At 39.0% G+C, this 72,089-nt stretch overlaps 1 long non-coding RNA gene and 1 pseudogene across 2 annotated transcripts; one reads left to right on the top strand and one right to left on the bottom strand.

The window, feature by feature from the left end:
- Positions 1-24,070: 24,070 nt before the first annotated feature.
- On the top strand, positions 24,071-41,358 carry LOC145814186 (uncharacterized). 2 transcript variants are annotated; one of them, XR_014357524.1, is made up of 3 exons: positions 24,071-24,281; positions 24,366-24,515; positions 41,071-41,358. It is a non-coding gene; the product is annotated as an uncharacterized LOC145814186 (long non-coding RNA). The 2 variants fall into 2 exon arrangements; XR_014357523.1 differs by lacking the exon at positions 41,071-41,358 and adding an exon at positions 31,115-33,077.
- LOC114263175 (protein KINESIN LIGHT CHAIN-RELATED 2-like) lies at positions 27,585-30,754 on the bottom strand (annotated as a pseudogene).
- Positions 41,359-72,089: the final 30,731 nt, after the last annotated feature.

Below are 72,089 nucleotides of genomic sequence, written 5' to 3'. Positions count from 1 at the left end.
ATGGTTATTCTTAAATTTCATTATTGGGTTGCAGGGGAGTGTCCTACACTTGTTGACAAGGAGGTTATTTTAATGGAATGGGTAGTGTTATGACCCATGATGATGTTTCCTTTTGGGATATCTTGTGTCCAGATGGGTTATTTATTGGTTTCCAAATTGAGTTTTGGGGTGACTTTATGAGTATGACGGTTTCAATGGTGTAATTTATGTTTTAAATTGTATTGGCCTTTGTGTGGCTGGAATGATAGTCAGTATCATTGTTGTATAATTCATGTAGCTTTGAGAATTAGATTATATTTTCCTCGCATTTTGGTGAGTTGTAATAATTTAATTTCCAAGTATGTATACTAGACCCAGTGGTTGTTTTATGATAGTTAGTACGTGATACTTGTTAGAAGGAAAGTAGGATCTCTCGTTAGTTGGCTTGGAGATAGCAAGTTTTTTTAGCCTCATGCGAGTTTGTGTTAGTCAAAATATTGTTCAACTCATGTTAGACCATATGGGTTATCGCAATGCTAGTGTGAAGTTTGTGTTGTAGCTTGAGAGTAAGTGTCCTAGGAGTTGGCATGAGTAGTTTTCCACTTGGGGCCTAAGTATAGTTCAGGTGTATACTTAGTCGTGATGAGTTCGATGTGGACTCAAAGCCCATTGTTGGGAAGTTTTTAGTAAACTTCCCGTTGAAGTGGAGTCGTTTGGGTTGATGTTGGCAAGCTGAGTAGACTTCTAATTAGTTTGGTGAGGGTAAGTTTATTTTCATATTGAATAGAGTTGGCAAGTCAAACCATTGTGAAAATTGCCTTGGCAGGGTAACAGATATTGTAGTTTAGAGTTCACAGGTGGTAAGTGTTCCTAAAGGGAGATTGTTAGTTTCTGTTTGAAGTCTCAGATTGATCATGATGGCATTGACCTTATGATGCATTTTGCACTAGACTATGGAAATAGTTTGTTCATGGTGAGTTATCACCAATGAAGTATGGTGTCCTGACGTTCTACAAGGTTCTCTTTTGCGAAAATTTGGTCATGCTCAGGGGATGAGATACTTTTTATTTTATTGAGTGCTCAATGTAGGTCGAGAAATCACTTGGTGGTTTATACTAGTTAGGATTTTGGAATCAATTTTTATGTAGATGTGATAGTTTAGTTCATTTATCGATGTGGCCATTGAGGAAAATGTGATGGTGACAAAAAATTTGTTGGTGCATTTGTAGTGTTCGAGTTAGCTTGTGGGCGGTCATGGGACGCATAAAACTTACTTTGAGACTAATTTCGAGGGTAAGTTGTAATGACCCAGAAATTATTATTTTTTAAATCATTACATAAATTAATTGAATGGTTTGATGGATCATGTGGTTAGTGATTTTTTTAATAGGAAAAGATCCATTGTAGAATGGTTTATGAGGATTGAAACAAAGTTTTTAATTTACGCAAGTTTGGGTTGAAGTTTGTATCTCTTGAGTTAGAGACCTTATCTTTATGAATTTTTTTAAAAGAGTTCTCCATCTTAGAAAATTTTGAAATTTTTATTTGTTGTTCCTTATGAATCTAGTATAATGGATACAAATTTCAGTGTGAAAGGAAAAGTATTTAATTTTATAAAATTCACAAATTGATCGGTGATCAGTTAACCATTATAGTAGAATTTTGTATTTGAAATTCAATTTTTGTGTTGATGCTTGATGTTAAAATCATGACTTAAGATAAAATTGATTGAGTCTATTTTGAGGTATGTGAGGTATATTTGTGTTATATTTTTCTCATGGGTGGGAATTTACTTCAAAATCCATGACTTGAAATTATTGTGATTTGGGTTTATGTATGTAACTCATGCTTAACTGTTTGTTCCTTCTTAATTATGTAGATAGTAGGGTCCACCTTGAGATAATTTAGTTTTTTTCTAAACTTAAAACTCAATTAGAGGTTCATTTGGACTTGATAGAAATGTAGGGGGGTTCAAGGTTAGAGAGGTGATTAGAGAGGCAGAGCTATGCTAATGGTCCAATAATGGCGAACGTGGCTAGAGAATGAGTAGCAACAACTGTGTGGGAGTTGGAGAGTGTGTAGCTAGGTGAGGGTGAAGGAAGTGGCTCAAGAAAAAGTGTATGGCATTGTCAAAATGGGCAGCATCTCCTCTAAATCCCCAAAATTTCTTTTCTTGAACCTTGGGAAATGGATCCTATTTATAGGCTTTTCCTTGGTACTAAGAGGACACCAAGTGGCCAAATGGAGAGAATACATGTGTCCCAGAGGATCACATAGAATATTCTGCTTTGAGCCACCAGGCTGAAGGTGCCACTTGTCACTCTGCATGTATTGTGTACTATCTGTTTGCCTCCGCAACTACTTTTTTGAACCTCAGCAAGTGTAGTTGCGTTGGGAGTGTTTGGCGCGGCAACTCCCTTTTTGGGCGTGGCAACTCCCTTTTTGGGCCTCAACAAGTGCAGTTGCAGCGGGAGTGTTCGCCTCTGCACTTGCCTTCTCAGCTTGGACCTCAGCAAGTGCACTTGCAACGGTGAACCTCGCCGTTGCACTTGCCTTCTCAGTTCTATTTGGCCAATACATGCATTCTCAGGACTCCATTAGTCTGCTATCGACTATGTTCGTGTTCACCTCAGCGAAGCCTCTACCCTTAGCCACCTAACCATAAACTCCCCAGCTTCCCAGGGCAAAGGCCACAACCAGGCCTGCTATCAGCCATGCTGTGCCTTAGTACCAAGCCCAAGGGGGCTTCCTTAGTCCTGCCTACGCGACTAAGGCAGGTCCATGACTTGGGTAATGGAAAGGGAGTCCCTTATACTTGGGTTACCCTGCTCCCACCTTCACGGGTTTGCCGCGGTAAACTAGTATTTCTGGGCCTGCTATTAGCTCCAACCAGTAAGTCTTGGGGCCTACTATCAGCGCCAAGTTAAATGAACTGTGGGGCCTGCTATCAGCCCTAGGCCAGTAATGCCTTGGGGCCTGCTATTAGTGCCAGGAATTAGCCTCTACTTGCAGAGGGAAGCCTCTCTCAAAGGCTGCTATCACCTTGGTAGGATATTCTCTCTGTAACTTAGTTACTGCGGTAGTAGTTGCTGCGGTAGTCATTTCTTGTGGCAAGTTCAGACGGCATGATCGAAGATATTAGAGATGACGGCGGCATCGGAGATACTTGGAATGGCGGTGCTGAGACAAAGTGCCTCAATAACTCTGCCATTACACATATTCTCTCGGCAACTTCAAATGGTGACGGAATAGAAGCTAATAAGAATGGCGGAGCTGAGGCAAACTGCCTCAGCAACTTTGCCGCTGCACATGTTCCCTTGGCAATTTCACCGCTGCAGGTGTTGCCTCTGTAACTTGACTTGGGCATTTCTCCTCGTTGAGTCCATCTAGAGCCCTGGTGGGTCGGACCTGCCTCGGCCCACTTGTTGGCCCATTTCCCTTGGGCTTTAGCCCATGCTCCTTTTTTTTTTATCCCTGGTCGCCTTCTTAGGGAAATCTTAGTGCTTGTGTCCATACTTAGTTTGGGGCTTAATGTCTGACCCTCTGCATTTTGCCCCCTACGGGCGTGGGAGACACCCTCCCTGTTTCTCGCGCATGCATGACATCAGCGGGCAACCTAAGGGTTGCATCAGTTGGGTCAGAAGTTGCGTCGGCTCTGAAAAGGTACCCTTTTGACTGCCAGGTCATAATGACCTACGGCAGTGTGCCAGCGCCCTTTACTGATTTTCTTTATAAATAATGTCCTTGGGTCCACTAGTCCCCCACTTCTTCCCAACACACCTTTCTGTCTCCCTTGTCTTCTTCTCTCCCTTGTCCCCTATTTCTAAAGTTTTTTGACTTTCTTTACTCCTTTTCATGGCCAGCACAAAGTTTTTTGCTGACAGGGCTGCCCTACCCCTTACTGAGTGAAGGCAGACCCCTTACTTCGAAGGGCTGGTCGACCCCTTCTGAAAGGCGGTTGACTCCTTTATTCCTGACGCCCCTCCTTTAGAGGAGCCTCTGCTTCCTTTTGGGGAGGCCACCTTGGAAGACGTGGACATGGTGAACCCAGTTTCTGTGCTGCAGTTTCGTGTGGAGCGTGGTAACTTTCTACATTCTTACATCTACTATCGTACTCATTCGGGCCCTCCAGCATATTGGTCCTTTTGGGTCGATGACGTCATTGCGGATGGCGGCTTCAAGCAACGTCTGCGTGATGTCCTCATTTTCAATGCCATTTTAATCTCGAGAGAGTTATCAGTGCGTAAGGTACAAACCAACACTGATATGATTGTCTCCCGTTGGAGTCGTGACACCCACGCTTTTACCTTGGCATGGGGGGGAGATAACCCCGACCCTGGAAGATGTTGTCGTCCTCTTGCGCCTCAGCACCCGCGGAGATCACCCCTTTGACCTAGCATCTCTGACCCCTGCAGAGTAAGTCGCTGTCATTGCTCTTCAAATCGCCTTTCGGGAGGCGCAAAAGTTTGGTTCCTGATATGATCTTAGAACTAGGAAACTGCTCCAAGAAAGGCCCAAAAGAGATAAGACTACCCATCTTTCTTGGTTGAAGCATTTCTTTAAGGACTTGCAACCAGTTGTAGGGGACATCACTAAGGAGAGCCATGACTTCGTAGTTGGTCCGAGCTACCGAGGTGACTTGTACTTGGCGGCGTTCATCAGCTATTTTATCTCATTCTTTATCCTATCTAGTAAACCTGCCGAAAGCATCAATCCCATAGTATTTCCCTTAGCTGTAAAGCTTTGCAGCGGTAATCAAATTCCTCTAGCTCCCCTCTTCCTTGGCAACTTATATTTCCGTCTTGACCTTATCCATTCAGACATGGAGAGATCAATGGGCCGTTATGACGTGTGGAGCTTTGTGTATACCCAGTTCCTGACTGCCTTTTTCTATGAGAGATTTCCTGCCATGGGCCCCATCCCTAAGGAACACGAGCCCTTCTTTACTGAACTGATGAAGTCTTTGATGTAGAGGGCCACCCTGTCCTAGATGCAGAGGGTCGGCCTGTCACGAGGCAAGTGTGCCAGTCATTCCCTCGCATCTCTCGGTGGTCTGGTCATGGCACCAATAGGCCCTTTCAGACTATGTTGACGATATGGAGGAGTGCGTCTTTCGCGCTTTCACTCAGCCTCTCCTAGACATTTCTGTTGTCCTCTTTTATTTTTCAGAGGCCCGCCACATTGATTTTTCTCTCGATAGTATCCAGGCTAATTCTCTCCTTATTGCTGCCATGATTCGCCCTGAATTTCTGCCCGTGTGGAATGAAGAAGGCATGTCCAGTGTCGTCTACCGATTGGACAGGGTCCTTATACAATTCGGGATGGATCAGGGCATCCCATATGCTCCCCGCCTCAGACTGATTTCCACTAGAGTTTTCAACGATTTACCCATGACTGCACTACTCTACTTGTAGAGGGCCTAAGAGTCATGGAGCTTCCCTCACCCGGGAGAGAGGGCGCCTGTACTCCTGAAAATAGGCTATTCTGGCACCGCAATCTCAATTCCTTCTTTAATTTTTGTAATAGTGCCCTGGTCGTCCCAACAATGGAACACATCCCACAACCCAATCTATCCCTTCGTCTGCCTTCTGGCCGAGGGAAATAATCTAGCATATTCTGTCATTTTAAGCTTCTATCCCTGCCCGTTGTGGAGGATCCTCACCCGTCTGGGGCAATGTCTGTTCAACCCTTACAGATTGCTCCCCCTGAAATGGATGCACTAGTGCACATGACCTGTTGCAGGCTGAGGGCAACCCAAGCAGCAGTGGCATCGGTTCCTGAGGCACATGCCTCGCCTAGTAGGAAGAGGCTCCGAAAGGTATCCATACTTAGACAAGTATTTTGTATTATTTCCTTGTACGTATTATGTTTATTGTAATAACCTCATGATCTTCTCTTTCTTTTTAGGGACTACGGACCATATTGACCTCTGGTCCAGGGGGTTCTTCTACTGCCATTGGCATTTCTTCAGACTCAGACGACGATGACAACCTCCCCATTGCTACTAGGGTGACAAGATTCAAGACTCGCAGGACAGTTCTTCCAGACGTTGAAGAGGAACCAAGTGCGAGAGGCAAACCGACCGCTGAGGCCGAGCCAGTTGCCAAGGCTGAGCCAGTTGTGGAGGCCGTAACCAATGTGCAAGTTCCTCCTACTGTGGAAGCTACAGCGGGTGATATAGCTGCTGAGGGTTTAGAGCCTCCTCATTTTCTGACTCTGTGCACTCTGGCCGTTCCTCTGTTGGTGTGGATGATTTTATACTTGAGACCCCTAGAGAAGATCGCGGCATGAGAGAGCCACTAGAAGTTGCACCACCTCTCCTTGGAGCTGCATCTTGCGGTTCCTCCCAATCTACTAAGTCTTCGCTAATGCAGCAAGCTCCACTTCCAAACGTTCAAGTGGCTAAATGGAGTGCAAGTGTACCGGCTGCTGCCACTGTCCCTACTGTGACCCCTTTGAACTTGGACAGACTTCCAAAGGTAGCTGTCACTTTAGCCGCCCACACTGTTACCATTACTACTGGGGCCTCTGATCCAGTTGCTTCAGCAACCTTTGAACAATTGGCAGATTTGTACCCCACTCATTTTCCAGAGGTACCAGCTGACCTTGGGATGTCCCGTGATTTTTATACTGGGATGGATAGCACTGTGGTTCCATATCTGAATGTTAGAGATTATCAGATGGACGACCTCTTTTCGAAACGACGCGATGGTGCAGACAGTTTTGGCCTTCTCGTAAGGCCAGTTCACCAGGTCGTCAGCCAGCGTCTACCTGTTCCATTGCCGCGGGGCAATCATCTTCAGAGGAAGTGCGCCGCTCTCAGACCTTTGGTCGCTCCATTAGTCTCCCTCCAGTGATTGAAGTTGGCGGTGGTGTGAGAGAGTCCCCCCGGCCCTCAAAGAAAGTATCCTTCCTAAGTTACTGGGTTTCCACCGAAGCTGCTTCAACTCTTACTCGTATCCAAACACTGTATCCAGACACCTTTACTGCCTTTAATGTCCCTGGATCTATAGTATAGACAGCACTACTGGAGTCACTTGCTAGCTTTATTCGTGACCTTGCTGCCAAGCAGATCCTGACAACTCCCAGCAAGTTCGTGGAGAGTGCCGAGGCCAATCTGAGTGGCTTTGAGAGGAATGGTTTTAACCTATCATGGATGAAGGCCAGGCTTCAGACGGTTGACGGCTTCCTCTAGCAGGCCGACAATGTGGTGATGGATGCGTCCCTGGATGAGACTATTAAGGAGTGTGAGGGTGCCCTGGAGCAGCACCGGCAGAACCTGGCTCGGTTCAAAGAGAAGGACTTTGCATTGGTTGCCCAGTTGCCTCAAGATGTGACTCTGATGGACTCCCTCTTAAAGGGTTTGATTTGATGTAACTTTGTGACTTTGTTATGATTTCTTCCATTTTTCTTTATTTTTTTATTACATTGCGCTTGGTGCACCTTTTTTTTTTTTTTGTCATAACTTCTTTTCAAACATTGTAATCATGTTCTGGAAGTTTGACTTTAATGGAAAGCATGGACGTTTGGTAGTACTTTTGGGTTTCATTTCATCACTTTTTTTTACATTGCTTCTTACATAACTTCTAAAGATAAGGCAAGCTCTTGAAGTGAACAAAATTTCATCATGACTAAGCTTTTACAAGTGTAAAATTTCACTAAGTATGGAAAACTTTACTCAAACTAAGTGAATACGCGAGCAAAAGGTTTACTAAGCGTATGACACTTTCTTTGCACTTTGCTTTGGAAACATTTAACAAAGAAACTTTACAACTCTTTTATGGACAAAAGAAATTAAGAAAAATATTCTTTGAAATACTTGGCATTGATAGGGCCAGTTCTGAATCCATCGTCTACTCTTGTCAACTTGTAGTATCTGCTGCTGTTTGCCTTAGTAACTTTGTAAGGGCCTTCCCATCTGGGTGAGAACTTAGGAATTGGCTGCCCCCGTATGATCGCATCCACTGTCTTTGATACTAAGTCCCCTTTTTTCAATTTTCTGTGTTGAACAGATTGATTATAGGCGCGAACTATGGATTGATGATACTTTTCCATTATTTATGAGGCCCGATCTCTTCTTTCTTCAGCCGCCTCTATGTTATTCTTGCTGTTGTATGGAACTAAGTGTGCTGAAATAGCCATTTTTGTAGAGGGTACTGCCAACTCAACTGGTAATACAGCTTCAGACCCATATACTAGGGAAAATGGGGTTGCTTGAGTTGGCTTCCTCTTTGACGTTCTATACGCCTAGAATGCTATGGGGAGTTGTTCAGACCATGTGCCCTCTGTTTCATCCATCATCTTACTCAGTATTCGGATGAGGGTTTTGTTGGTCGCCTCAGCTTGTCCGTTCCCTTGGGGATATTATGGACTAGACTTGTGACGCTTAATTTGGTAGGCATTCAGCAGTCTTCCCACATGGCGATTTACAAAAGGAGCTCCATTGTCAGACAACATCATTTTTGGTATGCCAAACTTGTAGATTATGTTCTCTTTGATGAAGTTGGGCACTTCTAAATGAGATGTCCATATAACCGCTACCCTCCTTGATGCTCTGCCTTATGGGCTTCCCTCAACACCTCATTTGCCTCATCTTTTGATAAGCATGCTAAAGGTTTCCCTTCGAAGCTTCTTCGATACAACTTGCCCTGGTTAAGAAAGAAGCAAAGGGCTCGCCTCTTAACTCTGATTGCATCAGCTTTATTCTCAGGCAATGTGCTATTTCCCAGGTAGTCGATGTATGGCTGCCTCCATTCTTCATTGCTTAAGAAATGGGCTTCCTCTTTCCTAAGATGAGACTGACACTTTGCATATTGCCTCTGCAACTCAGTACTTTCCTTCTCCATCTCTGGGCAGTAATACCCTTGTCTTTGTATTCGTTGGTATAGACTGATATCTCTATCTTCACAGGACTTAGCATGGATCTGCTCAAGTCTGTAAGTTGCTTCTTTTCTACCGACGCATCTTGCCAGCAAGTTGTTGGGACCGCGAAAATACAACTCTCCTCTGATGAGGAGAAATGATGCAAGCTTTGCTGATCTGATTGTTCCTTGGCCTGTTTTCAACTGTTGGATTATATCTGCTTTCCACCCCTCAGCGTCTTACTCTGCATGTTCTTCAGTTAGCACAGCTAGTGTTGTTCTTTTCTCAATGACGATGACTATACTATCATCTAGTATCTCCACCTTAGCCCCCAGTGTAGCCAAGGCATCGGGGAAACAGTTATATGTTCGAGGGGTATGCTGAATTTGGACATCATCAAATTGAGTGAGTAGCCTTTGAAATACAGTGCGATATGGGGCCAACAGGGGCTCCTTCAAGGCGAAATCACCCATCGTTTACTTAACAACTAACTTGGAGCCGCCCCAGATTTTTAACCTGTAGAGGCCCTTTTTTTGGGTAGCTATTAGGCCCAGTAGCAACGCTTCATATTCGGCCTCGTTGTTTGAACACTCAAAGTCAAGCTTATATGATAGATGAAACTTCTCTCCTTCTTGACTCGTTAGTGTTACACCAGCTCCACCTTTCCAAGCTCCGAAAGCTCCATCAAACTTTAAGTCCCAATAAGTCTCAGTTGTAGCGGTTGAGACATGGACCTCACCTGGTAGAGGTACCTCTGTAGGTTCATTTTCACCAGATGGGAACTGGGCAAGTAAGTCTGCAAGTGCTTGGCTCTTAATAGCCTTGGGAGTAACACAAGTGATATTATATTCTGCTAGAGCCAACAGCCATCTTGCCATTCTCCTAGTCAGAGCGGGCTTGCTTAGCAAGTAGCGAACTGGATCACTCCGGGTCACAACCTGGATCGGGTGTGCCAAAAAGTAATGACACAACTTCTGCGCTGTGAAGATTAAGGCTAAGCAATGCTTTTCAATTAGGGTATATCGCGACTTGGCACCATTGACTTTGCGACTGATGTAATAGACTGGTTTCTCAATGCCATCTATGTCTTGGACAAGTAGGGCTCCAATAGACCGCGGAGTAGAGGCCAGGTACAGTAGCAGAGGCTTTTCATGTTGTGGGGCAATCATTGTAAGTGGAGAGGTAAATGGTTGCTTCACCATATCAAATGCCTGTTGGTGTTCATACAACCATTCAAACTTGTGATTCCCTTTCAGCAGTGTCCCAAAGGGAAAGGTTATCTTAGCAAGGGTTGGAATAAACCTCCTGAGGTATGACATTTTCCCTAGGAATTCTTTCAGAGCTTTTTGAGAGTGTGGTGGAGGCATCTCCATGATTGACTTGATCTTGTCCCCATCTACTTCAATCCCCCGTTGGTGTACAAGGAAGCCAAGGAAGTTGCCGGCAGTAACTCTAAAGGCACACTTGAGAGGGTTCATCTTGAGGCAGAATTTGCGACAACGCTGAAAAACCTTTTCCAAGTCGCAGAGGTGGCGGTTTGCCTTTGTAGACTTGATCACAAGATCATCTACATATACTTCCACTTCATGATGCAGCATGTCATGGAACACTGCAGTCATAGCCCGTTGGTAGGTTGCCCCTGCATTTTTCAAACCGAAGGGCATTTACCGCAGAGAAAAAAATTTCCAGGGGTGTTCTGAAAGCTGTCTTTTCTGCATCTTCTGGTGCCATTTTGATTTGGTTATAACCACTGTACCCATCCATGAAAGAGAACATCTGATGGCCTACAGTTGAATCAACAAGTGTATCAACATGGGGCAATGGAAACTCATATTTCAGGCAAGCCTTATTCAGGTCGCGAAAGTCTACACAGACCCTGATCTGACCATTCTTCTTCTGCACAGGAACAATATTTGCTAGCCAAGTTGGGTACTATATAGGCTCAATGAACTTAGCCCTCTGTAACTTTTCTACCTCTGCTTTAATCTTTGCTTTAAGATCGGGGTGATACTTTCGAGCATGCTGGTTGACTGGTCTAGAGATGGGAAAAGTGTCCAGATGATGAGTGACAAGGGATGGGTCAAGACCAAGCATCTCATCGTATGTCCAAGCAAAGACATCACTGTATTGCTTTAGTAGTGTTATCAATTCCACCTTAGCCGCTGGAGCCATTGTATCACTGACAAACACCGGCTTGCTCTACCCAGGTAGGCACTGAGATTGACCTCAGCAAGTACCTCATGCTGGGGTTTGGGCCTATCTTGCATGCATTCAGGGGCGAGCTCAAGCGTCTCCACCAACCCTTCTTGGGACTCATTACCGTCACATTTATTTGTCTCAGGGCCATCCTCCCAAGGTATGAAGTCTGGCCCCCAAAACTGTCAAAGGTAGTAAACTGTCTTGCCGCCCTCGCGCACCTTGACCATCTTGGGCGGAGGACTTGTGGATTTGCTGCTCCTTTTCTGTCCACTGCTTTCTGGAGTAGCCTCTACATCTTGAATGTCTTCTCACTTTGGCAATTTTACCACTGTAATTTTGCCAGTCCTTGGAGTTTCATCCGTTGACAACTCAGTAAAGAAAACTGCATCCGAATAGTGTGCCTCTTCCACTCTGAATGGCTTTTCAGACGCATTTATGGTAACTGTGCATTTTTCCAACTTTGCCTTCACACATTGGTGATAGTTGGACGGGATAGCCCTATATCGGTGCATCCAAGCTCTGCCAAGTATCATGTGGTAATTTGTATCTGCTTCAATCACATGGAATTTAGTTGCGGAACAAATTTCGTTAACTGCTAAGTCCACTACAACATGGCCTTTAGTGACCTTTTTCTCACCACCAAAATCGATTATAGTAATGGGTTGGCGAACCATTCTGGACTCCAGGATACCAGCTTTTGCAAAGGTGTCAGCGGTAATGATGTTTATGGACGCCCCACCATCGAGGAAAGCACGCTTGAACTCTATATCATTAATATAAACTATGACAAAAAGAGGACGGTTATGAGGAAATGGGTATGCTCTGTCTACTTCTGAAAAGGTAATGGCCCTATAATCTTCCTGGATGCGTCGAGGCACATACTCCTTCAGCAACTTCAGCATGGTGCACTTCAGAGATGTTGATGAGGGCCTTTATTGCTTCTATCCTGGGGGCTTGGCTCAACCCCAGTTGGTTAAAGAAGGTGCGAAACTTAATAGAATTTTGCAAGGCTTGAGCATGAGTATCCTTTACGAATCTCGCCTCTTCAGGTACTGTTTCAGGGAGTTGGCCAGTTGCAATTTCTTCTAACTCATCATGGTAGGATGCCATGTGCACTTGATCGCGCACAGGCCCAAGGTAGCCGATCATGTGTACATTTTTCTCCTTCTCTTTGTGGTTAAGATAAGGGTCCTTCTGTACGTCACGATTACTAGCATCTTTGAACTTTAGCTCATTCGCGTCAACTTTCTTCTTGAAGATATTTTTTAACGTCCAATAATCCCTAGTAGGGTGCCTGGTGGTTCTGTGATAGACACAATAATCTGGGCTTTTTTTGTCCTTCTTGGTTGGAGTAACATCAACCAGAGGCAAAGTAAGTTCACCATCAGCGACCCATTCTTTAACCAAGGCCTTAACATTCTCAAGGCTACAAGGATATGGATTCCTGTCCTCATAACTCTTCCTCTTTTGAGAGGACGAGACCTTTGCTTGCGAGCGGCTCCCTCATGTGGAGGTTATCGCAAAAACTCTACTACTGCGAGAGTAGCGGTGGCTGTCGCGAGATTCGTGTAAAGGACCAGTGGTACTGAGATTTCTAGTTGCCTCAATCAAGGCTGAAAAGGTAGGCAGATTATTGTTCACCAAGAAAATTTTGTAGTTGCGTATGGCACCCTCCACACATATGCTAACTAAGTGAGTTTCATCTACTGGTTCATGACAGTCAATAGCCTTGTCTTGGAACCACTTAACATAGTCCAATATATCTTCACCTTCTTTTTGGACATCTCGCCCAAGTGTGAAGGTTGTGACTTTCTCTTGGACTTGGAAGAATTTCGTGTGGAAGTTGTTCACCATCTCCTCCCAACTCTTGATCAAGTTGGGAGCCAAGTTCACATACCAACTGCAAGCCCTTTCAATAAGTGATTTGGAGAACTCTCGAAGGCACAGAGAGTGGTCACTGTCATGGACACCAAGAGTTTCAATGAACCTCGCCACGTGTTCTCTGGCATTGCCTTGTTTTCCATCAAACTTAATAAATTTGGGCACTGTCTACCCAGTTGGGTAGGGCATGGTCAATATCTCTTGAGAGTATGGGGGTTTCACATCTGGGTCGGGGAGAGATGGTAGTTACTTATTGCTACGCTCTTGCTCGAGCATAGCTTATACATTGGCTAGGGTAACAAAGTGAGTGGGCTGGAATAGTCCAGTCTGCTCCTGGATAGCTAAATCAATGACTGTACCGTTCGCTTGAGGTACCACCAGAGGCACCTGGATTGGAGCTCGAGCTGGTCTAGAGGCCATGGCCATAATAGCCGCAGTGAGAGTTTGCAAAGCTGCCAGAATCTCCCTCTGCATATCCTGTTGTGACTGAACTGCCTCAACAATAACATCGTGGTCATGGTCCTTCGTATGTGCTTCTCCGCCATTGGAAGAGCCTTGCTGCCGTGGGAGTTGCTGAACTTCATCCTCTACCATCTTTTCCAGTGAAGTGTGTAAGCCACTGCGTGTATAAACCATCAACAAAGCGGCCTCCCCAGCAGAGTCGCCAAAAATGTAAGAGGGTTCAAGGTTAGAGAGGTGATTAGAGAGGCAGAACTATGCTAATGGTCCAATAATGGCGGAAGTGGCTGGAGAATAAGTAACAACAACTGTGTGGGAGTTGGAGAGTGTGTAGCTAGGTGAGGGTGAAGCAAGTGGCTCAAGAAAAAGTGTATAGCAGTGCTAAAATGGGTAACATCTCCCCCAAATCCCCAAAATTTCTCCTCTTGAACCTTGGGAAATGGGTCATATTTATAGGCTTTTCCTTGGTACCAAGAGGACACCAAATGGCCAAATGGAGAGAAAACATGTGTCCTAGAGGATCACATGGAATATTCTGCCTTGAGCCACTAGGCTGAAGGTGCCACATGTCCCTCTGCAGGTATTGTGTACTATCTGTTTGCCTTTACAACTACCTTTTCAAGCCTCAGCAACTGTAGTTGCGTCGGGAGTGTTTGGCACGGCAACTCCCTTTTTGGGCCTCAACAAGTGCACTTGCAGCGGAAGTGTTCGCCTCTGCACTTGCCTTCTCAGCTTGAATCTCAACAAGTGCACTTGCAACGGTGAACCTCGCCGTTGCACTTGCCTTCTCAGTTCTATTTGGCCAATACATGCATTCTTAGGACTCCATTAGTCTGCTATCGACTATGTTTATGCTCACCTCAGCGAAGCCTCCACCCTTAGCCACCTAACCACAAACTCCCCAATTTCCCAGGGCAAAGGCCACAGCCAGGCCTGCTATCAGCCATGCTGTGCCTTAGTACCAAGCCCAAGGGGGCTTCCTTAGTCCTGCCTATGCGACCAAGGCAGGTCCATGACTTGTGTCACGACCCAAACCAGGCCCTATGGGTTTAGCACCGTAACCGGCCAGTAATCCGAGATTACCGAAGGCCTGCTTAACAGTAGTACAGTAAAACAGAGTACAGGGCCTGGCGGAAGCCAATACAGTAAACGAATAATGTCCATTGAGCTGTGACAGTCTGCATGCCAAAAAGATTTTTCATGCATTCACATATACAAACAATACAGTCTATACAAAATTTACAGTCACACAGTACAGGGACCTAATAGCAGTACGGTAAACATTCAGTCTATACAGAACAGTAGACGGTACAGAAGGGGGAATTGTAAAACACCCATAAGCCTTAACACGATAGGCTCGGAACCTCGCAGTGAGGCACATAGGCTGGCTTGACAAAACTGGAGTCTAACCCACGCTCCTAGCTCCGGTCTGGTGGCTGAGCACCTACATATATATATAAACAGTGAGCTAAAGCCCAGTGAATAACATAATGCGTAAAGAGGTTATGAATGAAATGTCCTTACAGTGATGAAATCAGTTCATTAAACAATACTTCAGTCTTTCAGTCAGAACAGTTATTCAGTCATATGTGGTACATCCATTAGCATAGCAGTAAACAGTAGGTCTTAAAGACCGAACAGTAATGATGGCCATCAGTCAGTAAACAGTAGTGGTTCCACGAGGGAACCGACAGAGATCTCTGTAACAGTAACAGTCAGTAACAGTAGTTGCTAAGGATGCCACAATACAGTTCAGAATATAGGACATACATTCATTCAGTAAACAGTATCAGTTCAGTAAACAGTTCAGTTCAGTATTCAGAAGATAATCATTTTGAACATATCTTTACACAATTGTTACTCACAGAGTTCGGGCTACAGTAAGCTAGAGCGTGTCTCCCCAGTCGCCAACCCTACACAGTTAACAGATTGAACACACCAAGCTACGCAGTTGGGAAATATAACAACTTAATCCCTAATGCCTCGGTGTGTTCTACCTCTATATCCTCAATAAGATGTTTTAAACTAGGCCTAAGAATGCCTAGGATGGGATGAGGATGCAAGGAGGCACACTTAAAAGCATTTTCAGAAAAACAGAGTTCCGCTCGAGCGCAGGTTTCCCCGCTCGAGCGGTCATGCAATAAAGGTACACGCTCGAGCGTAAACTTTCCCGCTCGAGCGTACTGTAAAAGTACTGGATGGGTGAAATCTCCGCTCGACACCCGCTCGAGCTTGAGACATGACTCCGCTCGAGCGCCCGATCCTCCGCTCGAGCGGACTGTAAAACAGTGCAGAGAGATGCTGGATGCTCGGATTCCACACTCGAGCGGAACTTCCCCGCTCGAGCGGAAGTGCGAAATCTGGAAAACCCAGATTGCACCTCCAAGCTCAAACTCAAGTTTAAATGCATCAAAACCGATCCTCTTGGGCTGAATTTCCAGAAAACATTTATAAACACATAGAATAACATGGTTCAAAGCTCAATTTGAGAAATCAAAGCCCAAGGGTGTTTAATTCAAATCCAATTTCAAACCATTTTCCAAGAACATGGAGAACATGCAAACATGCATGATCTTAAATCATTTTCAAAGCTTTAATGCTGTTTCAAAAGAGCTCAAACCTTCAAAAACAAGATGAACTCATGGAGTATGACCAAAAGATGGACATGCATGTGAGGAAACATGGACTACAACCTCAAAACTTCAATATATGTACATGCATGCAACAATTAAGCCACAATTCAACATCTAAACCATGTTTTGGCTCTACACTCCATCAATATGACATGAACCATGCAAGAACTAGTTCAATAACCACAAGAAGAAGATGAGTTTCCTACCTTAGTCTTGTATTGAAGGTTTAGGAGTCTAAAGTAGCAATCTACCCTTCAAGTTCCTTCAATTAGCAAGCAAAACTCAAGATGGAAGACAAGCTCTCTCACTCTCTCCCTCTCTTGGTCGGCTAGAGCAAGAAAAGGCTGAGGAAAATGTGTTATGTGGTCAAGTGTAAGGCTCAAATATGTTATATTGAGTGGGCCACTAAGGGTGGCAATTCGGTAATTAAGCCTAACTCTTTAATTAGCTTATTTAATCTAATTCAAGCATACCTAATCAGTTTTCAGATAAAAATACCATAAAATCACATTAATTATGAGGATCATAAAACATTAATCCATTCCCAGTTCGGCCGCCGATAAGGCCTTCAATTAGCAGTTTAAACATATAACACGAACAGATCAAACAAATAGTCAACAGATAAAATGCAATTCAAACAGATGTATTCACTCAATTCAGTTTCAATTTCGGTCAGTCAGTTCAGTACTTTAAACAGTTCAATTCTCAGTCAGTTATCAGTCATTATCAGTTCCGTTTAACAGTAATCGGTGATTATCGGTAATCAATCAGTCATTAATCAGTAAACAGTATGAGGGTTGTTACAGTCTCCCCTCCTTATAAAGAGTTTAGTCCTCTAAACTCGAGTTACCTTCATTCTGGAAGAAAACAGGGTTTAGTGGAAATAGTTCAGGATATTGTTTAGCCATGTCATCTTCCCTTTCCCAAGTGGCATACATGCCACCATGGTTCTGCCAGTCGACTTTCACCAATGGGATCTCTTTGTTTCGCAGTTTCTTGATCCGTCGGTTTACAATCTGTATAGGCCGTTCCTCGTAAGTGTAGTCATCACTCAACACTATCCGAATAGGCTCAATCACATGGAAGGGATCCCGGAGGTAGTCTCTCAACATGGAAATGTGGAAGACGTTATGCATATGCTCCATTTCAGGAGGGAGCGCAACTTGATACGCCACTGGATTAATTTTCTCAATAATCTCATACGGTCCGACGTATCTTGGTGCTCACTTGCCTTTGACTCCAAAACGAGTCTGGCCTTTCATTGGTGTCACTTTCACAAATACGTGATCACCCACTTCATATTCTCTGTCTCGTCTTCTGATATCAGCATAACTCTTCTGTCTACTCTGTGCGGTTTTTAGTCTCTGTTGTATCAGTTTCACTTTCTCAGTTGTTTCATAAACAATCTCGGGCCCAAGCAAAGGCCCATCTCCAACTTCTGCCCAGCAAATTGGAGATCTACATTTTCTTCCATACAATGCCTCGAAGGGCGCCATGCCAATACTCGAATGGTAGCTGTTGTTGTAAGCGAATTCAACTAATGGCAGATGACTTTCCCAATCTCCCTGAAAATCAAGGACACACATTCTCAATAAATCCTCTAGAGTTTGGATGGTCCTTTCTGACTGTCCATCTGTCTGAGGATGATAGGCACTACTCAGCCTCAATTCAGTACCTAATGCAGTCTGTAGACTCTGCCAAAACCTCGATGTAAACTTTCAATCCCTGTCAGAAACGATAGACACAGACACTCCATGCAGTCTTACAATTTCATCAATATAGATAACAGCCAATTTTTCCGCATTATAAATTGTTTTGACAGGTAAGAAGTGAGCAGATTTGGTTAGTCTATCAACAATAACCCAAATTGAATCCATACCTTTTCTGGAGCGAGGTAACCCAACGATGAAATCCATCGTGATATGCTCCCATTTCCACTCTGGTATGGGTAGGGGTTGCAATAATCCGGCAGGTCGTTGATGTTCAGCTTTGACCTGTTGGCAATGAAGACATTTGGACACAAAGTCAACAATTTCTTTCTTCATTCCCGGCCACCAGAAATTCTGTTTCAGATCTTGGTACATTTTCGTATTCCCCAGGTGGATAGATAATTTCGAATTGTGGCCTTCTTGCAGAACTCTTCTTTTCAGTTCAGTATCATTCGGTACACACAGTCTTTCATGAAATTTCAGTACATTGTTCTCAAATTTGAATCCCGGTCTCGGTTTAGATTCTCTTTCTTCGATGATCTTCTTCAGGAAGTCATCTAGTTGCTGTTTCTCTTTAATCTCTTCAATCAGTGCCGGTTGAGCAGAAATAGCAGCTAAGGTTCCACCTTGTTCTCGTAAAACAATTTCAATTTCAGATTTGTCAAGGTCACTAAGCAGCTCTTTCTGTCCGGTAAGCAAACATGCTACGTTTTCAATCGATTTCTGGCTCAATGCATCGGCAACGGTATTGGCTTTTCCCGAATGGTACAAAATTTGTAGGTCATAGTTTTTAATCAGTTCTAGCCATCTCCGCTGTCTCATATTCAGTTCTTTCTGTGTGAAGAAATATTTTAAGCTCTTGTGGTCGGTATATACTTCACATGTTACCCCGTACAGGTAGTGACGCCAGATTTTCAGTGCAAATACTACTGCAGCAAGTTCCAGATCATGGGTCGGGTAGTTCTTTTCATGTGGTCTCAGTTGTCGGGAAGCATAAGCAATAACTCTCCCATTCTGCATTAAAACACACCTCAAACCCTTATGAGAAGCATCACTAAATACAGTATAACCATCAGTACCTGAAGGTAAAGTCAGAACAGGTGCAGTCACTAATCGAGTTTTCAACTCCTGAAAAGCAGATTCTCTTTGATCAGTCCAGTCAAATGATATCCCCTTCTGAGTTAACTGAGTCAATGGTAGGGCAATTTTGGAGAAATCTTTGACAAATCTTCTGTAATATCCAGCCAATCCCAAAAAGCTTCGGACTTCAGTCACATTTGTTGGTCTAGGCCAGTTCACTACGGCTTCAATTTTCTGCGGATCAACAGAAATTCCATTTTTGCTAACAACATGCCCCAAAAACATAACATGGTCAAGCCAAAATTCACATTTAGACAGTTTAGCATACAGTTTCTGTTCTCTTAAGGTTTGTAGGGCAAGTCTCAGATGATGTTCATGCTGTTCTATACTTTTGGAGTAAATCAATATGTCATTAATAAATACTACAATGAAATCATCAAGGTATGGTTTAAAAATTCTGTTCATGAGGTCCATAAAAGCAGCTGGTGCGTTCGTGACTCCAAAAGGCATAACTAAAAATTCATAATGGCCATACCTCGTTCTAAAAGCAGTTTTATCAATGTCTTCCGGTTTAACCTTCAGTTGATGATACCCCGATCTGAGGTCAATCTTAGAAAACACTTTGGCACCCTGTAACTGATCAAACAGGTCATCAATACGCGGTAATGGGTATTTATTCTTTACAGTTACCTTATTCAGTTCACGATAGTCTATACACAGTCTCAGCGAGCCATTTTTCTTCTTTACAAACAAAACCGGTGCACCCCAGGGTGAAGTACTGGGCCTGATAAACTTCTTGTCCAACAGTTCCTGCAATTGCACTTTCAACTCCTTCAGTTCAGTTGGAGCCATTCGGTAAGGAGCTTTCGAAACTGGCTGTGTTCCGGGAATCACATCCACGGTGAATTCAATCTCTCTGTCAATCAAATCCCCTGGCAGGTCATCTGGAAATACATCTGGGAATTCCCTGACTATAGGAATACAATTCACATCAGTTTTAACACTATCATCAGTAGACACAGTCAGCACAGAACACAGATATCCTTTACATCCCTTTCTAATCAGTTTAACAGCTTTCATAGATGAAATCAGATACGGAGGAGGTACTACTCCACTCCCATTAAACACAAATTCAGGCAAACCAGGTGGACGGAAAACAACTTGCTTGGTCACACAGTCAATAGTGGCATGATATTTTTGTAACCAATCCATCCCCAGTATTACATCAAAATGATCAATATTCAATGGTAGTAAATCAATAAACAGATGCATATCCCCCAACAATGATTTCACATGCGGGGTACATATAAGCACATGTCATGGATCCTCCTACGGGTGATGATACGGCTAGCAGATAGTTCATGGGTTCTAAGGGTCTATTCAATTTCTGCGAAAAAGCATGCGATACATAAGAATGTGTAGACCCCGAATCAATTAATACATATGCATTTTGTGCACAAATAGAGAGGATACCTGACACAACGGTCTCGGTATTCTGCACATCTCCCGGTACTAGTGCGAACACTCGGCCTTGCCTCACAGGCTCTTTCCCGGTAGCTTTAGGGTTAGGCTTTGGTGCTACAGTTGATGTTGCTGCGCTTGGCGTAGCCTTGCTATTAACTTGCGGAGCAGAGGAACAATCTTTAACCATGTGGCCCACCTTGCCACACCTGTAACAAGCTCCAGATAATTTGTGACAAACCCCCTTGTGCTTGTTGCCACATACAGAGCAGGGTGGAATGAACCCACTCCCTTGGCTGGGGCTAGTTGTCGACCCCGTATTCTATTTCTTGTTGGCCGGGTTGTGCTTGCCTTTCTTGAATTTAAAACACTGCCTTTTACCGTGCCATTCAGTTATTGGTGTTTCAGATTGTTTCACTGCTGCAATGTTCGACTCGGCCATCAATGTCCGGTCGAGAACACCTACAAAAGTCGGTAGTTTCAGAACATTTATTCGGTCAAGAATTGCAACATTAAGGCCGCCTTCAAATTTTCTGGCCTTCTTATATTCGGTATCCACCATGTGTGGTGCATATCTGGCAAGTTCAGTAAATTTTGTTTCATATTTCGCAACGGACATTGTGCCCTGCTTCAGCTGTTCAAATTCAGTCACTTTTCTATCCCTGACACACTGAAGGAAATACTTTTCAAAGAAGGACTCCTTGAACTGAGCTCAAGTCATAATAGTATGTGTATCATGGATCAACATCCACCACCTTCTAGCTTCTTCTTGTAGGGTGAAGGTAGCTAACAATACTTTATTCGCTTCTGAGCACGGAAACACTTCAAATAATTTCTCTGTTTCAAGCACCCAAGCTTCAGCCTTTAGCGGTTCCAGTCCTCCCTGAAAGGATGGCGGTTTCATCTTGCTGAATTTATGGGTGAGAGCAATAATATCCCTATCATTCGCATTCACATTAGGTTCCGGCTGTACTGGAGGAGGAGGTGGGGGTTGTTGGTTTTGTTGTTGTTCCAGTCTAGCAGTTATCAGTTCCATCATTCTTTCCATTCTTTCCATTCTTGCCTCGGTAGACGAGGATTCAGGTTCATTTGCATTGTCCATTTCACTATAAGCAGTTATAACAGTTATAGCAGTTGTAACATATACAGTTGCATATTTAGACAGTTATCTCATCAACATGTATTCAGTCATAACATAGCCACACACTTTTCAAGTTCATGAAATGCCCTAATCACTTTCCTAGGACACCCTATAGCTCATTTGGACACGTGTGTGCGGTATAACTCGTGGTTAAGTATCGCTCTGATACCACTCTGTCACGACCCAAACCCGGCCCTATGGGTTTAGCACCGTAACCGGCCAGTAATCCGAGATTACCGAAGGCCTGCTTAACAGTAGTACAGTAAAACAGAGTACATGGCCTGGCGGAAGCCAATACAGTAAACGAATAATGTCCATTGAGCTGTGACAGTCTGCATGCCAAAATTTTTTTTCATGCATTCACATATACAAACAATACAGTCTATACAAAATTTACAGTCACACAGTACAGGGACCTAATAGCAGTACGGTAAACATTCAGTCTATACAGAACAGTAGACGGTACAGAAGGGGGAATTGTAAAACACCCCTAAGCCTTAACACGATAGGCTCGGAACCTCGCAGTGAGGCACATAGGCTGGCTTGACAAAACTGGAGTCTAACCCACGCTCCTAGCTCCGGTCTGGTGGCTGAGCACCTACATATATATATAAACAGTGAGCTAAAGCCCAGTGAATAACATAATGCGTAAAGAGGTTATGAATGAAATGTCCTTACAGTAATGAAATCAGTTCATTAAACAATACTTCAGTCTTTCAGTCAGAACAGTTATTCAGTCATATGTGGTACATCCATTAGCATAGCAGTAAACAGTAGGTCTTAAAGACCGAACAGTAATGATGGCCATCAGTCAGTAAACAGTAGTGGTTCTACGAGGGAACCGACAGAGATCTCTGTAACAGTAACAGTCAGTAACAGTAGTTGCTAAGGATGCCACAATACAGTTCAGAATATAGGACATACATTCATTCAGTAAACAGTATCAGTTCAGTAAACAGTTCAGTTCAGTATTCAGAAGATAATCATTTTGAACATATCTTTACACAATTGTTACTCACAGAGTTCGGGCTACAGTAAGCTAGAGCGTGTCTCCCCAGTCGCCAACCCTACACAGTTAACAGATTGAACACACTAAGCTACGCAGTTGGGAAATATAACAACTTAATTCCTAATGCCTCGGTGTGTTCTACCTCTATATCCTCAATAAGATGTTTTAAACTAGGCCTAAGAATGCCTAGGATGGGATGAGGATGCAAGGAGGCACACTTAAAAGCATTTTCAGAAAAACAGAGTTCCGCTCGAGCGCAGGTTTCCCCGCTCGAGCGGTCATGCAATAAAGGTACACGCTCGAGCGTAAACTTTCCCGCTCGAGCGTACTGTAAAAGTACTGGATAGGTGAAATCTCCGCTCGACACCCGCTCGAGCTTGAGACATGACTCCGCTCGAGCGCCCGATCCTCCGCTCGAGCGGACTGTAAAACAGTGCAGAGAGATGCTGGATGCTCGGATTCCACACTCGAGCGGAACTTCCCCGCTCGAGCGGAAGTGCGAAATCTGGAAAACCCAGATTGCACCTCCAAGCTCAAACTCAAGTTTAAATGCATCAAAACCGATCCTCTTGGGCTGAATTTCCAGAAAACATTTATAAACACATAGAATAACATGGTTCAAAGCTCAATTTGAGAAATCAAAGCCCAAGGGTGTTTAATTCAAATCCAATTTCAAACCATTTTCCAAGAACATGGAGAACATGCAAACATGCATGATCTTAAATCATTTTCAAAGCTTTAATGCTGTTTCAAAAGAGCTCAAACCTTCAAAAACAAGATGAACTCATGGAGTATGACCAAAAGATGGACATGCATGTGAGGAAACATGGACTACAACCTCAAAACTTCAATATATGTACATGCATGCAACAATTAAGCCACAATTCAACATCTAAACCATGTTTTGGCTCTACACTCCATCAATATGACATGAACCATGCAAGAACTAGTTCAATAACCACAAGAAGAAGATGAGTTTCCTACCTTAGTCTTGTATTGAAGGTTTAGGAGTCTAAAGTAGCAATCTACCCTTCAAGTTCCTTCAATTAGCAAGCAAAACTCAAGATGGAAGACAAGCTCTCTCACTCTCTCCCTCTCTTGGTCGGCTAGAGCAAGAAAAGGCTGAGGAAAATGTGTTATGTGGTCAAGTGTAAGGCTCAAATATGTAATAGGAATGGAGGCGCTGAGGCAAAGTGCCTCAGCAACTTTGCCGCTGCAAATGGTCCATTGGCAACTTCACCGCTGCAGATGTTGCCTCTGCAACTTGACTTAGGCATTTCTCCTCGCTGAGTCCATCTGGAGCCCTGGTGGGTTGGACTTGCCTCGGCCCATTTGTTGGCACGCTTCCCTTGAGCTTTAGCCCATGCTCCTTTTTTATCCTTGGTCGCATTATCAGGACGATCTTAGTGCTTGGGTCCATGCTTAGTTTTGGGCTTAATTTCTGACCCTCTACAGATAGATATTAATCATTTTGAACCTAGTTGATTGAACTCATCTTAAAATTATATTTTTATAAACTCATAATGATTTTATTGGAGGACCTAACATATTTTCTTAGGCTTTGTTTGGCTATGTCTTTTTATTTTATTTTATTTATTTATTTATTTTAAAAGCCCATTTCATGATACACTTTAATGGCTTTTGGAACACTGCCTATTTTGGTAACTAGGTTAAAAGTTAACCTTTTAAATCACATTTTTTTGATTCACCTCATCTCTTGCCCTTTACGGTTCAGCACCCTCTAGCCATATCTACCGGATGGAGACGCGTGGTGATGACAAATCTGACGCTGAGGAGGGAGGCACGTCTGTGGAGTTCAAGAGCCAAACGACATGACGTTGATTTCTGCTGTTTTGGCCAAACGAAAGGTAAGTGACAGGAACCCTTCATCCGCTCTTCTACTCTAGACCAGATTGAAAACTCAACCTCTCTCTCATTAGACTTATTTTCAGATTTGGCCTCTTTCTTCTCCATCAGCAAACTCATCGGTGGCGGTGGAGGGCTTCCGGTGTTCCTTCTTTGCATTGACATGTTGCTTTGTTTACCCAAACACATTAGAAGCCCTAGATCCCTAAATCTCCTCAATTGACAACCAAAAAAAGGTCAGATTTTTGTTTTCTTTTTCTTTTTTTTTTTTATTTTTATTGTTTTATAAATCCTCCCCACTTAAAAAGCTATGTGATTATTTTGTTTTTTTTTTTGTTTTTGTTTTTTTATTTATAAATCCTCTCTGTTTAATCCCCATAATGAAAAGCTGTGTGATTATGAAAATAGACTTGCCGAAATGCTTTGTGATTTTGAAAAAATGGACTTGTTGAAATGATTAATTGAAAGCATATGTGATTCCGCCTAGACTTACATTTTGCATTCCAAATGTATGATAAAATGCCTCGATGAAATTCTTTGTGATTTTGAAAAATGGATTGTTTTGACATGTGAAACAACAACAAAACTTCTTTTTACATATATATGAAATATATATAGAAATGTATAAATGCTTCAAAACATGATGTTAATGGTTGTCAACTTTAGTTGATTAAATTAAGGAACTGGTGGATTCACATGATATATTAATTAATAATACAATACATATATATTGATAATTTTGATTATCATGATGAAGGCTTGGTTGTAAAGCTTGATGACAAATTAAAAAGTTTGAGCAATTTAGACCTTGAAATAGAATTTGTTTCTTTAAAAGGTTTTTCTTTTTGAGTTATGAGAGTTGTATTCAAACTGGGGAATTGGGTTATCTTTCTGGTTTTTATTTATTTATTATTATTTAAAAAACAAAGTTATGACTTGTGGCTTTGTGATGCATAACCATTAAGAGCATGTTTATTTGGTGGGATTGAAGGGTGAGATTGGATTAATAGTCCGTTGTTTATTTCAATTTTTTTGCACCGAATTATTAATCCCAAATCTGTTAGACTATTGTATCCTATGGGAGGGGAGACACAAATTATGAGATAACTTATCCCATGGGATTAGGTCATCAAATTACATTATTGACCTTCTAGTATTAAATATCTTTTTCCTCATGGTATTAATTATACTTAATAAAATAGTCTCAATTTAAAAATAAAATAATTTTATTTAATTTTTATTGATGTTTTATATATTTAAAATTTTATAATAATTTTTTATAGATATTTTATTGACTTTTTATTTTAAAATTTTGTTGATATTTTATTTAATTTCATTATTTAAATTTTAATTGATGTTTTATTTAATTTCATTATTTAAAATAAATTTATTTAAAATTTTAATTAAAAAAATAGCATATATTTTTATTGATATTTTACTATGAAGCACGGGTGCGGGTACGAGTACGGTACGGGTACGAGTACGGGTACGGCGATACGGCAAAATCCCAAAAAAGTAGGGTACGGGTACGGCTGCGGTACGCCGATATTTTTTTATTTTTTATTTTTTTTTATTTTTTATAATTATGGTTAAAAGATCTAACCTACAAATTGAAGTTAAATAAAAAAATAACTAATAATAATATTAATAACCTACAAACCTGCATTTTCATCTCTAATTTTTTATTATTAATAACTAATAATAATATTTATGATTATTACCATTTATGATTATTAGCATTTTCATCTCTAATATTTATTAGCATTTTCAGTATTAATAACTAAAGAAGAAACAAGAAAAAAAAATAAATAAATAAAGATGATGTAATTTTTTATTATTAATAACTAATAATAATATTTATGATTATTACCATTTATGATTATTTATTAGCATTTTCAGTATTAATAACTAAAGAAGAAACAAGAAAAATAAATAAATAAATACAGATGAAGTGATATACCTGCGTCGAAGTCGAGGGTCGAGGGTCGAAGTCGATAACTGGGTCGAAGTCGAAGTCGAAGACAAGGGTCGAATCTCTGGGTCGAAGTCGAAGACGATCTCTGGTGTTTCGAAGTCGATCGATCTCTGCTGTTTCGAAGTCGCAGACGAGGGTGAGTGAGGGTCGAAATCGATCTCTGCTGTGTCGAAGTCGCAGACGAGGGTGAGGGTCGAAGATGAGGGTGAGGGTCGATCTCTGTTTCGAGGGTCACAGAAGAGGGAGATGGAGATGGTCGAAGTCGCCTCTCTCTTTGCTTCGATGAGATTAGGGCAACAAAAGTGATGACATTTTTTCCTTTTTTTTTTTTTTTAATTTTTCTTAATATTGCTCCGGTATCCCTCAATTTTTCAGAAAATTTGGTTTCTGCCCCCGCCGTACCCAAAACGCACCAAACGCGTACCCCTGCCGTACCCGAGCCGTACCCAACTGAGGCAGAAGTACCCGACTAGTTTTTCCCGTACCCGGTACGCGTGCAGCCGTACCGGTACGCGTACCCGCACCCGGTAAGTACCCGGTGCGTGTACGGCACTATTTTTGGAGTACCCGTGCTTCATAGATATTTTATTTATTTAATTTAAAAAAATTATTTAACTGTCTAAAAAATAAAATAAAATAAATTTTTATTAATCTAGCTAAAAATAATTAAAATATTAAAAATATGTGTAATATTACTATTACTTAGTAAATAATTGAAAAGGGTAAAATAGTCAATTAAGCATCTATCGTTCTCCATAATATCTCAAACAAACACAGGATTCATATCCTATCTAATTAAATAATCAATTCCTGACATCTAATGCCATGACTAAACAAATATGGCATATATATCCTATCCAATAAAATAGTCTCAGGATTATGAATCTCAGGATTACAATCCAATGGATTCTAATCTCTCTTATTCAGTCCATTCAAACAAACATGCTGAAATATGTGGGATATGTGTTTGACATGTCTAGTTGGGCATGCGCCCAACAAGTATGTATAAATAGTCAAGTTTACTAAATAACTATGTATAAATAAGATGTCCATTTTATGCATAGCATGATCTATATTAGTTTGTAAATATTATTTTATCCTATAAAAATGTACTCAAGAAACATGACATCTGGACACGTCGTGGTGTCCTTGGACATAAGAATTAGATGAATCTGACACTTTTGAAACATCCGCACTTGACACCCATGACCGAGTTCATGGAAGTTACTCATGTGGAATCTGCAAATCTGCAGTCCTCACATACTTGCATGACAGTTTTAAAAGAATTAACAATCATACGGCATTATTAGCTTCTATGGTGTACGTAAGGCTGGTTTGGTCCATATAAGAGCTAAACATTAGAATGAAAGCATAGTTAGTTTTGGCATGCCAAATGATTTAAACTTCAATGGATGACAATGTTTAGGTATATGTAAAACCAGTGTCAGTTTCTAATGATATCCCATTATCACCTACTTGTTAAAATTCTCCTCTATTTTAGTAGTTTGCAAAGCTATACTTAAAACCAATAAATCAGTTAAGTGTATATTATGTGATGCAAAGATACCAGAAATTAAGGTAATCTTAGTTTCTTACCTCCCTATGGCACTATATGCTTTTGAAAGGTTCTGATATGACTCAATTGTATCCACATGACCAGGACCAAGGGACGCATCCATAATCTCCTTGGCTACTGCAAACATCTGTTCAACTGACTGAGGCCTATCTAGTTCCAAATATGCCGCACCCAAGTTGTTATAAATATACCCAACCCCATAATGCTTGGAACCAAAGCACTCTTTCAGTCTCTCTGCTGCACTCTCCAAGTAGGGTATAGCCTCCTGCACCTTGCCTGTTAATAGAAGCAACTAGCCAATACGTGCAGAAACACTTTCCTTCTGAGTGTTGCTCTTGAGGGAGCTTCTCAAGTATAGCTTGTGTTCTCTTTGGCAACGCAATTGCAGTTTCAAACTATTCATAGTCTCATATTGCATCGGTATCTCCATATATGCCTCAGAAACTTCTACTGGAGAGTTTGCTTCTTTCTTATCAAGAATCCCAGAAGCAATCTGTAGTCACATTTTTGAGTCAGCAAATTTCTCTTGATTACATAAAGCTTTCGCCATCAAAATGAAGACCATAGCTCGATCTTCACTTTCTTTATCAGTCTGCTGAACAATGTCCTTCAAAGTATTGATGGCCTCCTCATACTTCCCCAATGCAATCTGAATGTTGGAGGCATCAATCTTTGCCCGAAGGAAATTAGAACTAAGACCCCAATTCTTCAGTACCTTATGTGATAACTGATTCTGATCCAGTGCCTTCTCATGCTCCTCCAACCCAGTATAGAAAACCCCAAGAAGCTGCTTATCATGCGCGACTTCCACCGAATTATTCCCCAATTGTCCCTTATTTATCTCCAATGCTTTTAAACAAAACGGCAACGCCTCTTGAAAATTCAAAACAGCAACATAAGCCACTACCAAATCCCGATTAGCATTACCAATTTCCCTACTGTTTTTCTCCAAAGTCATTTCTTTTATCTCCAAACAATTCCTTAAATTAACAAGAGCCTCCTCTCTCCTTCCCATTGCAGTCTTGCTATTCGCCAATTCAAGCTGAACTGCGTGAAGAATCGGTCTAATATCATCAAGACTACAAGAACCTTTTAGCCCTATTAAGGTATCCTAAACTATCATTAAACCTTTTCAAGCTATAACAAGCAGAACCCAACAATTGTAAAGCCATGGAAAGAGGTAAAGACACTCTATTATCATCTCTATCAAAAGCTTTCAAAGCTCTATTAGCAAAAGAAAGATTCTTTTCAGGGTCCTCACCTTTTTGGTCAAGTTTGAGGTCGAGTTTCAAGCAAGCCAATCCAAGTTCCCTCTCATCAAAACTTGCCTCCATGTCCTTGAATGCTTTGAGCATATCTTCAGTGGTCTTGGCAGCCTCAAAAGCCTCATCTATTTTTCTTATGGAATAATGGTGGAGTTCTGGAATAAAGAATTATGATAGCAACAAGATAGAGAGAATATGGAGAGAATTTACATTGCCTTCTTCATTGGCTTGAATGCCAATTTATAGAATACATATTGTATATATAGACAAAAATCAAAAGTTATGGCATATTTACCTTACGTCCAATTTCTACAACTTTTGACAAAACTTTACAATTTTTTGACAAAGTCTACAAGCCTAGGCATATGCTTATACAACATTTCCACAAAATTAAATACAAAGACAAAAAGTCATAAATGAGAGACTTTAATTATTTGTCATCTTTATACTACAATTATGATAAAGAGTTTGCGCCCGTGCTGTGTGGTGATTTAACTCCCATCATCAAAACTATTGATGAATCATACTGGATTTATAAAATTTTAGAAGAAAATTTTAGTGAACATCCATTAAAACTATGGCAACGTAACTCACGTTATTGTAGTTTAAAATTGAAAGGCCCCAATGTTATCATTAGAGTAAGACCAATGATCTATACTAGACAAGATATAGATGAATTTGATATTCAACTTCAGGAACTTTTAGACAAAAAGTTAATTGAAGAAACTAGAAGCCCTCACGCTAGTCCAACTTTTATGGTAAGAAACCATACTGAAATTAAAAGAGGAAAAGCCTGAATGGTAGTCAACTATAAACGGCTAAATGAAAATTTAAAATTTGATGGATATTTTATTCAACGAAAAGATGTTTTGATTGACTTAACCAAAGGATCAAAAATCTTTAGCAAATTTGATTGTAAAAGTGGATTTTGGCAAATTCAATTAACTGAAGAGTCAAAAAAATTGACAGCTTTCAGTACACCTAGAGGACATTACCACCGGAATGTTATGCCTTTTGGGTTAAATATTGCACCACAGGTATTTCAACGGTGGATTGATACAATTTTTAAAGATCTTAAAGATTGTTGTGTAGTTTATATTGATGATATACTTATCTTCTCTAAAACCAAGGAGGAGCATAGAAACATTTAAAATTACTTTGTGAAAAATTCCAAAAACATGGAATTATTTTGTCTCCAAAAAAGATTGAACTAGAAAAAGAATCAATTGAATTTTTGGGAATAATTTTAGACCAGAAATGTTTAAAATTACAAGAACATATTTTGTCCAAAGTACGAGATTTTCCTGATACTCTTGAAAATATAACACAATTACAGAGTTTATTAGGCATTTTAAATTATGGACGAAATTTTATCAAAAATCTTTCAAAAATAGAAATTCCTTGGTTAACTAAATTAAGGAAAAATGTTATTTTTGAATGGACATCAGAAGATGTTTTAATTAAACAAATTAAAGAAAATGTTAAAACTTTACCAGATGTTTATCTTCTTAAAATAGGTGATAAATTAATTTTAGAAACTGATGCCTTAGAAGCATGCTGGGGATGTGTTCTTAAAGTAATACCAAGTAATTTATGGTATGATAAAGAGATACCTTTATTAGAAAATGAGATTAGACCAAGAAAAAATTCAATACCCATAAAATTACAAAAAGAAGAATTAATTTGCGGATATAATTCTGGAACATTTAAACCAAATGAACAGAAATATATTATTTTTGAAAAAGAATTACTTGCAATAAAATTAGAAATAAAGAGTCTTCATATTTATTTAGCCCCAGAAAATTTTATTGTGCGCACTGATAATAAGGCAGTAAGAGATTTCTTGATCAATAAAAAACCTATTGAACAAGGAAGATGATTAGCCTGGTATAATAAAATTTCTGAATATACTTTTGAAGTAGAACATCTTAAAGGTACTAACAATTTTCTTGCAGATTTTCTTAGCAGAAATTGTTTCAGAAAATTAAATTGCTAAATAAGTAAATTTAATTTTTGCAGAAGGCCTCTAGACCAAGAGGAAACAATGGATAAGGGTAAACAACCCGCTCAAGGAGATTGTGTGACAATTGCTAAAAAAGCAATCCCCAGAGAAGAAAAAGTTTATGCTGTGTTTGCAGGAAGACAACCTGAAATTTACACAGAATGGAATGATTGCAAAACACAAGTTTGTGGATACTCAGGAGCAAGCTTTAAAGCATATGTTAGCATGACCAAAACAAAAAAATCTTTTTACAGTGCACCAGCCATGCCTATTTATCAAAGGAATCAAATGAGAACTAACCTAGTTCTAACTAATATTCAGACATCTAAACCAGATGAATCTGAGATAAAAGATTTTTTTAACCCTGGTATATCCAGAGAAATTTATACAGAACTCAATGGAGTTTGGAAAACTCACATTGTAGACAACAAAGTGATATTTCGAAAACACATGGGAGTTCTAGCCAACAAATTAGCTGAAAAAACAGCTAAATTAACAGATTTGCAAAATCCTTGTTGCAATATTCTTAAACAAATGAATTGGAATGAAGATTTTAATTTTGAAAAAATAAACAATTTTCTTCAACTATCAGACCTCATATCAGATGAGTTTTCTGATCCAGTTTTTGAACAAATAAAAAGAATTTGTCTTTTTGAAAAAGCAAGAACTTTGCTTCTAAAATAAATTTTTATGTTAATCAAAAATCGAGTTGAAGATCATCATGATAAGATTAGACAAATCTTCGAACGATCTTATGATAAATTAAATTTGAAAGATGGAATTCCCAAAATAACTATCATGGCAAACCATGACATGTGATTCTTTGAGGATATAGATTGGGGAATAACTAATCAAGTTATTTTTCAAATTTTAGATCCAATTTAATAGATAGATTATCCAATGATCATCAAAGCAATGCTCTCATGGATAGTAAAAGGCTTTCGATGGAGCAAATATTTTACTTTCTCGATCTCCAGCACTGTTGGTTGGCGAGAACGAGAATATTTTTTCCAACCATACTAGATTTGGTATATTAAAGAAACTGAAGATTTTGAATTTGAAGACGATTATTTAGATGAAGATCACCGGAGAGAGCGATTGGAAAATATTCAAAAACTTTCTTTGACCGAATATTGGATAGACAGTCTAATATCTGTTTCACAAGCAACGTCCAACATCCATGGTTCATCAAAATTGCCGTTCATGGTTATAGATGGTAGAATATTATTTGTAACCCATTTTCTCATAACATATCAAAGGTTTCCTACACAAATTAATGAGTCTCTTGACATGTTAATAAATCTCAAAAAGAGAAATAATTTGGATCTTCCGTTGGAACTAGCCATGACCGCGGATGATGTAGAACATTTCCGGAATGAGCAATACAGCCAAGATCTGGATTCCCCTCCATCAGAGACTGATGAAGAATATCACAATCTCATCAACAGGATGGAAGCATAGTGGACCCCACTATCAAATGCAGCTGTCTCTTGATCGACTCCAACCTTATCCAGGACACGTGGAGCAACCTGCATCATTCAGCGGAAAGTGATCAGCCAAATCTTTTCAGCCGACGCTACACGACAAATCCACTCAGCCAAAGCTTATCTATAACAATCTATCTCTTTGAAAATCGGAGAGGATAGACAGTGTATGTATATATTATATACAGTCTATGTATATAATTGTTGTATAAAGATGACAAATAATTAAAGTCTCTCATTTATGACTTTTTGTCTTTGTATTTAATTTTGTGGAAATGTTGTATAAGCCTATGCCTAGGCTTGTAGACTTTGTCAAAAAGTTGTAAAGTTTTGTAAAAAGTTGTAAAGTTTTGTCAAAAGTTGTAAAAATTGGATGTAAGGTAGATATGCCATAACTTTTGGTTTTTGTCTGTATATACAATATGTATTCTATAAATTGGCATTCAAGCCAATGAAGAAGGCAATGTAAATTCTCTCCATATTCTCTCTATCTTGTTGCTATCATAATTCCTTATTCCAGAACTCCACCATAATTCCGTAAGAAAAATAGTAAAAAGCTCTCTTTTCAATCTTTCTCTGCCTTGAGGAGATTGGAGGTTGTTGGTCCACGAGGGTGTTGAGATTGTGAGATGGGTAGGTCTGAAATTGATGGGTTTTGAACTTAGAGAAGAGTAAAGCATCGGATTTGGTGCAAGATTCGAGGTGGGTTTGGGATAGGCGGTGGTAGTGGTGGTGTTGATTGGTGGTGGTGGTGGGGAGAGAAGAGAGGTGGGTGATAAAGTCTCTGGAGAGAAGAGAGAAAGAGTGTAAGAGGGGTTGACTTGAGCCCACTAATTAATTGGGCCCAATCAGAAAGCCCAAAAATTGGTGAGCTTGGAGAAATTATTGCCAAATGGGCCAAGTGAATTCTATTGAATGGGCTCATAAGAAAGTCAATAAATTGGTCCGAGGAAGACCCATTAAGCAGATATCTCTAAAGAGAGTCCAACAAGCCTATTCGAGGAGGCCCAGATCATATGGGCATTCCAGAAGGTTAATCATTGTTTTCATAAGAGATGAAACTCTCGGAGGAGATTCATTGTATGAAGTATTGGCTTAGTCTTGAAAGGGTTCGAAACCACGAATCTAGAGACCTATTTGAGCTCGGACTCGAAAGGGTTCAGATCTACAAACCTAAAGATCCGAAGTGCTTGGCTTCGAATAGATTCGGACGTAATCTAGAAGTCGCTCCGTTAATGAGTCGCAGAACACTTGCTGGCTCGAAACTTTCTGGGATCTACGCACCAGAACCATGGGCATAATGGAGTCTGAACAAAGGACCCGATCTTGAGGACGGTGAGTGGAGATAAATTCATTCTTTGATTAAACTAGCCTATACTCAGGTCGAGGTGGCACAATCTAGGGGGTCCCTGAGACTCAGCAATATTTGAGGTAGGGCATTATCTTGAACTATTCCTGACACTTCTGCTGCAGGGCGTCCTCTGGGACTATCCCTGATATTTTAGGATGATTGGGGATTATTGGTTAGGTGTGGCTAAGAAGAAGGGTTTGCCGAGAGGTTGATCTTCTTTTTGGGGTTTTCCTCATCCTCAGAGAGGTCACTTCCTCAGATAAGGTGATTAGAGAGAATATTCCCCATATGCCTTGCACATGGGCTCCATCCTACATCATGAGGTGCCTATAAATAGCACCCACCCATAGCTTTACAAGGGAGAGATTTTGGAGAGACAACTCTTAGGAAAAAACTAATTTCCCTTCTCCATTATCAACCTTGAGAGTGAAAGTGGGAGATCCATAGGAGAGCCTTGCTATTATTCTCTCTCTAACTGCCTTGCCTTCTTCTTCACCCAATCTCTTATCTCCATCATCTCCTTGCTATTGTGTTCCTAGTTGTGATTGTTGAAAAATCTAAACCTCTCATCATTTCTAGAGAATTTGAATTTTCTTCGAAGATCTTTGAAAATCTTCGAATTTTCCAACAATGTTCTTGAACCCTTTCATATATGGTGACTCCACTGGGGAGGTGGATTGGTTAATGGCCTCAACAAGATCCGAAATCTACATAACTTCAGTGAAGATAGCGGGAGAAGAAGAAGTTCATCAACAAGGCTCTTCCAATGGTAGTGATGAGAGGACTCAAGTTCAAGACCCACCTTTTATCCTTGAAGTCATTCAAGGATTCCAACACACTCAACAAGAGATTCTTACGACCCTTCAAAATCTCACCCACACCATGTTGGTGATGGATTCGAATTTCACACCACCAGTAACAAATGGAGGTCAAGTCAACGCCGGCAAGCATCAATAACTTCATGGTAATGTTGGGAATGGTCAAAACCATCAAGACCCACCCCTAATTCTCCCTGAAGTTGCTCAAAATGGTGTGCAAAATCACGCACCTAGAGGATTGAGCCATGGTCCATCTGTGGTTGGAGGAGTTTTCAGCACGATGAATGGTGTTTCAGTGGCTGTGGAAGTTCAAGGAAGTTCACAGAAATTTCTCTACAAAATGGTGCTCCATCCATGCCTAATTTTGTTCCACCAATTGTAAATTGTACTTATGTACTGAACGGGTCTCCTTTGGCTTTGGTAACGACTTTCCAAGCCCAACCTGGCATACCCATTGCGTGTAACGGAGTTCATGGAACTCAAATCAACGCTCCATCATCGAATGTCATATCCATAAATGCCAATGGTCAATATCACCATGTTCCTACACCGATGATGAATTCTCAACACCCAAATAGCTAAGTCGCTCCAGGCTTGGTCTTCAGGTCTACAAGCTAAGTTTCGGGAATACCACCATCAAGTTCTCTCCCTCAACAATTTCTCACTCTCGCCGATGTGCAAGCCATGTTCGATCTCGAATGGGGCAAGAGGACTTTACCCTCTTTGCCCGATCTGGATGTCAAGCCACCATACCCTATCGAGATGTTGAGTTATCTATACCCGGAGGGGTACACGGTGTCGAAATTCATCAAATTTCATGGCAAGCAAGGAAATGCTCGAGAATATTTTGTTCGGTTCATCGAGACTTTGGGGATTCATGGTTCAAATCATGTCCTCCGACTGAGAGAATTCTCCAAGTCCCTCACCGACCAAGCATATAGTTGGTACGTCAACTTGGCCCCAAACTCTATCCGAAGTTGGGAGGAGATGGTCAACAAATTCCACGCCAAATTCTTTCAGGTGGCCGAGAAAGTGACCACACTCACCTTGTGTAAGGAAAAATAGCGGGAGGGTGAAGACATTCTCAAATATGTGAAAAGGTTCCAAGACAAAGCCGTGGATTGTCATGAGGCTATGAAGGAAAGTTACTTGGTCCAAATCTGTGTTGAAGGGGCATTGAACAGGTACAAGATGCTTCTTGTTAATCACAAGCTACTCATCTTCTCGGCACTAATTGAAGCATCTCGGAACATCAACATACCTCAATCTTAGGAGATTGGGTTCGAGACTAATTATAAAACCAGCTTCAAGTCATCCCGAGGATCTTCTGTCACTGCGGCTTCCGCGTCTTCTACCCAAAAGTCGTAGGGGGAGGGATTCAGAGGGTAGAAGAGGAAGAGCTGCGAGGATGACACTTATTTTTCGTGTAGTATTGAGGAGGTGAAGGCCTTAGTCAAAGAATGGGTGGCCCTAATTATTGTGTTTTTCATCGATCATTAGGACATCCTACAGAAAAGTGTCAGACGCTTAAGAAGATCTTTAGAAAGAAAGTCAAAACAGATGAGCTGAAGTTCAAAGAACAGGGGCCCCGGGATATCTTCGAGGATGTGGCTATGATGGCGTATGACGACCACAACCTGAGCACCTGGTGAAAGTTTTTCGAATGACTTCACAACTCTGGGGATTAGGAGCAAGGGTCGAATTTTCGTAGAAGAAGTCTATCTATGATATTTACAATTTATATTTATTGCATTGTCCAAGAAGTTCTATCTTTCTTATGTTAGAAGTTTTATCTCTCTTATGTTATGAAGAAATTTATTTCCTCCATATTGTGTATCTCCATTAGAAGGTTATTTTCTTTATATTGTGTATTTTCATTGGGTTATGTTTCTTGATGACCTTTTTCATTTGTCATCCCTCAATGAAGAAAGAGAAGTAATAGACTCGATTGCCCACCAGAAAGGATCTTTCTTGAAGTAGAGCGTGTGCTTCCACTCGGACCTCCTCAATTGCCCACCAGAAAGGATCTTTCTTGTTGAAGTAGAGTGTGTGCTCCCACTCGGACTCCCGAAGAACAACCCTTACTTCTATCAGTGCAAGCTTCGAGGATCTTTCTTGTTGAAACAGAGTGTGTGCTTCTACTTGGACTTTCGAAGAGCAACCTTTGCTTCCATCAATACGAGTTTCGAGGATCTTTCTTGCCAAAGTAGGGTGTGTGCTACTATTTAGACTCTTGAGGGACAACCTCGGACTTCTAAGGGACAACCTTGATTTCGCTCGGACTTCTGAGAGACAATCTTTACTTATGTTGGTGCAAGCTTGGTAAACTCGGTAGCCTTCCAGAGAGATCTTTCTTGCCGAAGTAGGGTGTGTGCTATTTTCGGACTCCTGAGGGATAGTTTTGTTTCCATTCGGACTTCTGAGGAACAACCATTGCTCTCATTAGTACGGGTTCTGAGGGCACTGGGGTCGTGGAGTTCTTACGAGAATTCATTTGCCTGAAATAGTAAAGTCGACAAATGAGATAAACAATATCGAGTTCAGATTATGATTCAAACGTTACCGAAATACAGGCGACATCAACAATAGTAATGAGCAACTTATGCTACAACAATTTTATTCCTCTGAGTAAGTTTAACAAAATTTTCAATAGCAACACCAACAAAACTCAAAGGATTCAAATTATCTCTCTCTACACCAATGAATCTTTTCAGCATTAATACTCCATCTATGTCAGATTTATCAACACAAGGTCAAGCTCCAAAACATGAATTTCAGGACTACATTTCTCATGCAAATCAAGATTCAACAGAGGCAATAGTTATGTCAAGACAAAATTGCAGCACCAAAGTTCTATTCAAGTTAGGATCATCAATAGAAGCTTAAATCTCATGCAAAGGTTTCAGAATATATATTCTCAAAACGAGTCAGAGATACTAAAGCAAGATTTAACAGAGCACTGGTCATCTCAAATCAGAATTACAAGCTTTCGAATAACTCGAATCCCAAACCAAATCAAGTTTATAATTAGAGGAAAGATTTTGGCAAAACAATGAAATTCATAAATGAGTTTTGAACAACAGCTTGTCTATAGATCCAGAGCAATGAAGAAGAACGAAGTTCGTTAAATGAAGACCAAAGCTCATCAATACCAAGAGCTGGCTTGGTTCCAAAAAACGACCAGGACAGGTAGACAGCGACATGAGCGGCGCTAGAGGACAGAGACGCAGCAATGATGACAGCGTCGAGTGTGACGCGAACAAGCAACGAAGTAGCAGGACAGACTGATGCCACGTTGAAAAGGCGGCGTGGTCAGCGTTGATCAAATCACAACTGAAGGCAGTGGCGAGGTTGGAGGTTGTGAGCGCGAAGCAAGCCGTGCGAACTGGATAGTCACACCCATAGGGTAGGACTTCGGTTGACTGTCGCATGGGCAAACGGGGTACTCAACAATGTTGGTGAAATCTGTGCTGTAATGGAGCTGTGGCAAGGAGAAGTGGTGGCCTACGGAGGTGGACAGGCCTGGCCGAAGTGACGGAGAAAGAAAGAAGAAACCCAGTGGCAGTGGTCTTCAATGGAGTGCAAAGCAAGCTGGTTGCTGGGTCTTATCCCAGTGTAGAGAGAGAGAATATGCTGAGAGTATGGTTTGGCAAAAAGAGATAAGGATGTATATATATACAGTGGGCCTTCAATATTCTAAAAAATACGTGGGCTTTATTTTATGGTTACCTGGAGTAAAAAAATATATATGTATATGCTTCAGTTGTTCTAAAAAAAAAAAGTGTGGTTTTGTGGTCTCTCAATTATTCTATGTGCATATATATATATAAATGGGTCTTCAATTTCTTGGAAAGAGAAAATGTGGGTCATCCTGTTGGTTGATTTTCTTTTGACTTGAAAGACAAAAGTTTGGATTGAAGAATCAAATAGTAAGGATTTAAAAAAATCTGGAATCAAAATAGTGAAGAAAAAAGTTACGTGGGCCCAAGCAATGCACAAGGAATTATCTAGTGCATCTAGGGTATAACACCTATACATTTACCAAAGTCAAGTGTTTAAATATTTATTTGAGAGAGTAACCCAAAGGTAAAAGTGTGTTTGCCAAACATGGTATAAGGATAAAAGATTCCTTCTTATCAATATTAGTTGGCAATCTTATCCATAAAATTATGATGAGGCATTGGTCTTATCCAAAAGCCACATGAGGAAATTTTTTTTCCTAAGGGTGTGATACGAAGCATGGCCGAAAAAGTGAAAATATGCATGTCCAAGAAATTCAAAATTTCCCATACATGTAAGGGACAAAATGTAAGAGGGGTTAACTTGAGCCAACTAATTAATTGGGCCCAATCGAAGCCCAATCAGAAAGCCCAAAAATTGGTGAGCTTGGAGAAATTATTGCCAAATAGGCCAAGTGAATTCTATTGAACGGGCCCATAAGAAAGTCAACAAATTGGGCCGAGGAAGACCCATCAAGCGGATATCTCTAAAGAGAGTCCAACAAGCCCATCCGAAGAAGCCCAGATCATACGGGAGTTCTAGAAGGTTAACCGTTGTTTTTAGAAGAGATAAAACCCTCAGAGGAGATCCATTCTCTGAGGTCCTAATCTTGAAAGGGTTCGGAACTATAGCGATTCTGATTTTGATCCGACCTTTATTGTATTCCGGACTCGGGCCGTGAGGTTTAATATTGTTATTTATGTCTCTTTCCCTCTTGTCCCTTTCCTATTTGAGTGTTGGAACGTATTGGGCATGTTTGAAACAGGTTGGTTGCTAGTTATGCAAATGGCAGTTGTCCAGAAATTTGCCTCTTCGCTCGAGCGAGGCTTCTTGTGCTCGAGTGAGTTTTGAGAGTTCCTAGTATTTTTCCCAGACTTGCAGAATTCTGGGAAGGTAAAGTTCTTTGCTCGAGTGAGGCTTCTTGCACTCGAGCGACGGTGTGCGTCTGTAAAACTTCTGAAGGTATGTATTCTGCGCTCGAGCGACGCTTCTTGCGCTCAGGCAAGGTCACTTATTGTGTTTGGTCGCTCAAACGACAACTCCTTCGCTCGAGCGAGCCTTGCATATATCAGTTCACAGCAGAGCAATTTTACATCATTTTTTGACTTTCTTTTCACTCAAAACCCTAAATCGAGTCTCTCTTTCTCTAAAATATTCTCTCTTTACAAATACACCTAGATTTAGGGATCTCTCAACCCTATTTCCTTTGTTAAAAAGATAGAGCATTTTGTGGGCTTCCTTTTGATCTGAACATAGTTGAGTTTGGGCATTCTTGAAGTTCTTCCTTTTCTCCTTTGGGCTTCTACTCTTGAGGTAGGGATATTCTACACTTTAATATGGTTTTTAACCTAGATATTTGTTGTTATGTATAAATGATAAGATTTTGAAGTGATTTTGGGTAAACTAGGGTTTGGGCTCAAATTAAAAAGAGGGTTTTTCCATGTTGGGTTACAAAATGAATAAGGGGCTTTGAATATGAAGTTCTCTTGTGTTAAAATTGTGGGATTTAGCATTTGGGTTGATATTTGGAAAATGGGGAAATTTGCCCTAATTTATGTTGAATAATTATTTTGTATAAATAATGGAATTGGTATGGAAAATGTGAAATTAGGAAGATGTATAAATGAGTGGTGTAGTTGGATTTGTTATATTACTCACCTATGAACAATTGATAAATTACCTGTTATAAAGATTGTATATCTGTTTAGAAATATCTGTTTTGGATTATCGGTGGAGGATAACTATGATTGTTGTAAAAATTGTATTAGGATTAGGTGAATTGAAACTAATCATTTAAATTATGTCATTGAATATTACGATATGATTGAAACATTGAATATGTGTTGTGGATAGTCATTGTATATGACGATACTTTTAAATACACTGTATATGTATCATTGTTTGGGAGGAGATAGGGGATAGACTCTATTTAAAATTAAGTTGGTTGGAGTGTCTAGGGTGAAAGTCCCGAAATCTTGTGTATATATGGGTGTCAATTCCCTCGGACAAAAATTTCGTGAAATGACAAAGTAAAGTGTTTGAATAATGGTTGTATTGATTTGTGAACCACTGAGTTGTAGTCTCATTTGGGTTGTATCTCGACTCATGAATTGACTCGAAATGAGATGAATTAACTTGAAATGAATGAATGGAAATGGATTGAGATGTGGATATCAATATTGAATGGTCATGGGAAGAATGTAAGTTGGTCATGAATATTGAACATTTATCTGACACTTATATCTTAGTCAAACCTCATATATTGTGTTAGTTTATCTCTACTGGGCTTTGGCTCACCCTACTTGGGAAACCATTTTCAGGTACTGGTGATATGCTTCTTCTAAGAACATAGCTTGGGAGGACTTAGGAGCTGAAGGCTCTATTTGGTTATTTTTGTGTTTAAATGTTTATTCAAGCCAACGGCTTTAAATATATGGAGCTTATGACTCTCTTTTATTTTAACCAAGTATTATCTTGAAAAGATGTTAGCCTGTATGGCATTTATTTTGTTGTTATTAACTTGTGTTACATGCTGTGGATTTAGAATGAACGTTTATGAATGTATAATGCATGTAATACCTTTTGTAATACGAACTTTGATATATGAAACTGTACCAATTATGTCATATTCATTTCTCTTATGAGTTGGGTTATTTGTATTATTTTGAGAGCGTTACAACTTGGTATCAGAGCATACCGGGTTTGAATACTTTGGGCACGTGGGAAGTGGTTAGTACCGCAATGGGTTTGTCTCGCTTGATAGAGACTTAAGTATGGATGATATGTGTTTATATGATAACATGCTTATGTGATTATATGGGTATGTGATTTAGTTCCTTGGATGTTGATTGGGTCTATGGGTTTCTGGAAGTCCTATTAAAAGAGCACTTGATCACTGCTGTTTCTAATTGGAACTCTAGCAACACTGCGGGGCAAACACTATTTAGGAAGGAAATTCGTATGTGTTTACGTGACTATGTGCCTATGTGGAGTGAATTATTGTTGTCCATTGTATTAGGATGTAAGTGAAACAGCTTCGGCACATTTGTTAATGTGTTAATCTCTTTTGTTACCTTCATTAGGATGTCAGGATGTGGTCGCAGTGGTATGCTTGGTAGGCCTAGGAGGCATGAGATGCCTATACCGGATGAAATTCCGGTGTAGGAGGAAGGAATTGGTTAAGCCAATGTGGCGAGCTAGTAGGTCAACAAGCCATGGGTACCTTAGCCTGTGAAATGGCCAGAACATTGCAGGAATCCATGGACATTCTCAAGGCTGAGAATCAAGTCTAGGCCCAAGTAGCTGAAGCAGGGCATCTTTCTTGAAGAGAGAGTTCTTCTGGTCGAATCTAGACAAGTTTTTGGGTGATCCCAAAGAGCCACTAAAGGCTAATGAGTGGCTAGAGCAGATGATGAAGACGTTTGAGATGCTCGGCATTGAAGACGGAGGTTTAAGGGTGACCTTGGCGTCCTTCTAGTTGAAGGGAGACGCAGGTTAGTGGTGGAAGTATGCGCAGGGGCACATTGGAGGGACTTGGGAGGCCTTTGTTGACGTCTTCCAGGACAAGTACTTACCTGCTATAGTAAGGGAGAGATTGAGGGATCAGTTTTCTCAACTCAAGCAGCTAAACACACCAGTGGCTGAGTTCGAAGCCACGTTCACTAGCCTGTCTAGATTTGCACCGGAGTTGGTGGCGACTGAGGAGTGCCGTTGCTTGGAGTTTAAGAAGAAATTGAGGATCGGGCTCATGTTTAGAGTAGCTGAATCCATGATTAGGGATTATGAGCGCCTTGTGGAGGTTGTAGCCCATCTTGAGACTATCATGCATGCAGAGGATGAGAGAATGAGGGGCTACAGGAGAAGTTAGGATAACCAGGGGGATAGTAAGAGGTAGAGGAGTTCTAATACCCAACAGTCTCAGGGAGCGCATTCGAGGTCTACCTTTCCAGTGCCGAGTTTGGGTTTTAGGAGAGGTGGTCAGAGAGACATTAGTTATTTCAAATGTGGTCAGTTGGGCCACAAGTCTCTAGCTTGCCTACAGAGGGGAGGAGGGCAACGAGCAGCTTTATCTTTGGCTCGTTCTTAGGGCCAGAGTCAAGGGAGAGGCCAACTGCTCACTTGTTATCAGTGTGGGCAGGCGGGGCACTTGAACAGATTTTTTCCACAGTTGGGTGGCACACTTGGTGCATCTGGCGCGAGGCAGACACAGAGTCATTAGCCAACATAGTTAGCACAGGTCTCGAGGGCCAATCAGGAAGCCTCTTCGGCTCAGTCAGTGCAGCAGCCTTACACTCCGAGGGGTGAACAAGTAGATTAGAGGCCTATGGGGTGCGTGTATGCTGTTACCGAGTCAGATCTTGTACCTGCTCCTTTTGTAGTGAGAGGTACCATCTTGTTTTGCAATTCAGTTGTTAGTGTGTTGATTAATACGGGTGCATCCCATTCCTTTATTTCTTCTATATTTGCATCGGTTTTGGGATTGGAGTTGGCACAGTTAGCACCTCCTATTTATGTAGAGTCACCTATTGGTGGTGAGGTTATCTTGAAACAAGGGTGTCGGGATTGTGACATAGAGGTCGCCGGTTGTCGACTTCCATTTGCATTTGTTTTGCTTGATATGACTAGTTTCGATGTTATTTTGGGTATGGATTAGTTATCGTCATACCGGGCTGTTATAGATTGTTACCGTTAGAGGGTTACTGTATGTACCTCGAGCGGTGATTGCTTTTATTTCTTGGGGCACTGGGTGGATAGTGTCTTATCACCAGTATATGATCCACGTGGGGAAAATGAACTTAGTTGTCTCCTTACTAGCTTTTTGAGTAGTAAGTGTGGTGAAATTTGGGTTGAGTTGCCAAGAGTGGTTTGTGAGTACTTGGATGTCTTTCCTGAGGATCTTACTAGTTTACCACCTCACCGAGAGATAGAATTCTCTATTGATCTAATGCCTGGCACGGCACCGATTTCTATGGCACCGTATCGATTTGCGCCAGCAGAGTTGAGTGAGTTGAAGATTCAACTCCAGGAATTACTAGATAAGGGTTTTATCCCCCCTTGTACTTCGCCTTGAGGAGCACCGACTCTCTTTGCTAAAAAGAAAGATGGAGCCTTGCGACTTTGTATTGATTACCGGAAGTTGAACCGGGTAACTGTTAAGAACAAGTATCCAATGCCACGTATAGATGACCTATTTGATCAGTTGAAAAGGTCTCGTTGTTTCTCTACGATAGACTTGAGATCGGGTTACCATCAGTTGAGGGTAAGGGAAGAGGATATCCCGAAGACGCATTCTATATGTGGTATGGCCACTATGAGTTTCTTGTGATGCCTTTTGGGCTAACCAATGCCCTAGTTGTGTTTATGGACTTAATGAACTGAATCTTTCAAGAGTTCTTAAGCTGTTTTGTGGTCGTCTTTGTGGATGACATTCTGATTTACTTACTATCTGATAAGGAGCACGAGGAACACTTGCGAGTGGTACTTAAGTTGCTTAGAGCCCATAAGTTGTATGCTAAGTTCGGGAAATGTGAGTTCTGGCTAAAGGAAGTTAAGTTCTTAGGCCATGTGGTATCCGGAGAAGGGGTGACTGTAGATTCATCCAAGATAGAGGCAGTGCAAGATTGGGCACAACCTAAGAATGCTTTCGAGATCCGTAGTTTCTTGGGGTTAACCGGGTATTATCGTCGGTTTGTGAAGGATTTCTCCAAATTAGCTTCGCCTTTGCCTAGATTGACGAGAAAATGGGTCAAATTTGTGTGAAGTGAGACTTGTGAAAAGTCGTTCCAAGAGCTTAAGGTTAGTCTTACCACCGCTCCAGTCTTGATTATTCTAGAGAGGGGTTCGGGCTATTCAGTATACTGTGATGCTTCACGGGAAAGTTTGGGTTGTGTATCGATGCAAGAGGGGAAGGTAGTAGCTTATGGCTCGAGGCAGTTGAAAACCCACGAGAGGAACTACCCTACTCACGACTTAGAGTTAGCAGCTGTGATTTTTGGCTTGAAGATTTGGAGGCACTATCTGTATGGTGAGAGATTCGAGGTGTTTTCTGATCATAAGAGTCTGAAAATATCTGTTTACACAGAAAGACTTGAATTTGAGGCAGAGAAGGTGGATGGAGTTCATAGAGGATTATGATTTTGAGCTGCATTACCATCTAGGAAAGGCCAATGTTGTAACCGATGCCTTGAGTAGGAAATCTATCAGTAGTGTAGCTTGTATTGCCATCCGGGAATGGGAGATATTGGGTACTCTTGGGGAGTTTGACTTGCATCTGGGTGAGTCTGTTAAATCTGCCGCCTTGTTTTCTGTAGTTGCACAACCTACACTTGTGAACCGAGTGCTAGAAGCACAGAGGAGTGACCTTGAGGTAGAATCTCTCCGGGAGAATATTTCCAAAAGGAAAGTAGAAAGGGGCTTGACTGTATATCCCGACCAGAGTGTGAGATACCGTGATCGTTTGTTTGTATCGGAGTCTTGCCGAGAGGAAGTACTCCAAGAGTTTCACCGTTCACGCCTTGCGGCGCATCCGGGAGGCATAAAGATGTATCATGACCTTAGTCGCTAGTTTTGGTAGAGGGGTATGAAGAAGGATGTAGCCGTGTTTGTGTCAAAGTGCCTTATTTGTCAACAAGTGAAGGCCGAACATTAAAGGCCAGCGGGTTTGTTGCAATCCTTTCCTATAGCTGAGTGAAAGTGGGAGCATGTCACGATGGATTTTGTTGTGGGCCTTCTGAGGACTCAACGGGGTAGCGATGCCATTTGGGTGGTAGTTGATCCATTGAACAAGTTGGCGTATTTTATCTCTATGCGCGTAAGTGATTTGGTAGACTATCTTGCCGACTTGTATATCAGGGACATAGTGAGGTTGCACAGGGTCCTTGTGACAATTGTTTTGGATAGAGATCCGCATTTTACAGCCCGGTTGTGGCAGAGTTTATAGAGTGCCTTGGGCACTAGATTGACCTTTTGCGCTGCTTACCATCCTCAAACTGACGGGCAGTCCGAGCGTACTATTCAAATCCTTGAGGATATGCTTCGAGGCTATGTCCTTGATTTCAAGGGGTCGTGGGAGAGGCACCTGCCCTGAGTGGAGTTTGCCTATAACAATAACTTCCAGTCGAGTATCGGCATGGCACCATTTTAGGCCTTATATGGCCGACCGTGTAGATCGCCTGTGTGTTGGGCTGAGGTGGGTGATACACCTTTGTTGGGCCCAGAGTTAGTTCGGGAAACGACAGAGAAAGTGACACTTATCCATAGGAGGTTGGTTACAGCCGAAAGTCGCCAAAAAAATTACGCCAGCCGAAGGAGGAGACCCTTGTCATTTGAGGTGGATGATCACATCTTTTTGAAAATATCACCTAGGTGGGGTTTGATGAGATTTAGGAAGAGTGAGAAGTTATCCTCTCGGTTTATTGGCCCTTTTGAGATCCTTGAGCGGATCGGAGAGGTTGTCTATTGTTTGGCATTGCCGTCACAACTTTCCGGAGTGCATGACGTATTTCATATTAGTATGCTTCAGAAGCATGAGCCAGATCCATTGCATGTATTGGATTGGACCGACTTAGAGGTAGACGAGGATGTCTCGTATGAGGAGAGACCGGTGAGAGTCTTGGATAGACGGGACCAAGTCTTGCGAGGCAAGACAATTCCCTTGGTCAAAGTATTGTGGAAGCATCACGGGGTTGAGAAAGTAACTTGGGAGCGTGAATTGGAAGTCTGTGAGAAATATCCGGACTTAGTTGTTGATGTTTGAGCATATGTTGAGATTCTAGTTTTGTTCATGAAATGTAGAAACATTGTGTATGTGTTAAAGTGCGAAAACATTGTATATGTTGAGTATGTTTTGGAAAACACAAGTTAATATGAACATTGTATATGTTATGGATGTCTTGGGAACTTGGATTCAAAATAAGCATTGCATATGTCTTGAAAATATGGAATGTTATGTGTGTTGTATCTTTTTAGAAACATTGCATATGTTGTATAAATTTGGGGAACTTGAGTAAATCATAAACATTGTAAATGTTTTGGAAATATATGAGTTATAATTCAATGTTGAAACTTGTGCATCGAGTTAATAAGAATGGATGATCGGAGAATGAGTCATGATGATTGGAATTGATGGACTACCATAGTGGGGAATAATATGAATGGTTTGGCACTTATATTGAAATTTCGGGGACGAAATTCTTTAAGGGAGGGATGTTATAGCGATTCCGGTTTTAACCCGACCTTTATTGTATTCTGGACTCGGGCCGTGAGGTTTAATATTATTATTCATGTCTCTTTCCCTCTTTTCCCCTTCCTATTTGACTGTTGGAACGTGTTGGGCATGTTTGAAACATGTTGGTTACTAGTTATTCAAATGGTAGTTGTCCAGAAATTTGCTTCTTCGCTCGAGCGAGATTTCTTGCGCTCGAGCGAGCTTTGAGAGTTCCCAGTATTTTTCCCAGACTTGCAGAATTTCTGGGAAGATAAAGTTCTTCGCTCGAGTGAGGCTTCTTGCACTTGAGTGACGGTGTGCGTCTGTAAAACTTTTGAAGGTATGTATTCTGCGCTCGAGCGACGTTTCTTGTGCTTGAACAAGGTCACTTATTGTGTCTAGTCGCTCGAGTGACAACTCCTTCACTCGAGCGAGCCTCGCGTATATCAGTTCGCAGCAGAGTAGTTTTACATCATTTTTTGACTTTCTTTCACTCAAAACCCTAAATCAACTCTCTCTCTCTCTCTAAAATATTCTCTCTCTACAAATACACCTAGATTTGGGGATCTCACAACCCTATTTCCTTTGTTAAAAAGATAGAGCATTTTGTGGGCTTCCTTTTGATCTGAACAAAGTTGAGTTTGGGCATTCTTGAAGTTCTTCCTTTTCTCCTTTGGGCTTCTACTCTTGAGGTAGGGATATTCTACACTTTAATATGATTTTTAACCTAGATATTTTTTGTTATGTATAAATGATAAGATTTGGGAGTGATTTTGGGTAAACTGTGGTTTGGGCTCAAATTAAAAAGATGGGTTTTCCATGTTGGGTTACAAAATGAATAAGAGGCTTTGAATATGAAATTTTCTTGTGTTAAAATTGTGGGATTTAGCATTTGGGTTGATATTTGGAAAATGGGGAAATTTGCTCTAATTTATGTTGAATAATTATTTTGTGTAAATAATGGAATTGGTATGGAAAATGTGAAATTGGGAAGATGTATGAATGAGTGGTGTAATTGGATTTGCTATATTACTCACCTATGAACAATTGATAAATTACCTATTGTAAAGATTGAATATCTGTTTATAAATATATATTTTAGGCTATCGGTAGAGGATAACTATGATTATTGTAAAAATTGCATAAGGATTAGGTGAATTGAAACTAATCATTTAAATTATGTCATTGAATATGACGATATGATTGAAATATTGAATATGTGTTGTGGATAGTCATTGTTTATGACGATGCTTTTAAATACATTGTATATGTATCATTATTTGAGAGGAGATAGGGGATGTACTCCATTGTTTGGGAGGAGATAGGAGATGGACTCTATTTAAAATTAAGTTGGTTAGAGTGTCCAAGGTGAAAGTCCCGAAATCTTGTGTATATATGGGTGCCGATTCCCTTGGACGAAAATTCCGTGAAATGGTAAAGTGAAGTGTTTGAACAATGGTTGTATTGATTTGTGAACCACTGAGTTGTAGTCTCATTTGGGTTGTATAGATAACAATGAACTTGACTCATGAATTGACTCGAAATGAGATGAATTAACTTGAAATGAATGAATGGAAATGGATTAAGATGTGGATATCAATATTAAATGGTCATGGGAAGAATGTAAGTTGGTCATGAATATTGAACATTTATCTGACACGTATATCTTAGTTGAACCTCATATATTGTATTAGTTTATCTCTAATGGGCTTTGGCTCACTCTACTTGGGAAACCATTTTCAAGTACTGGTGATATGCTTCCTCTAAGGACATAGCTTGGGAGGACTTAGGAGTTGAAGGCTCTATTTGGTTATTTTTGTGTTTAAATGTTTATTCAAGCCAAGAGTTTTAAATGTATAGAGCCTATGACTCTCTTTTGTTTTAACCATGTATAATCTTGGAAAGATGTAAACCCGCATGACATTTATTTTGTAGTTATTAACTTGTGTTACATGCTGTAGATTTAGAATGAACGTTTATGAATGTATAATGCATGTAATACTCCCTTTGTCCCAAAATAATGGTCCTTTTTGGAGAATTAAATTTTTTTTTATAATACAATTATTGCACTTTAAAAAAAATAATTTTCCAAAATTACCAATTTGATAGTACATTTTTTGGAGGATATCAATATCATAATTGTACTTTTTTTATGTTGTTAATGTATTTAAAAGAAGAGAAAAATAGGAAATTTATATTATTTTTGTACTTGATTTTTGAAAAGGGACTAATATTTTGGGACAATAAAAAATGGAATAAGGGACTAATATTTTAGGACGGAGAGAGTACCTTTTATAATACGAACTCTGATATATGAAAGTGTACCAATTATGTCATATTCATTTCTTTTATGAGTTGGGTTTTTTGTATTATTTTGAGAGCATTACAGAAACCACGAACCTAGAGACCTATTTGAGCTCGGACTCGAAAGGGTTCAGATCTTTGAACTTAGAGATCTAAAGTACTTGAATTCGAACGGATTCGGACTTTATCTAGAAGTCGCTCTGTTAATGTGTCCCAGAACACTTGCGGGCTCGAAGCTTTCCGGGATCTACGCACTAGAACCATGGGCGTAATGGAGTCCGAACAAAGGACTCGATCCCAAGGACGGTGAGTGGAGATAAATTCATTTTTTGGTTAAACTAGCCTGTACCCGAATTGAGGTGGCACGATCTAGGGGGTCCCTAAGACTCGACAATATTTGCGGCAGGGTGTTCTCTTGAACTATCCCTGACCCTTCTGCCGCACGGTGTCCTCTGGGACTACCCCTGACCCTTTGGGATAATTGGGGATCATTGGTTAGGTGTGTCTAAGAAGAAAGGATCGCCTAGAGGTTGATCTCCTCTTCGAGGTTTTCATCATTCTCGGAGAGGTCATCTCCTCAGATAAGGTAGTTAGAGAGAATATTTGTTATGTACCTTGCACATGGGCTCCATCCTATATCATGAGGTGCTTATAAATAGCACCCACCTATAGCTTTACAAATGAGGGATTTTGGAGAGACAACTCTTGGAAAATAACTAATTTCCCTTCTCAATTATTAACCTTGAGAGTGAAAGTGGGACATCCATAGGAGAGTTTTGCCATTATTTTCTCTCTAATTGCTTTGCCTTCTTCTTCATCCAATCTGCTATCTCCACCATCTCCTTACTATTGTGTTCCTAGTTGTGGCCGTTGAAGAATGTAAGCCTCTAATTATTTCTAGAGAATTTGAATTTTCTTCGAAGATCTTTGAATTTTCCAACAATGTTCTTGAACCCTTTCATACAAAGAGATTTTGGGATGTGGGGAGAGATGAGAGAAGACACTGGAAGAAGCTCTTCTCATGGAGGATGGAGAGCAAGAAAGAGAGGGGAATTCTTCTCTTTTTCTTTTGACAAATGCTACTACATAAAATTGGGAATTTTTTTTTTTTAAAAAAAAACGTGATGGGTAAAAAATATAATTGTAAAATTATGAAGTTACAAGTTTTATTTGTACAATTTAATATATGAATTATTTGTACGTTTATTCTTTTGTAATTATTTTTCATACTTTTCATTTTTTTCATATTCCCCCTATAAAATTTATAAAATTCTTCTTCTTCCATGATAAATTATAGGGAAATTACAATGTATTTTTAAAAAATTAATTATATATGAATGGTAAATTTTATTTATTTGTGCATTTATTCTTTTGCAATTATTTTTCATACTTTCCATTTTTTCATATTCCCCGTATAAAATTTATAAAATTCTTCTTCTTCCATGACAAATTATAGGAAATTACAATGTATTTAAAAAAAATTAATTATATATGAATGGTAAATTTTATTAATATTATAAAATTTTGAATGAATCTATAATTTATTTTTAAAAAATATATAGAATGATATTTTTTTCAAAAATAATCAGATTAATTTGTAATATGATCACGTCACTTTGACAGTCAATAATTATCATACAAGTGTTATAACAAAAGCAACAATGAATATTTTGGTAGAAAATTTTAAATATTACTTTTAAATTTATTGCTAATCACATGGATATTGTATATTAGTTTTTAATTTGTTTAAAAATTAATCAATTAAAACTCCACTCTCTTACCCTAATAAATTTAAGGGGATGATGTTTTAAGAATGGGAAAATAAAAATAAAAAATAAAATCTCGTTAAGAATTTATAATTTTATTGTAATATAAGACTCTTGAAAAAAAAAAAAAACCTATTTCACATTAAATTCATAATTAAAATTCTATTTAATCTTTAAACTCAATAAAAAAAATATTTTATACATGTACACGTACATTGAGTTTAATGGCTAAAATATTATATTTTGATCGGTTTTACTTAATAAAAATAGAATATTGATTTAAGTTGGAAATAAATTAAATTTAGAATTTAGATTAATAAAATTATAAACTCAAATCTTTAAAATCACTTAAACATGTTTATGAGAAATATAATGTGAGAAAAATTTAAAATTTCAAAATCACTTAAACAATGTAAAAAGTGAGAAAAACGGTGTTATGAGAAATATAACAAAAAAGATTAGGGTTTTTAAGACTACAAAAGCATTTTGGATTATATAGGTTAAAGTTTGTCTTACTACAAATCTTAGTGACTTTAACTAGAATGAAAATTGTTAGTGTCCTTAAACTATTAACTAGAATGAAAATTGTTAGTATCCTTAAACTCTTACATAAATTTGTAAAGTGATGTCTCCCTAATTTCCTTTATGCTGTGTTTGGTTGAGGGATTTAGGGAGGGATTTGGAAAGGGAAAGGGAAAAGGTGTGTGAAACTAGGTGAAATTTAGGCATGTTTTCTTTATATTTCACCTACCTTTTCCATTTCTCTTTCCCAATCCCTCCTTAAATCCCCCAACCAAACACAACATTAATATAAAATGAAATACATTTGTGAATAAAAAAAAAATACTACATCCACCTAATTTATTGGATTTGGGGTGGGTGTTGTGACAGCACCCATGCTATCACGCTCCGTGTAGTTTATTCGGATCATATTTTGTTGATTTAAGCCATTTATATTATAGAATTCGTTAAGTATATCCTTCATATAAAAAATAAATTTAATCGGATAAGTATAACTCCATGATTAAACTGAATAATAACCTTAAAAAATTATTAAAATCATGTTAACCGTTTATTTTTTTTTAAACATATACGTGGTCATGTTGTGGGTAACAAATGTCTAATTAACTTGATTTTTTTCATAGATGACCTTCTCAACAAACCATACACTATGAATGGTTTGAATTATTAAAATAAATTTGAAACACATCCTGGAAGACTCACAACACAATATTGTGTTTAGAAGGGATAGCATCTATCCCAAATCCTAATTTATCACCTCTAAATGAGTTGAATTATACGAACTAAAAAAATTATAGTTCATATAAAAGTAGAGAACAGGGTGCAAAAATATAATAACCTTTTTTTATTATTTGATCAAAGAGCAAGAAAAGAAAAAAGATTTATCCTCTTGATTTCATTACATTGTAAGTTTAAAAAAGTAACCTCACATTAATGATAAATTATATAAAAATTAAACTATAAAATCATAATTTTTTGAAAAAATTATAAACAAATTCAAAGTTGGACTCTTATAACAAAATAAAGGGGAATTATTTTTAAGGTCCCTAATATTAAGATTTTATAAGATAAAGGATATACAATATTTCCATACTAGTTAATGTCTCTCAACATTTTTACAGAAAAAATTTGACTCATAGAAATTTTATCTGACTCAAATAAATTTTGCATTAACTCAGAGAAATTTCAATTTTCACAGAAAAATTTATCTGATTTCATAGAGAAATTTCGAAATTTCTTTGTGATTGTATCAGGGAAATTTCAAAAATTTTCTAAGTTGAGGCCCAAATTTTTTTGAGTCGGGTGAAATTTTTCTGAGTCAGTCAAAATTTTTATAAGTCAGGCAAAATTTCTCTGCGTTGAATTTTCTCTGTGAAAATATTGAGGGACCTAAGCTAATAATTTTTTTTTTGAACGTTTCACTAATTTTCTCTAAAATAAATTCTATTTTTTTTAACTTTATTAATTTAAATTGTAATTTTTTAATTTATTTTCAATATAAACTATTTGCTTATTTCCATTAAGTAAAATAGACGAGAAATAAGGTGGGCTCTAAGCGAAATTTCAAGTTGAGTCCTGCCAAAAAAATAAATTGTTAATGAAATAGTAAATGTTTACAATTTTTTTTAAATTTTTTTTTCTAGTATCCACACAAAATTTGTTGAATATAATTATTAAAATATCAAGAAATCATTACAAAGGCTCAAAAAAATAAAATATAATTTTGTTGTTTTATAATGAAGAAAAATTCAATATACAAAAAATTAAAGGGAAAATAATCAATAAATCTTATTTTATTCCTAAGATTACTATTGAGTCCTATCAAATTTTAACATAGACAATTGTGTCTTATTTTTTATAAATTATTTTCAAAATATTCATTACTTCATCATAGTAGATGTTATTTCAATTTTACCCCACATTTAATATGAATAATAATTTTAATTTAATTAAAATAAAATTTAATTGTAAAAACTATTAATATTATATTACAAAAATTATAGTTGGTTGGCAATGAAATACCGACACAAAATATAAATGAATATAGTTATATGGGCGAATTACACTAACGGTCCCAGTAGTTTAGAACTTGTGTCACTTTGGTTATTGACCTTTTAATTGTGATACATTTGATATTGAATTTTGAATTTCGTTCCAAATAAAAACAATTGAAAGTACTATAGCTCCATTTCAAGGATAAAGTCATCAATTTAATAAAATATAAACTAGTTTGACAAAATAAATATCAAAAAATTATTTTTAAATTTTTAAAAATTATTTCCACCCACCAAAGACAAAATTATATAAAAATGATAACTCTTTTACATTTTTATTTTTTTACCAAATAAATTTTTAGTATGTGTTTAGATGATGATCACGTAATGGGTGGTTATTTTTGTTGATATTTTTGTACGGTTATCATATAATAAATGGTTGTATTTGTTGTTGACAGATATTTTTGGATGATAATCATGAAGTGAATGGTTATTAGGTTTTTAATGTGTAATCGATATGTTTAATATATGAAATGTTTTGAGTTATAGATTTTTTTGATTTAATGGGTTAGTTTAATATTGACATCAAAATTGTTGTTATATTTGACTTTTAAAAAAATATAAATTAATTTAAAGAAAATAAATATAAAAAAAATTATTTACTCTCAAAAGATAAAATTATATAAAAACAATGTATTTTTAATTTTTTTCACCAATTTAATTTTTAGTTTTTTAGATTTTTTTTTAAAATATAGATATTGAAAATCAAACTAAACATAACTTTATAATTAAAAAAATTCTAACATTATACATTAAAAAAGATGACTACTATATTTCAAACAATATTGTAACAACCCACATTTTATGCCCTAGTCATGTTTGCATGCATTTGTATGTTTTGCCATGATAAGATGCTGTAACAAACCGAATTCATGTCATGGTCATGTTCATGTTCATCTACATAACCTTGTCTTGTTAAATTGCATTCATGAATCTTGTTTTGTTTGCTTAAGTGTTGTATGCATGTTTTGTTCCTTCCCTGCTAAGTTAAGCCTAAGTTATGTTAAGCCTAAGTCATGCCAAGCCTAGGTTATGTTAAGCCTAGATCATTCTAAGCCGAGGTCATCTTCAGTCTAGAAGTATCTTGGAACCACTTTGTTTGACCTCTACCTTTGCCTTGACATATTGGCCGAGATGTCATTATCTAGGCCGAGATGTTCATCACCAAGGCCGAGATGTGTATTATCTAGGCCGAGATGTTACCCTTGCACCTAAGTGATCTTGTCCTGGAGTGGTATGACCTAGACCGAGGTGTGGCACATCTAGGCCAAGGTGTGGCACAGCTTAGTCAAGTGTTGTCCTTCCTAGCCGAGGTCATTGTCATCTTAGTTGCCGAAGTTTTGTCCTAAGCTGATGTCACCACTTGCCGGAGTGCCTTACCGAGTAGCTTGTTAGATACACTTTGTCATAGTCTTGTCTTGTCAATCTATCACCTTTTTGAGGAGGACTAACCAGCCATTGCCACGTGTCCGAGCTGAGTGTTAAGTCAGCCGGCAGAGAGAGCAACCTATAAATTGTTATATCACTTGTTTTGAAGAGGAGAGAGAGGCTCTAGGTGAGAAAGAGGAGTTCTTGAGAGGAGGTAGACTTTCAAGCTTGATCCCTAAAGATCGAACCATTAGATTCGTGTTCTAAGGTTAGATTCTTGATCTACTCTTGTCGTTCTTCATGTTCATGTTATTGCATTGCATGATTGAATATGATTTGTAAGCCATGCATTGCTTTGAAGTTCGATTTTAGAAAGAGAGAATAGTATTCATGTGTTCTTCAAGAAAAGTCATGTTTTGATCCGAAAGCTCATGCCTAGATCCATGTTTTTGTGTTTGTTTTCATATGATTTTCAAGTATGGGTACCCAGGTCCATGTTTTCGAACTGATACCATGAAATCCTAGATTTTGTAAATAAAGAAGTTATGATTTTGGCATCCATGTTCTTCATGATCTTCATGTTCATGTTCTTCAAGTTCTTCACGGGTAGAAACCCAGATCTCCAGACCTCACTTCCCTAAGTGTAGTCGCCGAGATCACTCTTGCCTAGATCACACACTTAGGCCAAGCGTCGTATCTCACCTGGGCCTACCTTGCATGATCACTTACACCTTTAGTTTGTCTTGTGCGCACCTCGGCATGCAGCCGCACGCCGAAGCCTAGGTAGCCACACCTCGGCCAGGAGGTGTGGGACCTTGGCAAAGACCTAGTTGGTACCCAGCATGTCTTCCTGACATGTAAAACAGTGTTTTGACTTTCAGCATGTTTTCCCGAGATCATTTGCATGCATGTAAGGCTTGTTTTGAGAAGTGCATTCAGTAAACTTTGCCATGTGTTTGTAGGACTTGGACCCTTGCCTTGATCCCAACGTCCCAAGAACTAGGTGAGTGGTATTTTTAATAAAGTTATGTTATAAAGATTTGATAAAGTCTTGTTTCGTTTTGATAAAAGCATTTGATTAAGCATGAATGATTACCCCTATTTTTATGTATCAAGTAAGCTTTGTTTTGATGTCATTCTTGGAAAGTCCCTTGTGCTGGAGGACTCTAAACTTTCACAGCACATCTTGTTTTGAAAGTACCTCGTGTTGGAGGACTCTAAACTTTTGCAGCACATCTTGTTTTGAAAGTCCCTCGTGTTGGAGGACTCTAAACTTTCGCAGCACATCTTGTTTTGAAAGTTCCTCATGCTGGAGGACTCTAAACTTTCGCAGCACATCTTGTTTTGAAAGTCCCTTGTGCTGGAGGACTCTAAACTTTCGCAGCACATCTTGTTTTAAGAGTCCTTTCGTGCTAGGGGACTTTAAGCGTAGGTAGCACCGTCCTTTCGTGCTAGGGGACGTTAAGCCTAAGTAACACCCTTGTTAAGATATCGGCCACCGACGGACTATGAACGGGTGTGCTCGATGCCGAGGTTATGCTTTTGTTTTGAAAGACCAAGGTTATTCCGAGGTTATGCTTTTAAGTCGACGTATGTTAAGTATGTAAGCAAGTTTTGAAAGACCAAGGTTCGATTGATGTTTTATTTCAAGCCAAGCTAAGCTATGTTATGTATGGTTTTGACAAGGATATACTATGTATTGTTTTGAAAAGATCTCGGGTATCATTCATTTAACCCCTTTATTACTTGTATCATTCACTGAGTATCCAAGCTCACCCTCCCTATGTATATATGTAGGTAACAAGCAAGAAGTCAGCTACGCTAAGATGTGTGTTTTGCAAGATGTTTTGGATGCATGTCAGGTCGGCAATATTATGTCGGCAATCCTGAAGATTATATTTCTTGACTTGTATTTCATGTATTTTGTTTATGTCGACTTGAGAAGCCCTTTTGTTAAGATGTAATATGTATTTTTGCACTTCATTCTATTTGTATTCAAGTTGTAAAGCTATGTAAAGATGTATGCCATTTCATTTGACTTATGCACTGCTCTTATGGACCACTTGTATTTTAAATTATTGCTTCCGCACTTGTGAGCCCCATATATTTATACTCTGATTGTGTGTAAATTTTGAAAGATGTCCTTCGGTAATCTCGGATTATTGGCCATCACGGCACCAAACTACTAGGGGCGGTTTGGGGTCGTGACAAATATACAAATTAACTAACACAAAATAAATTGTATGACAATTTTGACCTTAAAATGGACCATTTGTAAAAAAAAAATCACTTTAATTATTCTTGTTTAAAATAAGATTTAAAATTTAATATCAAATGTATGAAAAGGAGGGACTGAGGGATCGAGACCGAGATTGGGACCGGGACTGGGACTGGCCTCATGGTCATTTGAAGAACTCGAGTGTTATGAATCTTTCTCTCAATCTTGTTCTCTCTCTCTCTCTCTCTCACACACACACACACACACACACACACACACACACAATCTCTCTATCGATCTCATAGTCTTCAACTTTATCATACTCTCTCTGATTTTGGATCATTTATGATCTCTCTGTGCATTGTTAGGTTTGCAGATTTTGAGTTCAAGTTTCAAGTTCTGTGGTAGACATTCAATCAAAATTCAAGCTGAAACCCTAGCATCTTTTGCACACTCTTCTCTATCAGGTCGACTTTTGATTTGGATCAATTTCTTCTGCGAGAGAAAAATTTATTGCTATAGTTTGATTTGGTCTCAAACTAATTTTTAGTTCGATATACTTCTCTCTATATCCATTCATGTGAATAATAAAAAAATGTTAAGTATGTTCATAGATGTGTATAGATGATGCAGTATTAAAATCCAGGTCTTCTCTCTTGTGATCATGGAGATAAAAAAAAATTAAAAAATTTGAATGATTATGAATATGCTTTCAATTTTACCAGAACTCTATTCAAGATGTGATATTCTTAATAACTAGATAAAAGATCCCTGTACAACACCAAACCAATCACAATTAAACCCAAATTTAGAGGTCATGAGGAATTGTTGAGAAAATGGCTAAGTGTTGGAAAATATTTGAGGTGTAAAAGTGAGTTTATGACTAAGTGTTAAAAAATTAATTTTGGAGTTTCATTTGTACGTAGTTGACTTTCGGGTGAGTCTTGGTATTATTGATTTTACGAGTTTGGCTCGGATTATAGGCTTATAGCCAATATTGTGGTCTAGTACACTTACAGAGATAGTAGATTCAACTATTTGCGGGTTAGAACCTCGAACACTACTCAGTAGAGAGGAATCATAGCTTCTGTGGCGAGTCAATTAACCCAAAACATTTCTTTTGTCACTTAAATTCTGCTTAAATTTAAGAAACGGATAACAGGCACATTTTACGAGGTAAACCAAAATTTCATAATTAAATGAGAATTGGCCAAGAAAGTGATTTAAAAACTTTATGCTTAGGTTAAGTAGTTTAGGCCTAGTTAATTTTTGAAAATTGGGACGTGACATAGACCAAACCACATGATTTGGTTTGGTTTTCTCAATGTATGGTTTGGTATTGGTTCTTAAAATAGACAAATCATACTTAATGATCCAGTCAATGATTTATAGTTATGGATCCGATTTAAAACTGAACCGAACCGTTTATATATATATATATATATATATAAGTTGTAATATTTTATTTTTGCAAGTTGGTTATTGTACAATGGTAGAATTAGGGGTTGTTGGGGGTGTCCTAAATAAGTGCACTTTTTGACTTTTTGGACTAAAAAGTTAAGGGAAAAAATATGGTTGTTTTGGATAATTTTTTGACTTTTACGAAAAAATGTGTATTAAAAAATTGTATAAATTAGTGTATAGGGGAAGATTGGAATAAAATAGGTTGTACGGTGGGATGAGGTAAGGAATGGTGTGCAGCGTGTAGCCTAAAAAGATGATTCCCTTCTTTTCAAGCATTGAATGGACGGTGTTGTTCAACCCATGGCGGCCCACCATGGGTCCCTTTTTGCTAATCGGAACCGTTCAATGTATAGAACTCGTCGAGTACTATGTGCTTGTGAAAAATCACATTGATCAGATATCGATAGCTATCTGATCGGATTAATTTTTTTTTTCAACCGTTTACTATAACACCATCCTTTTTTTTGTACAAAACAGATTTGATCATGTAGTTAAAGATATCCGATCAATGTGATTTTTCATAGCCATATAGTACTCGACAAGTTCTACACATTGACGGTTCAGATTATCAAAACGGGACCCGTGATGGGCCCCCACGGGCCGAACAACACCGTCTTTAAGCTTACCTCTGCCTGTGTAATTTATTCTCACCAAGTCAGCAAAAGGAAACTCACGGCAGAGTGAGTTGTACTTTTTTTGTATAAAAATATTTTTTTTATAATTTTATTTTTGGTAAATAGTGATAACTTTTTAATTTTTTTAGTAACTTTTTGTCTTTTTATCTTTTTTGGAAGATCCCAAACTAGGCCTTAGTTGTGAACAATTACTTAAACAATTATTAAATGATGACAATAGTTTTTAAAATCGTGGTTCTAAATCAAATAGAAATGTGGTTTATTAGTTTGGTTATGGTTTAGTTTCGAGATTCTCATGGTTTGATTTAGTTCTAAATTTTTTGAAATCATAAATAATGATTTAATTTTTTGAAATCGTAAATAATGATTTAATCTCGATTTACTTTTAAATCGAGCCAATCCAAACTATGTCCATCCTATTTAATTATGCAACATACATATTAAATAAAATTTTCTCCAAAATGACAGCACAATAATTCCATTATCAGAGTTAGGGATGAGTATAGGGTTATCCGACCTGCACAACCCGCCCTACCCGCAGACCTATGGGCGGTTTCGCAAACACATTAGGGTCGGGTGCGATCTGGAATATTACAAATTTTCGGGTTGCGGGTGGGTTACGGGTTTGAACCACACCCGCCACAACCCGCCCGCACAGGATAATTTTTTTTCTTTTCTTTTTTCCCTAAATAATCTGGACTGTTCATTATTTTTGTTACCCAACCAAACAAAACCCTAAACCTAATATCATCAACACACATTATGCACGCAGCTGTCTCTATCGCATCTCTCTCTCTCTCTCTCGTTCTTCCATCTCTCTCTCTCTCTCTCTCTGTGGCGATGGTGACGGCAACCACTGATTTCCACCGATCGACGTCTCGTTCTTCCATCTCTCTTTCTCTATGGCGATGGCGACGGTGACGGTGTCCACTGATTTCCACTGATTGACGTCTCATTCTTCGATCTCTCTCTCTGTGGTGATGGCGACAGTGGCCACTGATTTCCACCGATCGACTCTTTCTCTCTCTCTCTCTCACTCCAGCAACTCTCAAGTATGCTTCTGTGTGTTTCTGTCTCTCTCTCTCTCTCTCTCTTTTTCTGATCTTTGAATTTTCTTTTTTATGTAAAATCTGTTTGTGTCCTCAATCCTTTATCAAGATTCTGTCCTCAATCCTCTGCAACTCTCAAGATCGACCTTTGCAAGATCAACCTTTGCAAGATTAGGTAATCATCTCTCTGTTTTGATACTTGGGGGAAATTATGTTAATGTCATGATATGAGGGTTTTGATACTTGAATATGAGTGTTTGAATCTGTTATTCTGTTTTTCATGTCACTCAAATATTTGAGTGCTTTGATATTTGAATCTGTTATGAATTTGTTTTGATATTTGAATCTGTTATGAATTTGTTATAAATCTGTTTTGATATTTGAATCTATTTTGATATTTGAATCTGTTATGAATTTGTTATGAATCTATTTTGATATTTGAATATGTTTTGAATCAGTTATGAATAATGTTTTCCATGTTTTGATATTCCATTAAGGCTGTTTCAATTATTATCTTAATTTTTGACTTATTTAACTAAAAAAATTAGATTTTTAAAGAGAAAAAAAAAAAAGCTCAGAAACAAATTTTTAAAGGAAAAAGTTCAACCCGCAAACCACCCGCAGCCGCCCACACATTCGCGAACCCTATCCGCACAAATCGCAAACCGCACTGTGGGCGGTTGCGGTTTGACTTTTTCCCAAACTGTAGAGATGCGGGCAGGTCAATACCGAACCACAAACCGCACAAAACCGATCTGCGACCACCCCTAATCAGAGTGGTTACTATGGCTGGGCAGCAGATGTGCTGACTCGACAAACACGACTTGACCCGACGTGTTTTGGGTGAATGTGTGACACGTGACGGATGGATACGGAACTAAAATTTTCAATTTCGTGGTTTCGGGTCAGGTGGTGGACAATCTACCAATTTCATTCTCGGACCCGACCCGACTCGTTCCCCCCTTCTTCCCTCTGTCTCGCCCCCATTTTTTTCATTTAAAGTCATTTTTGTTGCCTTAGGTTCTCTCTCTCTCTCACACCTTTTTGTCTCTTTCACTTGAACGGGGGCGAGCCACGATCGGAGATCGGAGACAGTGGCGGCGAGGGACGAGCGGCGATCGGCGGCAGTGGCGGTGAGCAGCGATCGAAGCCTTGATTGGAAGGTATTCTTCTTTTCTCTTCTTGTCACGACCCCATTCCGCCCCTAGTAGAATGGTGCCATGATGGCCAGTAATCCGAGATTTACCGAAGGCCAACTTTCTAAATTCACACACAATTAGAGTATTATATATGGGGCTAACATGTGCGGAAGCAATATATATACAAATTTAATTAGTCCATAAGAGCTGTGCATAAGTTAAATGGAATGGCATACATTCGGTCATAGCTTTAATACAACAAAATGAAGTACAAAAATACATCTTGACCAAAAGGCTTCTCAGCTATCAAATACAAGATACAATAAAATACAACTAAGAAGCATAATCTTCAAGATGCAGCAAAAGTGCATAATCCAAAACAAGTAGCAAGTACATCTAGGCGTCACCGCCGTCCTGCTCATTACCTACATATATATAGAGAGGGGTGAGCTTGGATACTCAGTGAATGATATAAATAATAAAGGGGTTTGCATGAATGATATCCGAAATCTAAATCAAATCAAAGGCACATCACATCTTGTACAAAATCCAAGGGCAAATCAAGTTTATCTAACAATCTTTCAAGTCTCAATAATTTAGGTCTTTCAAGTTCCAAGAGGTGACATTAACAAGGTTGTGCTACAAATGCTTATAGTCCCCTAGCACGTACGGACTTTTCAAGATTGTCATTCAAAACAAGGCTAATACTTGATATACAAAATAGGGATCATCATTCATGTTTCACAAAATACTTTTCCAAAACAAGCAAGGCGAAACTTTATCAAAACTTAATAAACATAACTTTATTAAAAATATCACTCACATAGCTCTTCAGACGTCGGGGTCAAGGCAAGTCCAAGTCCTACAAACACATGGCAAAGTTTGTTGAATGCAATTTCAAACAAGTTCACATGCATACAGATGATCTCGGCATCTTTCAAAACCAAGCTAAGTCAAAACAAAAAACTGTTTTCTCATCTTAGGAAAACATGCTGGGCGACTACTAGGTCTAGGCCGAGGTCCCACACCTTCTTGCCGAGGTGTTGCCTCGATGGCCACATTCAAGGAAATGAGGTCGGGAAAATCTGGGTTTCCCTCTTTTGAAGAACATGTCGAACATGAAGAGCATGAACATGAGGAAGATGAATGCTAAAATCATAATTTGCTATTATAAAATCTGAGATTTCATGCTATGCATTCAAAAACATGGACATGGGTACCCATATTCAAGGATCTTGCGAGAACAAACACAAAACATGAATCTTAAGGCAAACTTTCGGATCAAACAAGACTTTTTCTTCAAGAACACATGAACACTATCTTTTCTTTCTAAAACCAACTTTAAACCAATGCAAAACAGGTTCGATCATGCAATGCAGCTAGATAGACATAAGGAACAACAAAAGTAAATCAAGAATCGAACCTCAATATGCGAATCTAACGGTTTGATCTCTAGGAATCAAGCTCAAAAGCCCACTCTCTCACTCTAAAACTTCTTCTTCTTCTTCTTCTTCTTCTAGAGCTTCTCTCTCCTCACAAACAAAGACATATAGCAAATGATACATTTCTAGGTCTGCTGGCTGACTTAACACTCAGCTGGGACATGTGGCACTACCGGGTTGGTTCTCCTCAAAAAGGTGGCTGAGTGAAAGGACAAGACTATGACAAAGTGTGTTCAACAAGCAAGATGGCATGGGCACTTTGGCGGGTAATGATCTTAGCTAATAACAAGACATCGGCAAGTAGGGGAACAATGATCTCGGCTAGGAAGGACAACACTTGACTAAGCTGTGCCACACCTTGGCCTAGATGTGCCACACCTTGGTCTAGGTCACACCACTCCAGGACAAGATCACTTAGGTGCAAATGTGACATCTCGGCCTTGGTGATGAACACCTCGGCCTAGATAATGACATCTCGGCCAATATGTCAGGGCGAAGGTGGAGGTCAAACAAAGTGGTTCCAAGGAAGTTCTAGACTAAAGATGACATCGGCTAAACTCACACCAAGCAAGGTACAAAACATGCGAGAAACACTTAAGCAAAAAACGAATCAAGGTTTGTAAAGATGCAACATATCAAGACAAGATCATGTAATATATGCAAGCATGACTAGGGTAGCGTGAGGGTTGTTACACTTCTTCTCGGCAGCGATTGAAGCGTCGATTGGAAGGCATTCTTCTTTTCTCTTCTTCTCTTTTCAACCTGTGTTCTGCGTTCTCAACCTAATCACAAATTCCTTTTGGATAGAGTGGGTACGCGATTGATAAAACTATTTTTAAGCTAATTGATAAAACTAGCAATTGAAAGCAATTGATAAAACTATTTTTAAAATCTGGTTTTGCAGATTTCAGTTCTAATTCTTCTCTCATTGATTAGAGGTTTTTTCGAATTAGGCTTATCTTCTTTCTTCTATTTTATTGTTTGATGATGATGGTGATGATTTCTGGGTTTTTCATTTGTTAATTTGTTGGTATAAGAACTGTGATTTTGAGTTTTCTAGGTTATTTGTGTGAATTGCTGGTTGTTCAAGTAAAGTTTTTTGTCAAATGCAATATATTTGTTTTTTTGGGATTAATAGGAGTTACACTTTGTTTTTTTTTTGTGGGGATGTGTGTGTGTGTTTTGTTTCCAACCTGGTAATTGAAAAGTTAATGACTTGATGTCAATGAGAACATAGAAATTTGTTACTAAGAAACTGTGAATATATCATTGTCAACAACTTGTAATTTAACTTCAAATTTTTAACTTCAGATTTGTTGTCAACTTGTGATTTAACTTCAGATTACAATGTGAATGTTAAAAACACAAAACTCAAAATAATTTCATATTTAAATAATTTCATAAATTTTGGACCTGAATTATACCCAAAAACAGTGAAGAACTACTTGAAAATTAATTCAAAAAATGGCCCAAAATAGTTTAAATTAGAAAAGATTAACTAGCTCCGCAAATCCTAGAATTAGAATCTTTTAAGTGATTATACAATAGGTTTTCGCGTACCCACTGGTTGTTTGATGAAATGTTTAATGAACAAAATACAGAATGTAGGAACAATTGTTTAATCAAATCTATTTGATGAACATAATACATATGCAAGTGTTTTTATTTTGGTTAGAACTTATGTGTGAGGTGGGAATAAGAATTATCTATACAAGTGAAGAGTTATTTTGACCGGGAATAGAATTATTTATTTTACATATTTATGTGTGAGTTTTTGGTTAGAACTTTTCTGGTTCTGTAATGGAGTTGAAAATAGGGGACTAGACTTCCTATATTTTCTTTATGCAAGTTTTTTCATTTTGTGTATAGATATATGGACTGAACTGAAGTACTTATTATTGATATTTGACAGTTTCTTTGATAATCTTTTGGTTATTGATATTTGACATTTTATTTATTTTTTTTTTGGTGAGGAAGTGTTACATTAAAAATTTGTAAAATGTTTAACCGCCAAACCGATTCGCATCCAGCTGCCAATTCGTCCATCGGATTGGCGGATGGATGTGGATTGATTTTCTCCAATCCACCAATCCGGCAGACGGATGTCAAATTGGAGGTTCTGTGACCGCAACCGACCCACGACCACCCCAGTGGCTACTCTCTTTAACAACAGCATTGATCAAGAACAAAGCATGAAAAGGCCAACCAAATTAAACTCAACTAGAAAATCAACTGAAATAGAGCAGGGTACGAATTCAGCTTTTGTAATTCTGAAAACAAAGTAACTAAAATAAAAAATAAATAAAAGCAAGCATCCTATCTAGCAGAATCCCATAATGTATCATCAATACAGCCTTCTTTGTTGCTGAAATCCACACCAAACAACAGTTTCCCCAATTGGAAACTTGCATGCATGCTGAGGAGATGCAATAATGGTAGGAACAGATTCCTTCTTTGTCTTAGCTTTTACTTTTCCCACTCTTACTTCCTCATTCACTCTAGCATAGCAACCCCTTCCCCTTTAGCCCAGCTCTTATTTGTTGGAAATAATTGAAAGGTCAGAATTGTTTTTTGGTTTAAGAACGGAAGTGTAACGACCCCAATCTGCCCCTAGAAGTTAAAGTGGTGACTAGCTAGTAATCATAGATTACCTACGGTCTTCTTAACAAATCACAAAAATATATACGTATAATAGGGCCTGAAGCAGAAGTAACAAAAATAATTTTGTCCATCGAACAGTGCATAAATGATATAAAAAACACACACATATATTATTAAATACACATAACATATATATACATCCAATAACATTTACATTTACAAATTTACAAATCTTGATTTCTCAAAAACTTTTCAAATGAGGCAATCAAGGGCCTCGGCTTGGATGACATTTTCAAAAGCTTCACAAAGGTTGACAAAAGCAAAACTCTAAACTTGAACCTCTTGCTGAATACCTACATACATACAAGGGAAGGGGGTGAACTAAAACCCAATAAATAACATCAATGTCAAGCAGTTAATGAATGAGTTCTAAATTTTTGAAAACATTCTAATCATATTCAAAATATTGTTCAAAGATATAACATACATAAGTTTCATCAAACTTCTCAAAGTTAAGCTATTTATGTGGTACATCCAATAGCATTAATCAAAATAAATAGAACAAACTTGACAGAACGACCTTTGGTCCAATACATGGTAGAACGACGTCTAGTCCAATATGTGGCAGAATGACCCTAGGTCCAATATATAACAGTTGTAACAGAACGGCCTCTGCTCTAACATATGACAGATATGACAACGATCTTAGGTCCAACATATAACATCATGGCTAATTTATTAGAGGATGCCACAATAGATAAACAAAAGGGAAAGCTCATTCATTCTTAGCAACACATAATTTTTGTAAAACTTATCATATCATTAGCATTTCGGAATTTCATAGCATATCATATCATTTCAAAAAAATACTTGTATCTGAACACTTATCATATTGGAACATTTCATAAATAATATATAGATTTCATAAAACATATCATGTTATAGTATTTTCAAAACCATTTATATGAAAATATTTTTACAAAGACATTACTCACAGTGAGTCTGATTTTGGTAAGTCTTCTCATATGACCAACCGGCATAATACACACAATTAAATAAAACAAAAGCACTCAATTAACTAGTTCCCTTTATTCAATCAGTTTAATTAGAGTCGATTTCTAAGTATATTTCGTTTCCGATTAGTCTTAATATATGCGTAGGGGTGTCCGGAAGGTCAAAAGAAGATCAAAACAGACATTCCTTGTGTTCCGCACGTGCAAGAGTCCCAGCCGCACGTGCGGTTATTTCAAAAAGTGTGACCCTATTTTGGTTCGTTGACCGCACGTGTGGGACTTACAGTCACACGTGTGGTTCTAGGAATTTTTGTGCTGTTCAAAAGTTCATCAAGGATTAAAGCTTCACTTACTCAAATTGTTACCAAACCTCATGCAAAATCCTTCTTAAATTATGTAATTTCATAAAGAAATATAAAGACATGATCAATTTCCAAATCATTTGCCTTAAAACCTCTTCAATTGCATGATTGAAGTTAAAAATCCCTTGCATGAAATATTTGCAAAACTTTTTCTCTTTTTTTTTTTTTACAATCTGAAATTAAAGCCATAAAACTCTTTAGAAAAGCTTTTGCATGTCAAAATATTTGTCAAAATCAAACCAATTATTGATTGTCAATCTCAAACCATAATTTACTCAACTTGTCCAAATTTAGATTTAATTAATTTTCTTCATTTCAAATCCAATTTCAAACAATTTGCATCAAAACTCCTTTAATTTGTCAAAATTAGAATCAAACTCTATGAGCTCATGATTTTCAAAACCTTGTTCTTGTTTCTTCAAAACATGAAATTAATTCTTAGAAATCTATGATGCATGTACAATTAGAGTATTAAAACTTGTAGAATTTGTTCATACTTGTAACAATGAAACTCAAATTCATGCAAGACATTGAAAATCAAATCCAAAATAATTAATTTCCAAATTTATTTCCTTAACCATGAACCTAGATCAAAATTTTCATCCTTTTGCGAATTGCTTTTGTAATTTCATGAAATTAAACCCAATTAAACCTTAATTTCAGCTTTTAGGTGACTTATCTACAAGATTCAAGCTTCAATTTCTTACTTAGAATCTTCAATTTGGTGTGTTCTTGACAATTTCTTCACTTCTCCTAGCTTCCTTAGCTTTTCTTCAAGATTTTTAGCAAATGTGTTCTAAAAAATTGAACTCTCTCTCTCTCTCCTCGGTTTTCTCCAGCAAAACAATTAAAATGAATAAGCTCAGCACTCTTACATCCCTTTTCTTGATTTCATTCGTTCTTTTTTTTCTTTTTTTTTTAATATTAAAATGTCCACCTTAAATTAAGCCGTGTGGTGATGTATATGAATAGGATTAGATTAATTACTAATTACTCATTAGCTTCATTAATCATCACTTTGTCCTAATTAAATATGATTAACGTGTAACTTAATTAATTTAATTAGTCTCAATTATGGCGTAATTTAATCATTCCTAATTTTATTAATTTGAATTGAATTTTTAATTAAACTCTCATAAAACTCAACATATTATACTGATTCAATTCAATTAAGCTCGCCACTTATGGTTTCTTAAATCATATTGACTTTCAATTTTTAATTCAATTCATAATCCCTCATTAAACAAATCACTATACACATTTTACAAATAACATATGAATTATAATTAATTAATCATGTCTAACTGTTGGCTACACATTTTGTACTAAGCCAGTAACAATCCAACGCGTGGCAAAGTGAGGGTAATATGGGAAGACCAGGTAGGTCTTCGATCCTGACCATACACGTGGCAATTAATATTGGTTGTTATAAGATCTGAGTAGTAGCAGATCAACAAAGAGACATACAGTGACGTGGCTTCAACGGTTGCTCACATTTCAAATTCAAATATAAGGGGGAAGCCTAACTGCAAGTGAAGGCGTAGTGGGACTACTTATAAGGTAGCATGATCAGCAACTACGGAGGAGCAGTTCGACGGTTTGAAGTACAATTCGATGGTTATCTTCGGAGAGTATAAATAGGAGGAAGGACTTCAAAGAAAGGGACGGAGAAAAATCTAAAGAATCACTTTACATATTCCAGTGTTATTTCCTGTCTTTTATGTTCCTGTATTTTTAGTTTCTGCACTGCACTTCATTTGTAGGAGTAGTTGTCAAGTACATTGCCGCTGTAATTCTCTACGGAACTGAGATCATTGTAAGTTCTTTTTATACTAATGAAATACTCCAGTTTAGTTAACTGTTCTTATGTTCAGATTTTCTGAAGTTTAATTACCAGAAAGCCACCAGTAAAAGTCCTCTTTATTGAGGCCGAAAGAACCATAACACAATCGTCTGAATAATTGTTTGGCAATTCTGTAAGGACTGATTGATCCTTGCTGGCACGCTCATAATTACGAAAGTAACCTTCGAAAGCCAAAAAGCCAACATATATTTTTGGCACGCCCGGTGGGACATTTTAAAAACAAAATGGCTAGACGTAGGAGACAAGGAGAAAATGAACGTTTGGAAGAAGGCGTGGACGGAGAAGTGGAGACATCCAATCCAGAGGATAATGTGATAACACATCCTGTGGAAACTCCTATCCTATCAGAACCCATGGTCGAACAGACCAATACCTCAGAGCAAATACCATTTGTTCGTAATAGTGGACGAGACCAAGGAATTGGACCATCCAGTGTCCCATCTACTCAGCCAGTCAATCCGTGGGGCGGCTTGGTAGATGCCATGGGACAGCAATTAATAAACACAATGGAAAGGTGGGCAGTATCCTTTTTGGATCGAATGAACAACCACCAACCAACGAATGTAAGACACATAGAGGAGGTAAATGTCCCTCAGCAAAGATTGGCTAGAGACAAACAGCCTATGCAAGCTAATGGACATTCTAATGGTCAAACTAGTAATCAGAACCATGAAAGACTACCACCTCAGTCTTGGTACGAACCCATTTCGAGGCCTGTAGCAGGCCAGAATGCCTCAATGTTCAACAGTGAAGCCATGCAGATTGGTGGATCTGGCCTGGTACAAGAAAATGGCATAAGAATGAGTCCAAATCCCACATTCGAAGCCATACCTGGTACCAGGGGGTACAATAATCCTATATTCGAATTTATACCCGGGGGGTTGGAAGGTTTTCCTACAAGTGGAAGGGATACAATACCTGTTCCAGCACCTTTCGTGGGTCCTTTCGCAGGATAGGCTCAAAGAGGTTACCTACACCCCCAACAGCACCCTCTACCACAGGGACAACCAGTCCCAAATGTACCACCTTATGGACCAAGAGGACCACAAGCACAAGTGTGTCCACCAAATCCTGTGTTTGTGCCCCCAGTGATGGTTCAGCAGGCACAAAATATGGTCCCTAGGGACCAGATCACTGAGATAGTTAGGGAGTTGTGTGGACCAATGGCTCGGGGGGTCCAAACCCCTGTGTATAGAAAACCTTACCCAGAATGGGTCGATAGGGTACATGAATATCCAAGAGGTTTCAGGATACCAGATTTTGTCCTCTTTCATGGGAACGGAAACCAATCCACAGTAGAACATGTTGCTAGGTTTGCCGGTCAATGTGGTGAATTTACCAACCATGACTATATAAAGTTGAGACTATTCCCAAATTCTCTGACCGGAGGAGCATTTGTATGGTATATTAACCTTCCACCTGGCTCCATCCAGACCTGGCAGCAAATGGAAGAGGCATTTCATGCCCAGTTTTTTCAATCGGAGCCAGAAGTTTCCATGGCAGACTTGGCCAGATTAAGTCAAAGGCCTGAAGAGAAGGCCACTCAGTTTATTTCCAGATTTAAGAGGGCTCGAAATAAATGTAGAGTAATCTTGTCAGAAACTGAATTTGTAAGATTGGCCCAAAATGGCCTAGAGTTCAAGCTTCGAAAGAAGTTTGATTCAACAGAGTTCAGAGATTTAGTGGAACTGACTTATAAAGTGTCTAGATATGAAGCATTACTAGAAGAGGAACAGGATCGAAATAATGCATCATATAGGACATACTACAAAGATCCTAATTATGAGATTGATGCAGCAGAGATTGTGGGAAAAGAGCCTATGATCTGTGAAGCATTAATCCATAAAGATACAACAATTGACCAGCAGTTTAAAAAGAAAGATCTTCACAGGAAATATTCTTTCGATTTAACTAAGGCAGATGACATTTTTGATCATTTGCTTGCTGCTAACTTCCTTAAGTTACCAAAAGGTGTTAAAATCCCATCGCTTGATGAACTTAAAGGAAAAATATATTGTAAATGGCATAATTCTTGGTCTCACTCGACTAAAAACTGTGTTGTTTTTCGAGACAGGATCCAAGAACAAATTCGGAAAGGGAGTTTGAAGTTCCCAGCCAAAGCTGAAAAAGCCATGGGGATTGATAGCAATCCATTTCCAGAAATTGGAGAGGTGGCAGCCAATGTCATCATGTCAGACTTTCAAAACCTGTCTTTGAAAGAATTGGAGGAAGTCAATGTACAAATGCATGTGGCCAGCCAGACAGCGACCAAAAAAGACCTTAAAGGTCCACCAGCTATGGGACGAGATTTCTCACATCAGAGGGAAGACTCTGATGAAGAAGCACTAGATGATGATTCCCTAGAGGCAGCCGTAATGCAACGAATGTGTCCCAGGTGCAGACTGAGTTATGAGTGGTTGAAAGGCCTTCCAGTCGATGGGAAGCAGTACTACAGGGATGTGCAGAGGCACCCTAAACCAGCCAATGCTTATAATAAAAGGCCATATCCGGCTAATGTTAGGCGGCAGCCACTAGTGGTTGAGCCTGCAGGTGAGAGAATGCATGCTAAAGGCAAGAGGCCCTTATATGAGTCCAGATCACCTAACTATTACAGGTTAGAGAGTAGTCATTCTGAAAGAAGGTTGGAGAAGAGTTCAGGTTTGGGATCAAAACCAGGAATTGGCCCCTTGGGCCAGCTTCACGAAGGACAGGAAATGATCACCATCATCGAGAACCTGAATCAGGCTCAAAGCTTGGAGACAGGGCCAAACAATTGTCTTCACAGCCAGCCTCGAAGGTGTCGTCGAAGGAAGAAAGAGGTTGTTCAACGTCTGGGTCAGTAGGTTCGTGGGTACCTGGAGTCCCAGATTGGTTTGTGATGCAAAACAAACCTAGGGAAATGCCTACCCAAAGGAATTTTGGAAATCAAAGTAGGATGGTTAAGCCTCCTTTGGTGGCCCCCAACAATTGGGTATTGTTGAAACACCCAAGAACGAGGGAACCAGATATGGTCCCCGTTATTTCCAGATCACAAAGGAGGAAAATTCAGCGTAGGTATACCCAATACCAGAGAGACCAGAGGGAAAGTGGAGAGAGTTCTTCGATGATCCAGACTAGAGAAAAGAAGAATCAAAAGCCAGACCATAATTCAGAACCAGTTTCACAAAATGAGGTGGACCGCAACAGAGAACAATTGACCAAGGTTCATTCTGAACTAAAGGTTAGAGAGAAGGAAAGTCTAGCAGGGTTGGAGAAAGCTCTGATGGAGAGTGGTAGCGAAACGGAAGAAGCTATTGGCGTAAGCCAGAAGAAAGAAATGGTGGAAGAAGAAAT

Source organism: Camellia sinensis, unplaced genomic scaffold (assembly GCF_055761805.1).
Source record: "Camellia sinensis isolate YWXY unplaced genomic scaffold, ASM5576180v1 Unanchor1, whole genome shotgun sequence".
NCBI classification, from domain to species: Eukaryota; Viridiplantae; Streptophyta; class Magnoliopsida; order Ericales; family Theaceae; genus Camellia; species Camellia sinensis.
This window is presented reverse-complemented; position numbering and strand designations above follow the sequence as displayed.